Here is a 72,089-nt window from a genome sequence, read left to right on the forward strand (position 1 = left end):
GGGGTACGTACTGCAAACTGAACTCTGATAAAGCCATTGTCCATTTCCCAATTCGGCCTTTGATGATAGGCCGAGTGAGCATGTAACGAATAACATCTGTTTGGGCAATGACCTACGTAACTGATGGGAGCATATAGTGCTGAAGTTTTGAAGCGGCAAAAAACAGAGCTAAGCAAAGTTTTTCGACGGGTGAATAATTGAGCTCCGGCGAATTCAGATTACGGCTGAGGTAAAAGATAACTTGTTCACGCCCAGCATCGTTATCTTGTGCGAGGAGACAACCAATGGACTAAGCGGCTGCCGAAATGTACAGTTTGAGAGGTTTACCGCGATAAGGCGGAACTAGTATTGGTGGCGTGGAAAGGGACACCTTATTTGCGTAAAAGCCGTTTGGTGTTCTTCACGCCACTCAAACTTGTCGGAATCCTTAAGTTTGAGGAGCGTAGAGAATGTTTTCATTTTGCCTGCCGAATTAGTGATGAAACAGCAAAGAAAATTTATCTTCTCGAGCAATGACTGAAGTTACTTCTTGGTTGTTGGGGGTGGAACGCTAATGATTGCGCGAGCTTTATTTTCGTCGACTTCAATGCCGCAATGGTGCACCAAAAAACCTAAAAAATTACCGGTTGATACACCAAAGGTGCTTTTGGCCGGGTTCATTTTGAGACTGTGCTGGCGCATGCGGAGGAATGCTTGCCGAAGATCATCCAGGTGTGTTCAGCGACTTTTCGATTTCACCACCACATCATCGATATAAACTTCTATGACCTTACCGATCAAGTCGTGAAATATCGTATTCATGGCTCGCTAGTATGTGGCGCCGGAGTTCTTGAGGCTGAATGGCATGACAACCCATTCGTAGGTACCGAGTGCCCCCGGGCAACGGAAGGTGGTCTTGTGGACGTCAGCCTCAGCGATAAAGATTTGGTTGTAACCGGCATGGTCGTCCATGAAGGACAGCATTTCATGATTGGCTGCGGCATCAATTAGTAAATCCGAGATTGACATTGTGTATTCATCCTTAGGAGTGGCCAGATTTAAGTTGCGAAAATCGATGCAAATGCGGAGGGCTCCATTTTTCTTTAACACCGGGACGATATTGGCCAACCATTTGACGTACCAAGTAGTCCGAATAAACCCAGCTTTCAGAAGCTGAACTAATTCGTCCTTTATGCTGAGTTGTACTTCGGTTGAGAACCGGCGTGGGAGTTGTCAGAAAAGCTTACACCCGTCTTTGATGTATAACTCATGTTCGACAAGGTTTCGGTCAAGGCCTGGCATTTCATGGTAACTCTACCCGAAACAATCTTTAAATTCATGAAGCAATGTACAAAGCTTGACCTTCATAGAAGGTGGTAATAATGCACTGATAAAAAATGGTCGAGGCTCATCGGCTGTGCCAACATTGATTTTTTCCAATGGGTCCTTAACTTGGGGCCGATTGTCTTCGAGTTCGGTCGGTGCGGGCTGAACTTTGTCGAACGATAGAACGGGGCCTTTATCTGCTTTGGCCAAAAATTCGATTAAGTTTATGCCGGAATGTGGTTGCTTGGCAATGGCGTACCAATTGGCCAGCAGACGTTCCATGGTTGACGAAGCCACGGCCCGACGCTTTTCTTGTTTGGTGGCGTCAATCATCGGCATTGGTAATTAGATTTGCTAAGCCGAGTCTCGTCGAATCCTACTGTACAGTCTCGGCGCCTACCTCGATAGCTTTCTGAACCAAAATTCTGGTCAGCCGTCCATCCTCGTTAAAACCCTGGAGGGTGATATAGCCAATGTGATCGTTATAATAGCGAGCTTGAATCATGTTGGTCACAAATGGCTGATTATTAGCTGGGTGCACTACGACCGATTTGTCGTCCCAAAAGATGAGAACTTGGTATAATGATGAAGGAATGCAATTAGTTTGGTGGATCCAATCGCGACCGAGCAATGCATTGTAGTCAGTCTTTGAGTCAATTATAAAGAATGTCGTCATATGATGACAACCGACAACGCTGACTTCCAACAGGAACACTCCTTTGGTTTGAAACTTGTCGTTGATGAAGCTGCTCATCGTTATCCCTGATAGGATAAGCTCGTCATTAGAACGGTGTAATGCCTTCATGAAGGAAATCGGCATGATGTTAACTGTGGCTTCACAATCGACAAACAACTTAGAAATGGGATATCTTTCAATATGAGCCGTGACGTATAATGGCTTTAGATGTTGGAGATTAACAGAGGGGGAACGGGGAAATAATTCGTCCAGGGCTGCCTTAAGGTTGTTGCCTTTACGGACTTCCCCATTGTCGTCGGTAGCGATGAAATCCACTTGTGTTGCTTATTCGGCAACTACATCCCAATCCAAGAAATTTGAATAATGGGTGCTTGGTTGAAACTCAATCGGTAGGACATGGACCATACTGATCTCCATATGCTCGAGGATCGAGGGACCCATCGGGTCTTGGTCGTCGTCTTCCAGAGTAGTAGACGTAGTATCAGTCGTTGGAACGTCTTCAATTGGACTATTTAGCGCTTCGGTATGAACCTGCACCTGAGGCATATGGACTAAATCTATCCTATTCTGGTTATCTTCCTCAAGCGCGTTTATTGCCGAAGATTTATTTCATTCTTGTAGTACTTTACGGGCTCGTTCTTCGTAGGCGATGTAGGCATTCCTTGTGTCTAGGTATGCGTCTAAACACGCCACACAATGTTCCTCATCGACCGTAAAGCCGAAAAGAGATACGGCCGAGAAAACTTCGAAATGATATCGCAAATGCTGAAGGTCTTTGAGTGAAAAAGGTAATTCGACAGTGTCGATATCTGTGTAGAGGTCGACCTCAAAACCGAGGACCCAAGCCTCACGTATATGCTGGAATCTAGCTTTCATTGCTGGATCAGAAATTTTTTGGATAATTTGCTCTGCATCAGGGCAAGTCAGTGCTAGGTCGAGGGCTTCCTGACATGCCTTGGGTAGTTCGTATAAGTCATTGGCGAAATATTTCTTATGAAATTCCTGTATGAACTCCAAGGATTCACCTAGGAATGGAGGGTGCAGATTGCGCCGTACTTTGACTAACGGTTCCGACGGTGGTAGCGGAGACAGTTTCCTTTCGGTTTCTTGTTTAAAATGCTCAAGACGAGCTCTCATCTCTCTAGGCCGAAAAAGAAGCTTGATGCGTTTCTCGGACTCTTCAATGATGGTTTCAAGGTCGCGAGCAGCTGCCTTTTTTCCTTTAAGTAATTTGGTCATAATAGTAAGGGTTGGTCAATCGTCACCGCTTCCTACTGCCTCTTTTGCCTGCCACCGGGTAGTCGAGTTGGCATGCGCTGTGGGCCGAGTCTTTTGCTTGTACCTGTGGGCCGAGTCTCTCAAACATTTGGCATCGTGGACCGGTACTGAGTTCCTTTGGCGATTTTGTAGCGGTCATGGATGGTGAGCCTGAAGTTGGTGCCGAAGATGCCCTCTTTTCAGGTTCAACTCGTGTTTAACAATGGTCGTATAAAATCATTGATTCATGAGTTTCTTCGGAACTAGAACGTGACATGGGTTCATCGATGGCCTGCCCTGAGGGCTCTGTAGGTCGTGCATTTGAAAATAAATCAATCTTCAGTCTTGGTTGACCATTCTACTTACGGACATGCTGCACCGAGACGTATTCGACCTTCCCTTTTCCTTTGTTTTTAGGGAGATGAGCATTCACCATACCAATTGTTGTCGAGGGGAAGGGATTGACGTCGACCGCCATCTGTTTCTCCAGGAATTTTAGCTTACCCTTCTCGATCCAATTTTGAATCGCGTCTCGGAACACAATGCAATTATTGGTAGCATGCTTGTTTGAATTATGGTACTTGCAATATGTTTTGCCCTTCAATTCTTCGGCCTTAGGGATGTTGTGTCCTGGGCGAAGTTTGATGATCTTTGCTACCAACAACTGGTCGAAAATTGCATCGGCTTTGGTGATATCGAAAGTATAAACTTTCAATGTTTTACTCATCTCCTCGGCGACCGAGCGGGTCTTGGCGTCTTTAGGACTTACTTGAGCTAACGCCTTGCAAACATATAGTTTATCAATCACTATTTCAGTCGCGTCCACACTGGCATATTGGGGATCCTCGCTTTCGGCCAATGCGTAGCTAACCGTGGGATTCTTATATAATGTTCCCTGAGATGGGGACTTCGATATTTTTTCCTCTCGAAGCAAATAATCATACTGCTCAACGTGTTGAGCAAGTTCATACATATCTCGAATATTTGCCCTAGAAACTTCTTTTTATATTATACGTCCAGGCCGTTTAGGGCAATTCTGACGAATTCAACTTCAGGAAGAGGTACTCGGCACCAATTCCTGGCCGACTTAAACCTTGTTAAGTATTCCATTGGGGATTCGTTAGACGCTTGAGCCATCTTAGCCAACGATGAAACAGACATTTCCATCCATGGTCGATAGAACTGTTTATGGAATTTCTCGACCAACTCATCCTAACTTTGGCCGGAGTTTGGTGGGAGATTAATGTACCAAGCGAAAGCTAACCCTGTCAATGAAAAGCTGAATAGCCGTAGCTTATGAAAGTCACTATTGACGTCTCCACATTGCGCCGTGAACTGAGTCACATGTTCTAACGAGGATAAGGACGATTCTCCGACGAACAGACTGAATCTTGAAGCCTCTAGGGTATTCGAACCTTTCTACATAAGCTGGGTATGGGTGGATGAACTTTGGGAACTTCGGCCCTTTTTTTAGGGCCGAGTCGATCATTCTTTAGACCTCGGTCATATTGACGGATGCTGCTTCTTCTCCCTGGCTTGGTCCGTCAGATCTATTGCCTTATCCGCCTCTTTTCTCTAAGTCAATTGGTTATAGCCGAGCGGATTCTTTCTCGGCTTGTACTAGAACATTCGTAAAAGAAGGCTACTGAGGTTGGCCGACATGGCCATCTCCGAAGACTTTACTGACTACAGTTCAAGCATCCTGGTCTGTGTATCATTGTTGCTTCGTATTACTTCTAGTAAATCATTCATTTTCTGGCCAATCGACTGCGCGACCTGTCGATATTGTTTATCGAGTCGTCTTCGAAGAAACGACCTAGTTGGCGGATCAGAACCCTCCCCACCATCTTCGTCGCAATCTTCCACTATTCCTTCAACAAAAATTCCTGCCGTTTGGTTGGGAATTTCTGGGTTACGAGGCTGTCTACTGAGACAAATTTCCTTATCTCGGTGTGTCACACTTGTAGCCTCGGGCGGTGCAACAATGATCGGATTTTGCGCCTAAGGCAAATCTTGCCTAAGGCCTTGCACTGGTAAGTCAGTTGTTGACTTTTCCCATGATTGTTTTCTTCTTTACGGACCGTGTCTCAATGGTCATGAACTCCGAAGGTCTAGCACGAAGTCCCACTGGGCGTGCCAAAATGTTAACTCTAAAAATTACAAAGCCTACGCGGCGCGCAGGCCGAGTAACTAATAAGCTAACTACGTCATTCGGTTGAATGCGGGGTGTGCCAACTCGTCGGTTGAGGAGTAAAATTTGTTGATGTTGTGTTGAGCGCGTTGTTGACTTCTTTATCTTGCGACTGTGGTCGAGGAAGGAACAAATCTCGGTCTTTGGATTCTCTAGCCTGAAGACAAGGTTGCTAGTTCTGCGAAGTTCACAAATCGTCGGCGCCCGACTCGATCACAGTGATTATATTCGTAAGAGTATAAGCACGTCGAATCGACACCAGACTGTATGGACACAAGTATTCAAAGGTGATGTATGTCTTGATGGTGAATGTGGTTCGGCCGTCAGAATGTCGAACTCTGAAACTCACTTGTGAGTATCCAATCATAAAATCACTTGGCGTCTAGTACGCCGAATGTCATAACTCGTAACACCTTACTTCGCCGGAAAGGCTAATAAGATGACCTCTGCCAATAAAGATTCGAAAACCCTTCTCGACCCAGACTTGGATAGGTAACCAGTCGGCCTCGACGCAGTGCTGTTTATCCAAACTTAAGGTGCTCCTCGGTCGGCTGATTCTACGACAATAGTGTTGTTTATCCAAACTGAAGGTGTTCGCCGGTTGCCTTCACAGTGTTGTTTATCCAAACTGAAGGTGTGTCGACGAGAAAAAGAAAATAAAAAAAATCTCAAGTTGTTTGAGAGGCTTGCGCAGGGCAATTGCGTGTTGAATTGGGGGTCCCAAATTGTTGCATGATGTCTTGTATTTATAGCACCAACTCCTTCTTGAGTTTGAATTAAACTCATATCCGGACTAGGATTTCATGTTTTGTTCCAACTTTGCTTCGAACAACCATACTCCCACTAGGACTTTGAACTCACTCCTTTTTAGGGCTTTATTCATTATTGGTCGAGAATCCTAATTGCATTAGGACTTCCTCGATCCCTTTGCTTATCTGAACTACTCATTCTTGTGATAGGACTCGATCATCCCTGCTGAATGGCCCGGAATCACCAGACAGCCCATAGTACTTTGGGCCGAGCACAAACCTACTCTCGGCCCAACAATATTATTTTGGGTCCAAACAGTCGGTCACACACATTAAGCAAAGAAATTTAATTTGATGAAAAACTAGTTACTTTGTGAAGTTATATATATATATATATTGATAACGATACTGGGAGTTAGGTGTTGGGTTACAAATAGAAAACAATGCTATTAAACCATAATAGTATTTTGTTCTCCATTTCCTTGTCTAGGTTTCGTTTGCTCTAACTATAATTCCAGATCGGCTAGATTAAAAGAAAAAAAAAATATTCGTACTCCCAAAAATTTAATTTCACACGTTTACACACACACACATAGATGCAAATGAACTGATAATTTTATTATGCAAGTGAACTGATCATTTTATATTGATGAAACATGACCTACAAAAAGTACATGGGTAGGTTGCTCAAAACAAGCATTAACATTTTCATCATGATGATGAGAAGTACATATCAAGTCTAGAGCATCTACCAGCTCTCTATCTGAGATATAGAACATGAACAATCGATAAAGCATTTCATGATGCCAAACATGCTTTGGCCTTTATTCTACGTGATCTTTTGTGTCATTAGCAAAGCAATTTAATTTGGTAAATGGCAAATTTACTCCATCTATATGCAGGTATCAATATGCTGCCAACAGTTGCCACCCTTTCCTTTCCTTTCTTTTTTTATTTTATTTTATAAATTTAAAAAAGTTTCAGTACAACAGTGATTATTCCACCTTTGTTCAAGGAAAGTTGAGGGATAAAAATGTGGGTGAATGTTTACAAACACAGAGTTAATAAAAAGAATTCCAATAATGGATACTAGAAAGTTGGGGAGAGGCAAAATGGGATGAGTAATTCATGCTGGAAAAGTTAGTAAGTTAACAGTTCGGTATATTGGTGTTTTTATTACTTTACGTCTTAGGGTTTCTTAGTAGTATAAGAATTATGATTCATTTCTTATTTAAACTATGATTCAAGATTACTTTCTTATTTGTTTTAAATCAGGCCTTTATGAATTCACCTCTTGTAATTCAAAATTTAATTCTTTACGAGGTGTAGGCTTTGTTTGGAAATGATTTTGGAATGATTAAAAGTGTTTTTAATTAAATTGTTTTTGGAACCAGTCCTTCGTAAAAGGCAAATGAATCCTATAAAAGCATTTGAAGTGTTTCTTGTAAGAAGTACATAATTGGTGCTTTTTCTAAAATGTATTTTTAAGTGCTTTTAGAACTATAAAAACCTTAATCAAAAGCACTTTCAGTCATGTTGTAATCTTGACAATTATCATCAATTTTCATCTTGGGATTTTCTAGTATGATACCAAGTAGGATTCCTTTCCTGTTTTTAATTAGGGTTCAACGTTATTTTCCTCCTTTTATTGCTTTGTTATTTACCTCTTTTTATTGTTTTGTTATTTTCCTTATAACTATGTCTTGATAAATGCACCTCTTGTGACTCAGTAAGAAAAGTTGTCTTAGCAAGATATAACAATTTCCCTATGAGTCGACTTAGCAATTTGTAATTTGCTTTTTTTCATTTTGTAAATGGAATAAGAAATAGTTTTTTCATTTTGTTTTTTTTACTGTTTGATTTGCTAACAATTAAAATAGGGAATTAATGTTAGCACTTCAAAAATCTCATTTTACACTCCTCACAAGTGTATTTTTCTTTCTAATTAGAAAATTTGGGGTGCTAATTGAGATTTTTGGAGTACCAATAGTAATTCCCTTAAAACATATGACGCATTTATTCATAAACCTTTTTCTCTTCGGAAAAGGATTCTCGCCGGATCCTTTTCTTAGGGATCCCAGGATCGTGATCGTTTATCGTACATCATGTGGTCAGTTTTCATTAGGTAATATTTATATTTAATTTTAAATTTTAAATTTTGAAATAATTTATGACTGCATGATGTACGATGAACAATCACGATCGCAGGATTCCTAGAATCCCTATGAAAAAGATCCGGTGAGAACTCCTTTTCCTTTCTCTTCATGCTACACAATCATTAGATTTTGGCGGGCCTTCTTACCATATTTGCTGTTTGGAAAGCGTGTACTAGGTTTATTTTATTGAACCGGCTAATTTCATTACATCGTTGTTAATTCATGTATACTTAATCTAGATGCGTAATGTTAGTGGGTTTAGCCCTGAATACACTTAAGGTATGGATATTCGTATAATTTTTTATTTCGGTATCCCACATATCTCTTGTAAAGCTAAGTTTATTTTTTTAGAACCGACTATTTCCTTTACATCGTCAATGCAAATCTATGTAACCTAGATTCATTAACGTTGGTAAGTTTAATCTTGGATACTCTAAAAATATGGATATTCGTATAATTTCTTATTTGGGTACATATCCCTTCAAAAGTCCTTCATATTAATTAGTCAAGTGATTTGATATGCCTTGGTTTCCTTGGCTTAAGCTTAACACTAATAGTTTATCTAAAGGAAATACTAGTTACTTATGGGGAGCTTTCAGGAATTAGCATGGTTGGTTTCTTGGTGGGTTGTCAAGCTATTAGTCGTTACAATTTTATTTATTCGTGGCAGTAACAAGTGATTATTATTGGTGTTGATTTTTCATTTAGGGTGTTGGCTAACACTTTGATTGCAAAGTGATTCTTCTAATGTTCTATCTCCATTCGAATGACTTTGTTCCTCCTTCACTGTACACAATAGTTTACATGCTTTGCCTGCATTTCGAGGGATGATTTTCTTTTTCCTCTCACATTTACACCTAATGTTGTCACACTCTTTATGATCAAATAAATATCATATCTACAAAAATCATTCAATTTGGAGACCGTTTAGTCATTCATATGCATCAAACAAATGGGAGCTTCATCATGAGGATATTACTTTGTTACCAAAATCGCCGATTGGTTGACATGCATAGATGACTAAACGATCTCCAAATTAAATGAGTTTTTGCAGATATGATCTTTAGACGATGATACAGAGTATGAATAGTTCCGATTATGAAGTTCGTATGGTGAAGACACGTTAATCATAAGTGGGGGACAAGTAAGTTCCCCCGTAAACAAACAAACAAGTATTATCTTTCTTTCTTTTTTTAAAGCTAAACATCCTATAAATCAAAAAATCTTTTAAATATTATTTATTATGTGGTTGTTCATTTCTGGTCAATATGTGATATGTAATTAGTTAGGACATTTTCTATGTAAACGGTAACCTTTGTATGTAAACCCAAGTCTATAAATAAGCACTGTAATGATGAGAAGGAAAAAATATTTTGATTTATCCTCCCCTTCTCTCTTGTCTCTCTTGTTCTCAGTATTCCTTATATTTTACTTCTAACACAAAAGGTTTTGTATTCATTATTTATTTTTGCTACATTGAGGAAATCAAACAGTGTACCTTCACATCCTCTCCCCATAGATTAATGTAGATATTCTATAATTTGTTTAAAAAAAATTACATCTCTAATATTGGTTTTATGAGAACAATATATAACTTATAGGGAATTGTTATTGGCACTTCACAATTCTCAATTTGCACTTCAATCTTTCTATATTTGGAAAGAAAAGTGCATTTGTGAGAAGTGCAAAATAAGATTTTTGGAGTGTAAATAACAGTTCCTAACTTATAAAGACCTGTAATATTGGAGATGTAATTTACAATATGCGATCACAATATCATGAAATATGGAATGAAATAACGATTTTGTTTTGGGTAACAAAAATAACGATATATTTTAGTCACAGGGAAGAATTCAACCTTTCAAGATGCACCTCCGGTACGACACATTTTTAGATAAGTTGCTCACATGAATATACAAGAACAGATTGTCACAAGAATATATGATTTCATCCGTGAATAAAATACATTCACAAGATATTAAGATCACTATGGAAAATGCTAACAATATTAGTCACCACAGTAAATTTCATGGCGCTAAATCGTTGAATAAGTCTTTCATACCCACAGATAAGTGGTTTGTAGGTAATCAGGCAAAGGCTAATTCCTTCCTTCTAATTTCCTGTTGTGATTGAGTTGCAACCAAACTAAATTAAAACATAGATTAAAAAAGCAAGTTGCAGTATGATATATAGTTTTTTTTTTTTTTTACAAATTATAAGATATTACAATTGATCTAAACAACGAAAAATACCAAATTTCGAATTGAAGTGAAGATAGAGCACATGATATATATAGTTATAATATACGAAACAGAAATGTTGGGAACGCACATATTAGATTAAGGAATGATTCATAACGTAAGGGTTGTGCAAAGGAGAAGCAACTTTTTCTTCTTTGAAAGAGAAATTTAAAGTAAAATCTTCACTGAGAAATCAAAAGAGCACTACTTTTCATGCTTTGTGATTCGTTTTTTGTAAAAGAATAACTTTTCTTTCTTTGATTTTCGTAACCCCAACATTCTCATCTTCGGAAAGCAGAAAGTTGTGCTGGGAGGTTCAATATATATTAAGTAAAAAAAAAGTTTTAAAAAATTAAAGGAAAGGATTAAGAAAATATCGATAAGCATCTCCTCTTTAACTTCAAAGATGTTTTGCTACTTTGGAATCACGAAAAGATCATTATCTTCACAACTTTAAATTAAAACCCTTAACCATAAGTATGGAATTTGTCGCTTATGGCTTTTGAAAAGATAAGGGTTTTTGAGACTTACTGCATTATGTGGAGGGCCAAAGATTGCCAGCTCTCTTTCTCCCCTTGTTTTCAACCAAATCCAGCTTAATATATAATTATATTCTCTTTAACTTTTTACTAATCTTTTGCAACTTTGTTCCATACTTGAAAGGAAGAAGCCTCCATCTTAGACTGCCTTTGGTTTATTTTTTTTTATTTTTTTTATTTTTATTTTTATTTTTTCGGTGTCACCAGTTTCCCATTTTCCATTTGTCTTCTTTGTCCAACTTTAATTCCACCGCATTTAATTTCCATTTTGGTGCTAATACATACAGTTTTCTATTGGTAGTAATGCACATATTTACTTCTTTAATTAACATGAATGAAGAACTGAAGCTATATAACCATATATATGTTAAATCCTTAAGCCACTGTTTTCGCAACTCTCTTATATGATGTAAATTACAGAACAGTTCATTACCAGGGCCGGCCTAGGCCCAGTACCGGCAAGACGACTGTTCGGAGCTCAAAAAAATTGGTGGCACCAAAATTATTAAGGCGGTATATTTATATATGTTTTCATAAGAGTATAAATTTGTAAAATTTGGTTCAATGACACAGAAATTTAACTAGAAGTGGTGGTTTTGTCATTTGAAAATAATAAGGAGGTTTTGGGTTCAAAACACCACCTGTGCTTATTTACTTTTCAATTTTTACAAATTTCTTTTCATAAGAGTATAAATTTATAAAATTTGGTAAAGGACCAAGAAGTTTAATTAGAAGCAATGGTTTTTGTTGTTTAAAATTAACGATAGATCCTAAGTTCGAAATGTTATGTGCATGTTTATTCTTTTCAATTTTTACAAATTTTTGTTTGGTTGTTAACTTATTTTTAGTTACTAACTAGTAGTTATGTGGGTTATTATTTTTAAATATTCATTTCAATTCAAGTCTAATATTCAACAAAGAGTAATACGTAGACCAAATTTGTAAATCATATGACGTGTCATCAAAAAGTTTAATTTATTGCCCATTCATTACTAATACATATCAATGAAAGACTCGAAAACATCATTATTTTTTTAGTCCCATATTGACAAGGTTAGTAAATAAGAAAAAACACCTCACAATTTATACAAAAACACTTTCAAAGTTTAGATGGAAAACAAAACTCATCATCTATCTACTTGTAAGTCCGGAGTTTTTTGGTTTTTTTCTCTCGATACAAAATAAATTAGTCTTTCTGTGTTTCTAAATTATTAAGTTTGAAGTGATTTTATAAGTATAATTTTATCGATGTCTTACGTATGAAAATAAATAATTTTCTTATATAAAATTAGGGCACTATTTTTAGCATCGTTCCGGGCCTAAAAAATCTTTGGATCGACCCTGTTGATTACAAAACTAAATGAAAGTTGGCCACGATAAAAAATAAAGTTAAGAGAACTGGAAATAATGGGTGTTAATTGCTACCCTACAAAATTCTCAAACCCAAACCGCTAGAGAGAAAAACTAAGAAAAAAATTCCAAGTTACCGACCTCTGTTTTTGGCTTGGGGTTGGTCAATCCCTCTTGGTTCTCCTATCTTCTAACCATCTTCCTCTTTTAGTTGTGGTTGTTTTTTAGCTCTGGTGAGTATTCATCAGTTGTAGTTGCTTTCTAGCTCTATTGAAAAGAACCTTTTTAACGTCTAGCGGTGATTGTTGTTCATAATTGAGGTGATGTTTTTATACTTCTTATGGAGGAAGTTTAATGTTTGTTGGATGTGACTCATCATTGTTTATTTTTACTCACAATTGCAAAACCATTAGAGGGTGATACGATTTTTTACTCGTGGTGCCTTTAAAGTAGTTCTACAATGGTTTGGTCCTTGTAATTGTTATCTTTCATGTTGATTAGATGTGGGTCCTTCTTCACTAGGAATTATATTTTATTCTAGATGAGTTTGTAATTGTAAAAGTGTGGTGTTTCTTCGGATGTGTGTGATATCTTGGTTACGTTTGGCATACCTAACATGTGTATATTGTTCTTAATAAATTTTCATTTCATCTAAAAAAGGGCTGAAATATATAATTAATTAAATTTAGATAATGTGTTGACCGATTTAATTATCATCTACTGACTGGAGCATATTTAGTAGATGGCGCTTTACTGCAGGGGTGAAAAATAATTATGTCTATGTACACTGGTGCAGGTTCGGTTTTTACTGATCTTCCTTACACCTAACAACTAACAGTTTAATTCATTAATTCTATTGTTTGTCAAAAAAAAAAAAATAAAAGAATGAAATAATGGAGCATATATTTGTATATGGAACTAATTTGCCCTATGTGATGTTAATTAAGCTTGCAATCATTCACTTTTTTAGATCGTATACATGATATCCCTGTCAGAAAACACTGAATTATTTAATTAATGAGTTTTCTATTGGAATCTAATTTCTCCCTTAAATGCAGGTAGCAAGATAAAGTAGTTGTTAGAGCAATATCAGAAAATATGATTGTATATGGGGATGCATCTTTTTTTTTTCGGTTGTTAAAATTGTATATGCGGATGTCATTGCACTAAGTGCGTGAGAATGCAGAAGAAATAAACGGTTTTAGTGTGAAACCGTGATAGTGGTTTGTCTCCTCGAAGATATGTATCAGTTTTGCTAATATAAGCAAAATAGATTATGACCGTTTAGGGTTGATTCAGACTTTGTTCTAGAATCACGTGAGTAATATGTATTTTGCATAGAAGCCGAAAACCTTATATGAAGTTGAGGTTTTCTGATGTATATATTTATAGAATGAAAACGACGACTGGATTGGCGCGGGCGGTGGGGTGTCCTGATGTATATATTTATAGAATGAAAAAGAAGACGGGATTGGGATTGGGGGGTGGGGTGTGGTTGTTCAAGCTCTTATTTAGAGGAAATAAAGAGACACTAAAAGTGTGGGGTCTTAAGAGTAAGAAACAGGAGACAGATGCTTAATGAGTATATATTTCCACTAGACGCTTTGATGTTTATAAAAGGACATGGTCGTCGGTGCGAGGCCGCGACTTCTTTAGGGTTTCGGTGTTCTTGTTCATTTTTCGGCAAATCTGCTAAGGCGACTAACGCCACCACTTAGAATTTGTAGCCCACCGACCTTCTTGGACCATCATAGGCTGCGAATCAACACCATTAAGTTTACGACACCCGCAACCTTTACTGGAAAAATTAGTCGTCTTTCGTCCACTTTTGGACTTCGTGGCATGTATAAAACTTTTTCCTCATGTTGAGTTCTACATGTCTGTAAACTTAGGTGGAATTTGGAGTAGTCAGAAACTAGGTTTCTGTTCGCCAAAAACCCCACTAGGAAAACTCAGTAACATCGATTTATAGAATGAAAACGACGACGAGATTGGGTTTTTTTTTGGGGGGGGGGGGGTGGTGGTGATGTGGTTATTCAATCTCTATTTTAGAGGAAATAAGGAGACCCTAAAAGTGTGGGGGTCTTAACAGTAAGAAAAAGGAGACATTGAAAGTGATGCTTATTGAGTATATATTTCCACTAGATACTTTGATGTTTATAAAAGGATATGGTCATTGGTGCGAGCCCGCAACTTCTCTAGGGTTTCGGCGGTCTTATTCATTTTTCGGCGAATTTGTTAAGTGGCGACTGACGCCATCACCTAGAATTTGTAGTTCACCGACCTCGTTGGACCATTGTAGGCTACGAATCAATGCTGTGAAGTTTATGACACCCGCAACCTTTATTGGCAAAATTAGTCATCTTTCGTCTACTTTTGGACTTCGTGGTATGCATAAAACTTGTTCCTTGTGTTGAATTCTACATATCTGTAAACTTTAGTGGAATTTGGAGTTGTCGGAAAACTAGGTTTCTGTTCGTCGAAAACCCCAGCGCGCGGTGGCACGTAGGAAAACTCAGTAACATGGATTTTGGGCAGAAAGATGTTCTCGATGCCATGAGCACATATCCAAGGTCCGTTTGTTGAAACTCGATACGATGATTCGATTATTCAATTTTTGAGATACTTAATTTTCTTAATTGATGATAATTTGACTGTTGGATCGTCGTGCAATTTTGTCAAATGCTATTTATTGATTGTCGAACGTTTAAGAACTTGTGGAACAGAAATCTGACATTCAGATCTTCCGAATTTGAGAATCTAGAGTTGTTGACCCTAACGTGGCATACTTTGACGACTATTGACCTTTTAGTTAACTTGCCCTAAATTATTTTGGTGTATCATTTATATATAGAATTTTGAGTTAAGACTTGTGTTTTTTTCTTAGGCATTGATCGTATTTGAGTGCTTCGATCTTCATGCTAGTTGATAGTAGTTTAGACTTCAGGTGCATTGACTGTAATATTATGTGATAAGTATTTTTCCTATGAAAATCCTCATATTGATATGCTTGTGGACATGACATGAAAGTATAAATGTGTTATTACCCCGCCATCGATATGCTTTGTGAAATGATATATATGTGTATGTTTGAATGATAGCGAACTAAGAGGGCTTGTAGAGAACTGTTATCATTGTATACTTTCTTTCTGGTTCCATGAGTATGTTTGGAACCCTAGATTTCTATCTTTCGTTCTAATTTCATGAGTTCTAAAACCCATGTGAATACCTTCATTCTCGGTTTTCCATGAATATGTCTGGGCCTAGAATTCTTTGTGTAACCATGAGCATGTCTGGGACAAAAGCTTTACTTGGATTTGCCATGAGTGTGTCTGGAATTCAGTATGTATATGTTTGTTTCTAGTTCCATGAGTATGTCTGGAATCTTGTAATTGTTTCTGTTATCTGATTCCTTTGAGTAAGTCTGGATTATGGAACTTTATGAAATACAGTCCCTTTAGTTTATTATATGTATGAAAAGTGGGTTGAATGCCTATGTGGATTCAATCAAGATTTGTGAATAAGGTTTGCTTATATACAAAAGATTGCGAAGTGATGTTTTTATTTATTTATTTTTTTTTTTTTTTTTTCAACTGAGATCGAATGATGTATAAATCACATATGTCTTATTACTATCACTCACACGATTGCGAGCTTCATAGCTTATCTAAGTTTTTGTTTTGCCCGGTGCACCATTCCCACGGTGTAGAGCTATTTCTTGTAGAGTGCAGTTAGTGGTTAGAGAAAGAGGATTTCAAGGGGTCTATCCCTTTATTGTAATTTCGTTTCCACGTGTATATTATTATCCCATTTGACTTTATGTATTATTGTACTGCAATTTTTTGCTCCCACATGTCTATTCCGGGTGTATCTTGAAATCGGGACATGACATTCATATTATAGACAGTTGAACTTGGGAGACTGATGCCTCCCAAATTACAAACATAAGAGTAGGGACAAAATTCTGTTTTTAAGACATTGCATTCGTGCAAGCCTCAATCTCTAAGTTTATTAGTTTTCTTCAACTTTACTCATTTATCTTCTTGTTGATATATTTATAAGTTTGTCGTTATAACATATATTCACTGTTGTAATACTTCTTCGTTTGGATAACGTATGCTATCAAGTTTTGAGTTTTCTTATAACGAACATATAAGTGTTGTTCATATTCTTCTTTAATTAATAAATCTTATTAATCATATTTTTCTGAAATTACTCTAACAGTAGTATCTTTAGTAAACAAATAAATAACAAATCCTAATTTATAGCAGAAAGTGGGTGTCCCTTTTGAAAAGCAAAGTTGTTCTCATTTTCACTCCTTGTGGCTGCCATTTAACCCTTCCTTACTGTGCTAACTTTGACCGTATGCGCAATGCATCTTTTTGTACGGCACAAATGGTTCAACCTTTTTTTCCCACTGTTAGAGCCTATGAAAAGGGACCAAATCGATAATATTGATTATATTTGTATCATGCCACCGAAAAACACATGGAGAGCATTTTGGGTTCATTCCCTATGCCAGGGACAAGGAGTAGGCCAAGTTGAGGATCACATTGATATGAATAATTTGACTGCAAAAACTACACAAAAAGTTTTTCTCAAATGGCTAGATTGTGTCTTATTGTGCGTGGTTTGAATATATTCAGGTATTTATATAGGGTTTAAGTGATTTGAATTCATTCACAATGAAGTGGATGGTAATCGAAATCAAGACTTCTAGTAAATTAATGAGGCCTTGGTACCATATTAGCTACCAAAAACCTAACCCTGTCGGAAATGGACCCAAAATTCTTATCAAGCTTACAATTTTTATACAAACATCAGGCTTACATATGTTACTGTGGCTGCCACCTTTGGTAAAATTGTGTAACTTGCGCAAGTAAAATCAACATAAAGCTGCCAATGACACCTTAGTGCAACAGAGAAAATGTCCATGCTTTACTGAGAAAGATAGAAAACTATAAAACTGTGACACTGAGTAAAAAAGCTCATGCTTTGATTGAGACGACTACATGAATTAAGTTCAAACATCTGTCGTCTTATATGACGCTTCAAGACTTCAAGTTAAAATAGAAAACAAATCATTTACATTTTCTGAGTAGTCTGAAGTTTGTGGCAATGCATGTTTCATGCAAGACTTGTGAATGACTGATAGTCGACGTGAGGTTAGGAGGGTGGGCGGCCCAAACACCTTTATGATGGGTTTTCTTGGGTTGAATTAAAAATTAGGTTTGGTCTGAGCCCAAACTTAATTCTTATTCTTAATTAAGCCTGGGTTTAAACTTTAAAGCTTGACCCTTTAGCTCTTGTATATTAACATTGAAAGGAAACCGTTATTAATACTCTATAAAAAAATTATTGTGCACTTTTTTTATAGTGGTAAGATAGAGGACAAAACAGTGCATGCATAATGACCTTTTGCTCTTCAAAATTATGTTACTGCTGTTAAAATTAAGCAAAAAACAATAAAGTTGTATAAATGTTAAGTTAAAAATGTATTACGATCTAGTAATATTTTTCTTCACTTGTAAGTGAGAGGTTTTAGGTTCGATTCTTTCCAAAAGTAAATTTGAATCACATTATTGCAAGCTCATTATGAGGCTGAGCCACTCCCTCTCCCTTAATATAGATAATATCGTTTACTTAAAAAAGAAGAAGACATTGAATGGGTTGACAATGGTGGATTAGATTGAAAGAGAACTCTTCTGCTTGAGTTCCAATCATCTTCCTTAAACTAAATTCAAAAAGAAACTGTGAGACCTAAATTTGATGGATGATGATTATTGTTCAAATTCGTCACATACCTAACACAAAATTGTAAAGTGCTGCATCAGCACAGGGCCTACTGAGACAGCCTAATAAACTTCAGTTTATAAGCCTTGTACGATAAGAGACATACTGATTAAGGCACAACCTTCTTAGCTTTTTTTAGGCCAATAAAGCTTATTCTTACCCTACTCGATTTCTTTTTCATGTCTAAGAGCCAATATAGGTTTTCATTTACTTAAGAAACCTTTTATAGAACCACCATAGGGCACAGCTTGAGCAATACATCCACCTAACTTTTTGGAAGCTCTAATCATATAGTTTTCTCAATATATATGTGTTTCATCTGCATTATTCTCTTAGTAATACCTAATAGTGCTAAAGAAACAACATTTTTGTGTCAAATTTAAATACTACGTACATGATGTTGTAAGTAATACATACAGCCAATATTCAAGGAATCAAATTATTAATCATGGCATGTACATATTTCCACTGTGTCCATCCTATGGTATTATTTTCTTTTTTATTTATTTATTGAAATTCGGCTAATTAATCAAGTGAGGGCAAAGCTAAAACTGTGCCATAAATTTCCTCTAGAGAAATTCAGTTAAGAGAAAAGACCACACCACACTTTGATAAAAGTACAATGCTAATTATCCAAATTGTACATCAATGTTAAGAAAAGGGCTTAATCAATTTGGTTCCTCTATGATTCATGTAACGAAGTTTGTAATCCTGAGCACAAACTTTATCATTCTAAAAGCCAATGTAGTATTCAAATATGGTACAAATAAAGCGGTCTCCCTTGTTATTATTATTGTTTTTTTTTTAGTTAATTGTAGTTCCTCATCAAAACTTTAACCAATTTAATTGACAAGTCAACATTAATTCAACACAAAAGTACATAATTTGTAAAAGAATTTAGTGATGCTCGCTTACCGCTCAGTTTCCATCTTGTACATGATTTTTCAGTTCAAATCTGAAATTAATAACTAACACAAAAAGCCGAGCCAACAAAATTAATGTTATATTGCAGCCCTAATTTCCTTGCACCGAATATCGACCAAGTATTGTTTTGATTCTGAAAAAAAAAAACAAGCAAACCAAAGACGAGGTACAAGTGACACCATTACAAAGGTCCCTCTAAAACTGTAATTTGAGGCCACAAAAGGAGAAAGACCGTTGTTGGCATCTAGAAAAGACAAAAGGGCTAAACATGGAGACAAAGTTTCCACACACAACTTGAGAGGTAGAGAGGGCTTTCGCAGACTTTAAGAAAAGGGGGAAGCTATCAGAATCAGATGGCCTCTTTTCCATAAGGTCACTGTCCTCTATTCCAATTCCTAATTCCTAATTCCCTCCCTCCTCTTTTTCTTTCCCGTATGAGTGAATTTTTTGCATGAAAGTAAGGGAAATCGCGGATCCAAAAGACCATCGATCTATACATAGATATAGATATTAGATCAGACAAGACCAATGTGTAGTCATTGTATTGATCATCACTCACCCCATAGTCTCTTTGTGCTTTTGTGCTTTTTTAGGGTTTTATCATTTGAAAGTGATGAGATTGAGGGATCCAAGGAGAAGGGTACTTTGTTCATGTGCTCTGTTGCTGTTATGCTGAAGAAAGGAAGGGGGGGCTACCACTCCAAGTCTCCCACCATGGTACCATGACCAATTGACCATGCATATTGCTTTGTAGTTTTATCTAGGGTTTTTTGTTTGTTTGGTTTTGTTTTTGTTTTTGGTGGGGTGGTCTTTCATGGAAGACTTGGTCAAAAAGTGATGGCCAAGCACACGCGAATAAACCAGAGAATAAGGGTGCATGATGATTAGATTTTGGAGACGATGAATGATGATGCTTTCGATGATTGTTGGGTCGTTTTCCAAAAGCATATAGTTCTTACAAATGTTAGAAAACTCTCTCAAAGTGAGATTTTTTATAAGTTTTCTGTCAACTCATCATGCCTTTTATTCAATATTTTATAATATTGGCATGAAATTTGTGCCAAAAACATAAGATGTCAGTGAGTTCATAGAGAGTATCACTTTTGAGAGATTCTCTTTAGCATTTCTCATAGTTCATACACATACTCCATCTCTACGCATGCTTCTATAAGAGTACTACTGTTTGAATACACGTATAGCACACACTGATTTTGAAAAGAAAAATTAATAATAATTTAATAATGATATTGTTCTTCCATTGATCAAGAATTCAGATTTTTGGAAAGCTTATCATGATCTTTCAATAAGAATGGTTTCAATTTTTCAAATGACCGATTAGAAGATAACATAATATACCGAGTTTCACGTCAGTCAACAAGTTACACGTTGACATACGCATGCACAATTGTATCTAACAAAAAATAATGTATTGAGTTTCACATTAGTCAACAATTTACATGTTAACATACGCATGCACAATTGTACCTAATAAAAAGCTACTGGACCTAAGGTCCATGGCACAATTTCAAGACCACGGACAAATAACTCTATCATTAATACTAATCAGTATAAGACAAATCTCATTCTTGTGTTGGGTCATTGCTACCAAAATACTCGGTATAAAAGAGCGTTATACTGAAGAACCAAAGACAATGGGGTGATTGTTTTCTTGGAGTCATCTCACTTGCCACTGGCCCATAAATTCATCCTGGCATTGAAAACCAGGTTGCCCTTTGTTGTCTGGTTCAACCTGATTCACCCAGCCCAAATGTAGCTCATGTCAATATAAATGGAAATGCAAGGCCCAAATGTAGCTCATGTCAATATAAATGGAAATGCAAGGCCCAAATGTAGCTCATGTCAATTTAATTAGGGGTGTGCTATCCACATATCTCGTTTTACTTTTCACACATCTCTTGATAATTTATGTTCGTTGATCTTCTTCAATTCATCCGATCTGATGGCCGAAAATTAAAAAGATATGTGAGATGTAAAATGGGGTGTGTGGATATCACACCCCTTTAATTAATGCCTAATCATGGAAGTGCTCTTAGAACCGAGATTGAGTTGCCTTTCCTTTGCTCTTTCATTGCCCCTTGCCTACTTTCTTCGGATCGTTCTGACGATGCTTATTCTTTTTTATATAACCTTGTCTCAAGGGTCGCCTGCATAGCAATCAATCGTCCTTAGCGCTTCCTACTCCTTCGGCTAACATGAGTGCTCCATTCTCCTTGAATATATCTTTCATCATATTTTGAGTCTTCCTTGCTCTTCCGATGCTAGAACTAAATAGGCTATGCTTGGCGAGATCTCAGCTATCGGGCAAAGAATATCTCCAACTATTACAAGGATTTGAGGTGACCACATGTTGCTTAGGACAATCTAAAACTTCTTTTTTTTTTTTTTTTTACAGAGAGAGTTTTTGCTCTAGGAGTTTCGTTGCAAAGTAAGTGAGAGAAACTTTCAAAACAGGATTTTGTGATATTTAATCTTTACTTTATTGGAGGACGTCTTGAGCGTCTTGAGTTGAAACTGGACCAATGAAAACAAAATCAAACCAAACGATTTTGGTTTTTTTTTTTATTTTTTTAATTTGGTTCAATTTTTTTTCTATTTTTTTTTCAGTTCAGTTTTTTCAATTTTAATCCGATGTTTTGTTCGGTTTGATTTTTCTTCAGTTTTTCGATCCCAGCCCTGCTTTCAAAGTATTCTTCATAATTTTGTGAAGTAGGCAACCTTTTAGGTTTTTTCACGTAACTATAAAATGGGAGCAAATTACAAAACACCAGATAAGCCCCCACTCCAACTGCCAACTTAATTTCAAATTTAATGCAAAGTCCAAATCCTCACTCCTTCGACTTCCTCGCCATCACACACTCACTTCCTTTACATTCTGGCCACATTTCTTCTCGCCCCCCTCCACCCACATTTCCAAGAAAAAACATCATTTTCCTTCTCAGCTAACATAGTTTCTTCCTTAACCAAACCTTTATGATTTATCCATTCGTCCACCGGCAACTTTCTCAACCAAAACCTCCATCAACCCATCAAACAGTCAAAACCCCTTCCTCTGTCCCCACATTTTCCCGGTACGCCGTCAACCATCCGGTAGGTTAAAACATTGAAAAAGAAGAACCTACTGAGCCATTTCCCCAAAGACCTTTAAGAGACATACACACACACACACACACACACGTACGGACACATGAATGGTCGTCTTAGCAAGCTCGGGACTGCGCTCACTGTAGTGTTTGCGGTCACTCTCGCTGCCCTCGTAGCGCAGCTCTTCTTCCTCCTCTGGCGGCGAAGGAAGTCCCGGTTTCCGACCCGCATCGGGCCCCACGAAGCTCATCATAGCAACCAACCACCTAGCTCACTGCACCGCAACATCGACGTGGACGTGGACGAGGTGTTCAAGTGGCAGCAGGGACTGTACGGTGTGTCGTCGAGGGTGTTGTTCACGATCGCGGAGGAGGAAGAGAGAGAGGGTCTGGACTCGGAGACGCCTACAACGACGTATTCATCTTGTGCGGAGAAAGAGACGACGACGGCGACGACGGTGGTACTGGATGTAGCTGTGACTGTGACAGTAGAGGTGGAGGAGGAAACGCCGCCGTTCACGACTCCTTGTGCTTCGCCACCGTACTATACTCCTTCGCCTTCTCCTAGTCGTGATTTTGTAGTCTGAACTGTAAAGAAAGTTCTTTTCTCCATGATCCATCAGTGATCCGAAGTTGGATTGTCGGGTCAAAGCAGGATCGGGTTTGGCAGTCCAATAGTTCATTAATGTGGTTGCAACGGTAGCATTGTAGTTAGGTGATCATTGATGGCTGTTGCTTTTCGTATAACAATGGCAGGAAAGCAAAAGTGGGGAACTGCATATGCAGATTTTATAAAGACTTGGTACTAGACGTTGGAGCAAATGTGTGTAGTTTCTGTGGCACCTCATTTCAACTTTACTCTTTTGTATCTTTTTCTTCTATTTTTATGTGGAAACTGTTGACTACGCTTCAAAAAACATCTTTCTTAAAGAGAGTGCAATGTATTCTAAAGACGAGCTGATATATCACACATCTTATCATAAATAAAAGGACACTGAAAAAATCCTTCTCTCTTTGGTAATATTATGGTATATGGAAGCTGTTAATGATCCTTCAAAAGTCTTTTTCGATCAATTTTTCATTATATTCAAATATGAACTAATAGATTACATGTCATAATGTAAGTAAAAAATCACTATATTTACTCTTTGCTTATATAATAGTACATGTAAAAATCCTCCTCTCTCTGCTAAAGTTATATTAGCATATGAAAAAGTCCCGTTTGTTCCTCATTCTCATGTATCAAGGTAAAAAAAAAAAATCCTAGTTACATATAAAAGAGAAATCTTTCACAGCCTTTGCAGACTGCCCATTGGGCTTTGGGTCGGTGACCCTGACCCTTGTTTTTTTTAGTGTGTCAAAAATACAATATAATATACTAAGTGTTATAATATAAATAACTAAAATATTTTTTTTCAAGTATTCAACTACTTGTATTATGATATTTAGTATACTAGGCTATATTCCCAGCACACTGAAAATCTCTCCCCATTCCTATCTTTCCCTCGACTATGTACTCTTTCCCTTTCTTCAGGCTATTTTTCAAGTTTCTATATGTTTCGGTTTGCGATAAAGTAAATTGTAGCAATTGTCACTTAACTAAAAATTCATTACTATTGGTCCCTCAACTTATTAAAATGTCTAGCTATGGTCTTTTTCATCAACTTCCTTAAAATTTTGTCAAAATGAGTTATGTTGCAAGGACCATTGCTACAATTGGGATCCCTCAACTCATCAAAACGTGTAGCTATGGTCATTTTCGTCAATTTCATCAGAATTTTGTTAAAATGAGTTATGTTGGAATGACCATTGCCAAATTGGGTTACAGTTGAAGGACCATTACTCGAATTGGATTAAAGTAGAGGGATCATTTCTTCAGTTGGATTAAAATTGGGGGACTAATGGTAATGAATTTTTAGTTGAGGGACCATAGCTGCACATTTTGATGAGTTGAGGGACCAATGGTAATGAAATTTTAGTTGATAGATCATTACTCTAAGTGAATTAAAGTTAAAGGATCATTGCTACAATTTACTCTTTGCGATATTGTGGTGCATTGTTTTCGGCTGTGGTGATAATTTCTCATTCGTTGGCGATCTACCCGTTGTCGACAATAGTGGTGGCTCCTCACGGTAGCAACTACTGTTTTTTATCTTAAGTAGTGCTAAGGATTTTCTTTGGGTGGCCCATTTATTTGGGCCATATATATATATATATATATATATATATATATATTGCAAATCCTTTTCTACCTATAAAAACAAATTAATTGATGCTCAAGGTGCTCTCCCTTTCTCCGGTTGAAAAAAAAAAAAATATCACTCGTGACTATTCTCTCTCCCTCGCAAAGGTCTTTAACCACAAACTCTGATTACCAACGGCCGACCCCTTCTATTGGTTGGGGTCGGTAGTAATCACTATATTTGAATAAGGGAAGTAAACTTGAAATTTTGATAAAAGTCAGAATTTATAAATTGACATGCACCAATTTCCTTGTTTGGATTCATAAACATAGAAATTTAGAATTTCCGCGTGGAAAAAAAACTTGGAGTTTGGGACCTCCAATTTCCAAATTCAAATTCCGTGTAAATAGGTGTCATTTCCCAATTTCTACGATTGAGAGTTTAAAAATAACAAATTCCGTATTCAATTCCATTGTTCTTTTAGGTTAGCCAAACAAGAAATTTTACAAATTCTAGAAAATAAAATCTCGTCATTTCAATTTCCGTCATTTTTAAATTCCTTAGTAATCTTAAATTTCTTCATCCAAACATAGTGTAAACTTACTTTTCCTATGACTCTCGGTTGTTTTACTTTGCTTATTTTCCTTTTGATCCTTGTTTTTGGTGATTTTGTATATGAACTCAGTTTTTGTTTCTCTATGCTCTGTCTCAATCTCCCTAGGAATTGTCTCAATTTTCCAAAGTTTTGTCTTAGTTTATGGCGATTCTCATCTCAGATCTGGGATTCATGCTGTCTTCCACTCCAATGGCTATTCCTAGCCGCAAATCACTGTCCACCTAGCCTCGACCACTCGACTCATCTTGTGTTTCCTCCATGGATTTCTTTGGAAGACATGCTTTCGGTTTAGGTGGTTCTTAAAGTGCTTTTAGCACTATTTAGTGATTTTCTGCCCACATTTTCCGTTTCATCTAATTGGTTTGTTGGGCCTCCTCCTCGGTGGCGACGGCTTCGCGATGGTGGTGCGGCTGCTTGGGGGGTGGCAACTGGTCCGTCCTTCCAAATCTAGGGTTTTATTTTTTAATGTGTTATGGGCTCTTTTGTTGGGCATTTTCCCTTGTATTTTATTTGGTTGCACTCTTACTTGTTTGGATGTTTTGGATTCTCTATGGACTTTCCTGACCTTGTATTAGTCTTTATTTAATGAATTTCACTTCGTTTCACCAAAAAAGAAGTCCATCAAGTTGTAGAGTTCTAATGATACTGCTACACAATCGGTATATTACTCAAATATCAAGGTTCTAAAAGAGGTTAGGCGCTAGTCGGGCGGCGGGCTAGGGCCTAGCACCTAGGCGGCCAGATTTAAGTAAATCTGTCATATTCTGTATAAATAAGTGTCTATTTATACTTAGAATATATATAATTACATCATAAATTATAAAATAGAATGACATATATATTATAATGTATTGGAACATAATAAAAACATGGGGACACAAGCATATAATGTGTGTTCATTTAAATATTCAACAAGTCTCTTACAATGTATTAAAAAAAATAATCCAAAATGAAAGTTATATATTTTCTGTCTAAGTGAGTCACAATCTAGACAAATATCTAGGCGGGTCTGGGCGGGCTAGGCGGGCGCCTCAACAAGTCTAGGCGCCATTTCTAAATTTCAAATGCCTAGGCATTAATTGGGGCAGTGGCCAACCGTTTAACGCCTAAATGGCTTTCTCCGCCAAAACTCACCACCACGGAGTTTTATTTGAACTAGAATTCTGAATCTTTGAGTGATGAATTCAACCCTTATTTAAAAACCAACCATGATCCAAGTAATTTGAACCTCACCAAAATCAATTCTTGTCCTCAACCAACTTTGCCTCGGACTCGGCCGCGCCACCAGCAAAGCATTACTGAGCCAAGACTCAACCCCCTTCTTGAGCTCATATCTAGCAGCTCGGCCCAAGCATCAAATTTAGATTTCAAGCCCAAAGAGTAGCATACTATAGAACATATGCATATCGTTGGTCATTCTTGGTTTTTCAATTTTTTTATTTTTTTTTTTTGGTCAAAGGATACTTCATTAACAAAACAAGTATATGCACATTAGAGGTACAACATCCACATGAGCAAAATAATGAACCTTAAAAGTAAGCCAAAAGCCCAACCAAATTTTGAGCCCACAACAGAGAAACAGACACCTAACGGTCCTAACCCTAAAGGTCTTCTTCTAGCACCTTCATCGATATCGCCGCAGCTCTTCCAACGGTCTCGAAGCACCACCACCAACCATACCATTACTAGCACCTCAGAGGTAGAAAGAACAAGGATCTCGTCTTCCAGCAGATAACAACACATCAAACACGACCACCAGATGGAAGAAGCTTGTGGGGATACCACAAACAACAGTGCTAGATTTGGCAGACAAAGAGAATGAGGTGGTGTATTCACCCGAGCAGCTGTAAACACGGGAAAAAAATGGTCATTCTTGAGCTAACAGTGTGACAGAGGCAAATGACCAAGTGGATCAATGTGAATGTAGTATCAGCAGAATGTTGTTCCTCAATATCCAATGAGCAGGCAAGATTTCAAGCATCTTTACACGTTATTCCCCAGTTACTACGCTAGGAGTAGTTTGGCAAAATATTATATTATATTATACATCATTTTCGTTGGAGGAGTCACTCACAACAAAATAAATTACTTTCGAATTTGACTTCTCACCAAACTGCGTTTACAAAGTTGTTTTTTATTAACATGAAACATGAGAGGGAAATTGAAGTTTAATTGTCATGTCGACTCGATCTACAGTCCATAACATTATTATGCGGAAGTTCTAGAACGTCTTTCTTATTAGATACAAACGATACTTTACACTACATTAATTTAAACTACGGAGGAATGAGCTCAAATTTAAGTGCTTAGATATACAAGTTCAGTTCATTACTTTGATGTTTTAGGCTTAAAAACGATAAGAAAAAGCCCATGTGACAAATCTGATTTCTAATTGTAAGTTAGTTACAATCTGGGAAAAAGTTGATTTAATGGTAGAACACAGCAAGGAGCCATCTGTTTTGGTACAAGCAGCAAGGAGTACTAATATATTCCACCTACAATGTGTCGCCTTCTCTTTCAGCAAAATTAGCCCATGTGACATATACTAAGTGGCCGCAAAGACGAGAGACAGGTAACATGAGTTGCCAATGCTCAAGAAAATACTTCTCTACATTTCCATTTCAGCGTCATTTTTACTCTCTTTCCTCGCGTGATTGTTCACATAAGGAGAACGATTTAGAGAAGACATGGAAATCGAAATGTGTAAATTTCTCTTTCCTCACGTGATCGTAGTAGTACTGATAACTTTTGATTGAAGTGAACCTTATATAGTATATATCTCACCAATCAACCATTCACATTTCCAATTAGATTGCATGCCGTTTGCAATTGATTTCGTCATTTATTATATGAAGTTTTCTTCCAAAGGACAATATTCAATCGTTAAGAATTAGAAATGGCATGAGACTTTAGCGGTGGATTTTCTTTTTTTGAAAGAAAAGAAACGTTGAACAAGTTGTAAAAAAAATATCAATTTCGTTACCACCATGGAAAGCAAAAGTGTCCACTAAAAATAATACATTAATATTTATTTTATGAACATACGTAACAGGAGTAGGTATCAAATAATAATGCCAAAAACAAAAAGCAAAAGAATAGTAGCAAAAATTCAAAATTCAAAAAAAAAAAACTGAATGAACAAGAAGGTATATGAACTCGATCGATCAATCGTAGGCTGTGTAGATTGATTAGAAGTAATCAACGTCGCACTTGGTAGTCTGGAAAGTGCCAACTGAATTTCCGTTCTGAGTCATAGGAACCTTCAAGTCGCATTCAATCTTGGGCTTGAACTTGCCAGTCTTGATCAATCCGAATTTGAACCGAATCCGAAGATAAATTTTCAAATCGATCTCGTAAATCCCGGTACTCTTCTGCTGATTGTACTCGGAAAGCACCTTTGAGCCTTGAATCACATGCTGGCCTTGGAACACGGGGTTCAGCACGTTCGTTTTCTTGTGCCCTTGGTAGAAAGGCGTCAAGGGAACCGTGCTGAACCTCTGATCCTCGTAAAAGGCCCGGGTCTCGATGCGGTCGTAGTAAATACCGATCTTCTTGTTAGGGTTCCGGATGGTGAGGTTGAGGGCGAGATTGTAGTGGAGGGTGTTGTCGTTGGAGAAGTTGAACTGCGTGAGGGTGGCTTCCGTGACGTGGAACTTGACACGGTTAGGGCGGACGATAAGCCAAAAGACGAAGAACGCCAATCCCATGAAGACGACGGCGGTCATGATGAGCTTGAAGACAAGGCCGAAGATGCAGCTGCAGCAGCAGCCGAGGCATCCGCCGCCACCGCGGCCAGGGCGATGGTAGGACTGGGATTTGGGAGGGATTGAGGGGCCGTAGTAGGCCCCGTTTAAATGGGCTTGTTTCTCTGACATGGCGGAGGACGTCGGAGGAGCAACAAACAATTTGTAATGGATAAAGAGAGTAGTGAGAAGGGTGTGGCTGAGAAGAATGAGAGGTGAAGAAGGTGAAGCGTGAGTATATATAAGGGCGGAATGTGGCAAGGCCGCGTGGGGAGGTGGGTGGAGAAAATCAACTCGACGCGGTTGCTTTAGAAGGTAGAAGGGGTACGTTTTGTGTGTGTGTGTGTGTGTGTGTGTGGTAAGTCTTTGTTTAAGAGACTATCAGCGTGTGGAGGGATGGTGATTTGTGAGCATTGGGGAATTGAGGTGGTTCGTAGTAGCTTCCGTTGTCATTGCTTGACTTGACTTTTGGCCCAAGGGACAAAGGGGATATTTATGAATGAAGCCTCTTGACCGACTAAGCTCCTTGCAAATTATATCTAAAAATCGTCCGATAAAACATGATTAATTGCAAAAAAATAAGTAGATTTCAAGCATTTCGTTAAAAGTCGAGCTTATAAAAATTCACAAGATTACAAGGAACAATGTAACTGCTAAATCTTGTGTTACACTTAAATCATGTGAGAAGAAATTCTCAAATCCTGTTTTGATATACTAGTCTCCATATACTCGTATTATTGTGTTTTGATGTAAAATATGAATTAATTGCAGAGTAATTAGTGGAATTTGGGAATAGGAAATCTTTACACTTGTGCTTAAGTTGTTGGCTATATAAAACGTTTTTGTTTACGTTAGGTTACATAAATGCTAATAATAATCTTATTTTTTTTCTTCACCAAGAAAAAAAAATGAATTGTTTACCAAATCTAATACATATTTTAAACAAAAAGAGCAAAGCAAATGGTTTTGTCACATTTGTTTTTATCATCTTTAAAAAATGATCAAGTTGATGATCTTGTAGAACAACTTGCAAATTACAATAGTGTGTTAAGCCATGTAAGCATTTGCATTAAGCTAATTTAAAAGAACAAAGCATAAAAAAGACGGAGAAAAAGAAGCAATCAGCAGTCGATTTACTCAATTCAGATAAAATAGAAAGTTCACCAACGGTCATATTTGACGGCTGACTTTAAAAAAAAAAGGAAAAAAAAAAAGAAAATGAAGCTTATTACTTTTCTAGCCATGTGATAATTAGTCATATTAATAAAGCAATCTGATCTGGGAGCAGCCACATATACGAAGCACAAACAATATATACACACAAAAACTATGACCATTCTCTAGGATTGAGATCCTCTTCGAATCTTACATTCCAAAGTCGACAAATTCAACTATTTGAACAATTCGATTTATATTATTCGTTTTCCATTAGTCATATTTTACTGGCTCATTTCACACACAAAGCTACACCCCCATCTCTCTCTCTCCAATGCCTTCATCATTCTTGTGAACGGTCCAAATTACAAGATTTGTTGGTTTCAGAGTGTGAAATTTGGAGGAGATCTCAATCTTCTCCATTTAGTGTTGAATTTTATGCAAAATATTATATAGATTTGACAATCAAGTAAAGTGTGCATTGCCAAGTCTTCCCTCACTTTTTAAAATATTTTGTTCACAGCTATTTGCGGCCAAGTCCAACTTTGTGAAATCATGACCTGTGATCCATGCCACTAGTTTCCACATTGATTGGGTCGGAATCACATCAGATACATTTCAACGTTGCATCAAAGCTGCTTACAAGGAGAAAATTTTCATTGTGATAGAAACACAGGTGATAAATTAGGTATTTTTTTTTAAGCGCTGAGAAATTTTACTTTTTAAGTTATTAACATTTTAACACACATTTCTCACAATTCATATAATAACACATGACATACCACTCTATATGCTGTTCATACTGAAAAATCTCTCACTTACGAGATAAAATCACACCAAGTTGAAGAAGAATAGGCAGAACATGCGGGAAAGGAAATACCAAGGGGACCCGCTTTTACAATATCTCCGTCAATTAGTGGAAGGCAAGAACAAAGAAAATAATGTTGTCCTCAAGCTCAAAAAATCCTTCAATACTTAATAAAATCAAGGGCAAATAGTGGGCCATCCGAGCCCTCAGCTTTCTTTGTCGCTAGCGATGTAACTGCCTATAAAAAGAAATAAAAGGTATCTATTTTACAAAGTTGGCGAAAAATAACTGAATAGGTAGTTGGAAAATTCTCCGAAAAGTGAGCTAACAAAAGAAAATTGAATTGAAAAAGAAAAAGAAAGTCATTTAGTATTACAATTAGTGTTATTTTTTTGTACTTATAAGTAAGAGTATTGGGTTCAATTTTCGTCAAATGTGAATTTAAATTACATTATTGCTAACCAATTATGAAGCTTAACTCATTCTCCAACCCATAAGTATAGATAATATCGTTTATTTAAAAAAAAAAGTTTATTGCGTGCTTAACTACATTACTTACAAGTACTTAATACTTATTATTTGATGACTAGATATGTTGTAATGACATTTAAAGAGCACATTTGAGTGCCAGATAATTACAATACTATTATGCTAAGAGCTTTTTTGGATGTGTTTTTAAAATAACTGAAGGTGAAAAAGTTTTTGGAACCATTTCTTAGTTAAAACGCAAGTGAATCCTGGAAAAACACTTGAAATGTTTCCTAGAAGAAGCACATTAGTAATGCTTCTTTCAGGAGGGCACTTCAAGTGCTTTTAAAACCCAAAAACAATATTTTTTTTTTAAGTGTTTTCAATTATTTTAGAAGTATTTCCAACGAGCTATAAGTATTTGTTAGTACTGTAGCTAGTCTATCAAATTTGAGTATGCTTAACTTTTAGACTTCAAGCAAATGGCCCTTTACAACAGTGGTGGAAAGAAGTTGAGCATTTGCATGAAGGCGTGGGTTCAAATTCCGTCGGTGGCTAATCTAACATCTAATATAATAAAATCTATCATTTGACCCAAAAAAAAAAAAAAAAAAAAAAAGAAGAAGCTTTTGAACTTCAAAAAACAAATTTATCAAAATGGATTCGAAATTTATGATTGTGCAAATGAAAAACAGGGCTCTTGAGATAAATCCATTTTCATGGACCATACTAGGCCCAACCTAGTTTTTCCGAATTTGCCTTAATTCCTATTGATAAGTATTTTGGGCCTAGAAACCTCCCAGCTTGAAACGTACAGATCAAAGGGGTTCAGCCTACAACTGAGGAAGCTGGTCTAGCCGAAACATTTCTCATAGGTAACCAACCCCAAGATCAAAGCCTCTCTCTCCCTCTCTCACAAAAAGCCGTAGGAAAATCTTGACCTTTGCTGGGACATGTAACATGTTTACTCCATTTCCTCATGTTGCAGGCGTTTTATTTTCAGTTTTTAATTCTTAGGTTTTATATTTCAGTTTTCATCGTATTGAAAACTAAAACTTATTTGCTAACTACTTTTGGTTTTCAATTAAAAGAAAAATTGATAACCCAAAGCCTAAATTAAAAATAATTACAAAAGGAGTTTTAAGTTTTAAAATAAATTAGCAAGCAATCAATAAGTTGTTGGCATGTGATCCTTTTTTTTTTCTTTAGTACACGTTTCGGTGGTTCCTAGATCCTCCTTTACAGGCCCTAAGAAATCCCAAACATTATATTTTCAGATATATTTGTTGTCACTGTAAACCCATCTCTCTCTCTCTCTCTCTCTCTCTCTCTCTCTCTCTCTCTGACCAAAACTTGACTTATTATGGCAAGTTCATTGTAAAGTTTAGTTCACTTTTCAGTCTTTCATACTCTCTTTTAATGCAGATATTATCATTTGTTAAAAAAAAAGAGATTTTTTTGGAAATTGTTATTGGCTTTCTAAAATTCTCATTCTACACTCCAAACAATTTATATTTAGAAAGAAAAATACACTTGTGAGAAGTGTAGAATGAGATTTTTGAAGTGTCAATAACATTTTTTTTTTCATTTTAATAAAAAGATTATACTGTAAGTGTTTTTTAATTCAAAATTATCATGAAGGTATGCGACACTCTTGTCTTCACACGCGTCAACAATACGTCAGGCTTACAAACACTCTAACATGCATTGCATGCATTGAGCAGGCGCCTTTTTGGGAGAAATTTTTCGTTTGTGACCGGAATACAGATGGTACACCACGTGTTTTTATATAAATAGTGGGAAATTGTATTTTTTAACTTAATAACTTTTTAACACACATATCCCACCATTTGTATGAAAACATGTGGTGTACCACTCCGTATTCCGATCACATTGAAAAATCTCTCATTCTTGGAAGCTTCATTAATTATTAAGCTTTTATTTTAAGGAAAACTAATGAAAATGACTTGAAAACTTTAAGTTTTAACGATAAGTACAAAATAAATAGTAATATGAATAATACAATTAATTTTTTAATGTAAAAATATAATTTTTTATTAAAATAAACGGTATTGAAAACTTTTCATTAAAGTTTTCTTTATTTTACCATAACAAAAAGTCCCTTTCCATGCATCCCTCAATTACTAGTGGTAGAAAGAGCAAGTGATGAGTCAGGGGTTATGAAAAGGACCACCACTACCGCTTCCATGTCGATTGTTGAAGATAAAACCACCCCCAGACCCATCCAAATTTTCTAAACTTTACTAAACTAACATTAGGCACAATGGGAGGAGAATTTAAACCCGGTTGTAGTAGCGGAAGCACGCTGTTTTAGCCAATTGGCTAACTTCGGGTCGACAGTAAAACATATGTTTATAAATTTATCTTTAAATTTTATATAAACTCATGAAACCCATGGCATGCCCCCATCACCACATACTTTCTAGGAGGACCACTCGTATGTAGAAGCAAACATTTCATCTCATTCAATGTATATGCACTCAATATTCTTCTCCTTTTCATTGGCTTCTGTTTTCTCCAACTTCTCACAAGAAAATGAGATGGACTATGTATAATAAGACCAATCCCATGTGTGAGAATCAGAAAAAATATTGATGAAAAAGTTGGATTCTTTTTTTTTTTCTTTTTTGAAGTTTAATTTTTTAAATCAATGAGGAATACTTTCCACCTAAGTACTATAACTAAGTCAGTGAAAGGAAAGGCTAAGAAGTTTTCATCATTAATTCAATTTCCAAAAGGGAAAAAAGTATAAAAAAAATGTGAGAAAGTGAGAGAGAAACAACAAAAAAATGAGTGAAAAACAAGCAACAATATAAATTTTAAATGGGTGAATTGAAAATGAAATAAAATAACATGGACACCTCAACCTTTACTTGCACCCAAATTGCTATGTGACCAAAATAAAATGCATAATTATTGATTTCATATGATATTTAATAAAACTATATAATTATACAACTTATAATTCAATTACCACCGACTGCAATTTTGCTATACGTCTATATCATAACATCCTCCATATTTATTCTATAGCAAAATATACATGAAAAAGATATTCGAGAAAGACAGATATTCAGAAGCTAAAAATAAAAATAAAAAGGAGAGAAAAAGGTACTCAGCCACCGGCGTTAAACCAATAATTAACGGCACATCAGTTTTGCCTCCAATTTCTTCATACGGTCACTTTGCAGCGCTGCACCAGCTGGTACTTGACGGCGTTGTTACCGACCTCAACTCCGGTGGTCCTGGAACCCAGAGCGATAAAAGCGGGGCACCGGATGTACAAATGGTACCGACCGGAGATGAAGGTGCCGACCTTCCACCTGACCCGGCCGTCCATCTTGATGAGCAAAAGAACCGACCCGGCATTCTGGTCCTGGCCCAGAGCGATGGAGTTGTACGGAGCGATGGGGACGTCGGTGCCGTAGATGAACGGCGACCAGATGTTGACGTCCTTGTGGCCTTGGTATACCGGCGGGATGAGCGTCGGGAACGTGATCTGCTGCGCACGGTAGGTCGCGTAGACGTTGAGCCTGTCGTAGTAGATGCCGATCTTGTCGTTCGGGTTTCGGGAGGAGATGGTGACCTGGAAGCTGGAGGAGAAGACATTGGAGGCGGAGGTGTTGAAGTTGAAGACGGTGACGTCTTGGAGGACGAAGCGGGGCTTGGAGGGCTGGAGGACGGCCCACACGATGAGGATTGTGACGAGGAGGATGAAGTTGAAGATTAGGAGGCCAGCGCAACAGCGGCGGAACATCATCCGCCGCTTGTTTTGGCGATGCAGTCCACAATCCTTCGTTGACATGGCGGTTGGTGTGGCAGAGAGAGTAGAGAAGATGGTTGAGTTGAGCTTGTAGTCTCTGTCTCTCTGATTATCTTCAGAGTTCAGATGAAGCAATAAGATTTGCTTAGCGATGTGTGTGTGGGTATGTTTATATATTATAATATTTTAGATGGTTTTTCAAACGATGATGATGGAAGTATGTGGTGGATCATGTATGTATGCTTGGGGGAAAGCAAATATATAAAAGTTAGTCGGTGTAAATTGTAATGTGCTTAGAGACATTTTATGGTTTCACTAACTATGAGGCAAAATGCATATTTTAATTGCATAAAAAGATAAATTCATATCATATAGTAATGATAGGAAAATTGAATTTTGAAAATTAAATAACATGGAAGTTTATGATTGATTTATTACTTAAATGTTGATAACCATGCTTATTTTTATTAGTGACACATTATTTAGTTTACAAATTTAATCTTAAAATTTAATCTCTCTAACATTACTCTTGATAAAAATAACGATATCCATCAATAAATTTTGAGTTATTAATAATAACAGCATTTTAGGTACTATAAATTGCTAAATTGATACGAGATATAAGTCAATAAATTACTCGTTTAAGTATTTTTTTTTGACTGGGAGATTTTAGATTGTTTGGTGCCATAGTATCGCAAGGTAGTGGCAATGGGTGACCCAGCTATCTTCAGCACCAAGGCATTATTTATTGAAAAGTTTTTCCTTATTACTCAACCATATCAACGTGTTCATACTAACCAATTAAATTACACAAATACCCCATGTCATCTTGTGCCTCTTGAGCAGGCTAATTACTAATTAGAACAACTAATTTAGTTTATTATCGTATATATGATTACATCTAAATAACTTGGATTCGTTGGATGTGGGTTTCAATTTACTTTTACGGCATGGTGTGCCCTAGCTAAGATGCCCATATAGTGAAACAGGTTAGAACAATCGTTTTCTTTGTTTGGATTTATTCAAACAAATGGAGCTAAAAATGTTTTGTCATGCTTACCCACATGCAGCATTTTGCCCATTAACAAACGCTTGGTTCATATCCTTCCATCTCTTCAAAATTTTAATGTGTTCAATTAATCCATAAATACATTAAAGTTTATTTAATTAAACTAGAGGATCAACTCACTAAGCAAGATCTTGTTGTTAACTCGGAGCCCTAAACTCTATACAATAAGGTAATGTTAGGGAGATCAAAATTTTAAGAGTAATGCTATTCATACCATGTTTTTGTACCACATTTTCATATCACTTTAGGTGGTATTTGATGTGAACATCCATATTATTTGAATAAATCAAAATTTTAAATTTAGTTCATTATTTAATAAACTAATATTTAAGAAAAACTAGTTAATTAAATGATGATTGTGGTATACGAGGAGTGTTTCTCTTTCATTTCCTTGGGTTTTGCAAAATTTTCAAATGATATGACTATCACATTAGATGACACATAAGATGATATAGAAATGTGGTATAAAAACATGATATGAGTAGTATAACTCAAATTTTAAACTAAATGATGTGGTTGTTGATAATTTGATTATTAATTAATTGTTGATTAATGTGCTTATTTTTTATTAATGATATTATTTTATTTATAAATTTGATTTAAAAATGTGATTTCCCTAATCCTATACAATATAATAACCGTCCATTAATCCTTTCTGCCATCGATCTGCATTGTTAATATAAATGGCATAATGAGTATGATTGTAAGTAATGACCCTATAATTTAATAATTTATCTGTGCTCGCTTAGTCAAAAAGTGAAGCTCACTACTTTTCCGTCTCCTCAATCAAATTTAGAAAGACAAAGGGCCTAAATAAAAGCTCTCAGAATCGACTTCTATGAAAGAAAGCTTCGATGCTTTAAATTATTACGTAAGTTAGGCTAATCTGAATACTGTTGCATAAAAAAAGGATGCGCAAAAACAAACATGAATGCGAAAAAAAATATAATGGTCCGTATGTAAATCATTTTTAATCAAATAATGTATGATTACATATTTAATTGTAAAAATTAAGTTAGGGTGATCACTAAATTTTGAAACTAAAGGATATAGAAATTGATGATTGGTTTATTACTTAAACGTTGATAAATATACTCATTTTTATTTATGACACGTTATTTCAATTGTGAGTTCAGTAATCAGAAAAAGGAAGGACTTTGTTCGTGGGCTAATACTAATTAACAAAGAAAAAAGTGTTTCAAAAAGCAAAGAGCCTTCGCTACCGTCGGATTGAATATAATTACATAGGAAAAGCTTAAGCGACACGTCTCTTGCAACCAGTTGGTCCCACTTATCATGACAGAGGAAACCTCCGGATCAACCAACCAGCAACATGTATTTTTGGATTCCAGAATACCACTTGCCACCAGAGCAAGCCTAATAGCGTATATTTATTATGATCGCATGTATGTTAAAATCTCTACAAGATCATCGCTGTAAGAACAACTCGTTTAATAAAAAAATGCATGATTTTGTTGTGGATGATAAAATTTCATTATCTTTGAATCAATTAGGATCAGGAAGCAAGACTTTCTTTGGTTTAATTAAAAGCTTAAACTTTATAAAGATCCCATTTCTTTCCTACAAAGAAAATTAAGGCCTTTCTTCCGTCAGTTCATTTCCTTAATTGTTATTTTCTCTTTTTCAAGGTTCCAAAAATGTTACTTAGAAAACAACAATCTGAGAAAGTTGATTTTATTAGTGGTGAGAAGATTTAAAAAGAGTGATTATTTTAATCCATGCTAATTTTAGTTAGGGTGGGATTATCTTCAAACTTATTTTTACCTCTAACACACATTCTGTTAATTTATATTATTTGGTCTATTTCAATTCATTTGATCTAACAGTCGAAATTTGAAAAGAATGCGTGAGACATAAAAAAAAGAGTTAAAACCACCAAACCAAACTATCCTCCTATACATTATTGAGGCTAGAAACCAGAAATCGATTGTCGGTTGGCACAGTATGAAATACGAACTAAAAGACTGATGATGTGCTCTTTCACACATATGCTATCCACATCCAAGTCTAAGTCTTCCCTCTCAACCACCAATACGACCCACGACACATGTTTCTCAATTTTTCTCTTTGTACTCTCTCTCTCTCTCTCTCTCTCTCTCTCTCTCTCTCTCTCTCTCTCAAATTCTGATGAAAGCTACATTAGGTTGTATAAAATATGTTGGATATAGTCATGCAGTCATTCATGCACTACTATAAAGATAATACTTATCAACGATTGTAGTTTATTCATTCGTTGCATTTCTTTCCCTTCATTTTATTATCTAAAACGTGAGATCTCAAGTTTTTATGTGCTTATACCAAAATGATTTTTTTTCCTAGCATATAGAAATTAGAAATTTGGTAATATTACTAACATCACCTTGTCTCTAGCTTTTTGGATGTGTTACTACGGAAACAATTTTTATCTAATAATTTTATTGTCTTTTGTAACAGGCCAGAGACCAAGTGAAAAAGGAAAAAAAAAAGAATCAAATTTCAAACGATGCACAATCAATTTGCACAAATTAAATAATTCATAAAAGTTGAATATTTTTAGAAGGGCTAATTTGTTTTCTTTCTTGGAGAGTCGCATGGGTGAACTTGATCGTTGCAAGAGTCAAATGTTGGCTAAGTCTAATGAAATCAAACATCAAGATATAAACCTCTTGCAGAAAAGAAGGTGATTGATGATCAAATGTGTACACCAAGAAACATACACAGTCAAAAAGATTAAAACATGAAATAATAAAATTGACAAAGTCCTATAGTGTTCCAAAATATAAGATACTTTAAATTGTTAAATCATAATTTTTATATTTTGAATAAAAATTTAATAGTTAAAACATCCAAAATATTTCATATCCTGAATTGTAGAAAATTCCATAAAATCCATCCCTTCATTGTCATATTGGCATTAGTAAAAGCAGACGACTCTCTTTCTTCTTTTTCATTTTTTTTTAATTTTTTTTAACAAATGATGGTATTTACACTAAAAGGGTGAGAGAGTGGGCTAAGTTTTACAATGAGCTTGCCATAATAATGTGGTTCAACTTCACTTTTGGTGATAATCGAACCTAATACCTCTCACTTACAAGTGAAGAGAAATACCACTAGACCGTAAGTGGCCTTTTTTTCTCTTATTAGACATTTCAAATGACATCAACTTTGTAACAACTGCATCCTTCTCCAAAATTGGCTATGATATATCAACTTGAACGAAAATTATTTGACATACGAGAAACCGTGCCTAGTATTATTATGTTACACCATATTCGTAAATAAAAAAACCTTCTGATTGAAAACCCCATTTTTAAGTTACGAATTTTCTGCCAAAGAAAACAGCAGTAATATTGCAGCCTTAGTCATGGACATAGTGGGAAACCTCAAACCCTAATTAGTTGATACAATGGTGTTGTATCCCTGACTTGTGTCCCAATTTTGATTGTTTTTCCTAAGTGTTGCATCTCTTATGTACTAGTCGCCAATGAATCCTAGTACATTTTTCTGCAGTGACTGTGCGGAGTAGTGCCATTTGCCCAGTTCTGTAGATGATTCTCAGTTTATCATTAAAACAAGAAGAAAATGCATCGGATAAGACTTTTGCAGAAACTGAAGGCAGCAAAAAGAAGGCAAGGATATCCCAAATGCACGTAAAAGGTGGGGTGGTTTGTGGCCTATGGCGACTTCTAGATTCTCTACTCAAAGGTATTCTCTTCTGCACTTTCACTGATATCCATGCTGATTCTTATCCCCTACTTTGGCAATTACAATGTCCCTACAAGATCTCCTTGAACCACCAAATCCCAATTGTTCATTAGAATTATTGTTTTGTAAATCACACTTCACCTCCCCATTGTAGTCGATGCAAAGGTCCAAAGCTAAAATAGTAACTTGGATTGTGGAGAAGAAACGTTCTTATAAATCACTGGTTTTATAGATTTTTCCGTCTGCACGTACAAGAATTTTGGCCTTCTGCCACCAACAGAGAGTGAGTGTGTAACACTCCAATAAGGAAGCAACAAGTGGCCCATTCATACAACTTGCACCCAAGGATTGTTTTGTTGTTTTCGTGCGCTTTGCTGCTAAAATGTGACTGGAATCAGTGGCTCTGCTTCTCCTTCGTTACCAAGGTTAATGAAAAAGTTGTAGAATAAAGCACTGGGGAGAGAAAAGGAGAACCTTTGGTTGGTGGGTCATTCAAAAATAAGGGAAAAGTTCAAAAAAATGAGAGAAAAAAGTGGGTAAGAGAAGACATGGAGGTGAAAGAAGGGGATAATATTCTTGGTACCACACTATTATAATTACAAGATGATGACTTTAGTTAACGGAATCGTTATTGGCATTTCAAAAACATTTTATATTTTTTTAAATACATTTGTAAATAGTGCATAATGAGATTTTTTAAGTACCACTAATAATTCCCGTAGTTAATTGGGTTGATTAAAAGTGGATTTGAGAGCTTACTGACTGACCCTATTAACAATAAAAGTGAAATAAATAGTGAGCTGGTGAGCCAATGAGTCTATAGAATCATTTGGATGCATCTGCCAGTTATCCCATGGGAGAAATTTCTTTAAAAAAGGTGTTGGAATATGATGGAAAATGAACTTCAAAGCATATTTTGAGAAGAGAAAAAGGGGGATGCAAAACATGTTGGGAAGCTCATGAACATTTCTTACTCTTGAGAAAGGTGGAGAAACATCATCTATGATGAAGGGAAAATGTTCTAGAATTCAACTTTTTCATACTTCCTCACGTGAAGTGAAATCCATAGTATTACCGGAGTCCTTGAAAGCGAACAAATTAGTAAAAAAATTCAAAACTAGCCATTTAAGATTAATCTTCAAAATCTATGTTAAAAAAACACTCAATATGTTGCAAATAAGCACAAAAAGGATATTGGATTTTAGACACTTTCCTTGAATTAGAGATGAAGATCATAAGTAATGATGCAAGCAACAACTTTAAATTATGTCTCCTAACATCATCGATGAATTATAAAGAAGCGTAAAGATCAAATGACATGCCATCTAACCAACTTTTTGATGCACTCAAGTTCTTGTGGGTTTTCTTTTACTTTTTGGGTAGTTGTTTCTACTCCCTATTACTTCTATGTGCCTTCAAGGCCACGAAACAGCCTAATATTAGGTGCATTTGTTGAAACATTGTTTTGTGTTTTGACTACAAATGTTGCATAATAATAGGTGTAAACGACTAGAATCGTTTGAATCGTATTTTCCACATGGCATCACATGGACATGGTTCTCATCCTTTGGACCTTCTTGTACTATTTCTTCTTCAAAGCACAAAAGAGATCCTACGTACCTATCTACAAGGTTTAATTTAATATTCTCCAGTATATCTTACAAAATTTAATTTTAATCGAAGTTTTCTCAAGGGCAGTAGTGTTTGTATCTCCAGAAGTATCGACCATTTACCCCTTTAGGTTTGAGTTTGAATCTTCCTTCATTTGGCCTCCTTTTGTAACCCCAAAAGGTATGATTCGTTACAACTACATGATATAACACAATTTTATTAGAGAATTATATGGTCTGATATTTGTATTATAGTTTTGCTAAGTGAATTAACCTTTTCCTGCTTTGGTCAAATAATTCTTACTTGAGAAATTTTGTTAACTGTAACTCGTACGTATTATCTCACTCGGATGAAATAAATCTTTAATTTTTAGGTAAACTAAGGCATAGCCAAACCAAATTAAGAAATAATCATCAAGCAAACAGATTTAACACAAGTAAAGGCTCCTCCAAAATGTGAAAACTATTACTAATTAAGATCAGCCTTACTCAAGCGAAGTACAATGACTTTGTTTCTTTACTAATTAATTCTCTAATGATAAAGGAAGTAAATGAAAAATGATTGTTCTAATAATTGTCAATAAACGTAACGCATCTCAATTTGAGATCAATCTCCCAAAACTTGGATTTTCTTTATGAATGCTTTTTTTTATTTTTCAGTCTCCTTTCTTCGGGGAGGGGAAATTCAAACTGAAAACCTTGGGAGTAAGCGAGAACGTTCCCAACCGGCTGAAGCTATAAGCCCATTGCTTTTACCCAACAAGTCTTGCTTCTGTTTTTGCTAAGAAAATTCCAAACTGTTTCTTCACGGGGACATTATAAATTTATAACCTTCCCAGAAAAAGAAATGGAAAGAAAACCCAGATAACACAATTACTTTTACAAGCACTAAGTATCGATGTCAATCTCTTTCGATCTCAACCACAACATACACCAGGGTCCTAATCATGTCCAACTTGGAGATATACAAATATGGACACACTTATCGTTGTCTAGGAATCTTATCATGTTTCTTATATCATATCAAAAGTTAGACTACAATATATAAAATATAATTCCCTTGTCACTTGTATAACAAAGGGTTTCATAGAGTTATTTGGGCTATGGCCAAATAGGTTTCTCCACAATTGCTTCATCCACTGACTCCTTAATTACTATAACAATAGGTGAAACCAAGATGCCTATTAAAATCTGATAATTATATAGGAGGAAGGGATTAGACTCTTGCTAGTCCAAGTTCAAAGTATTTATTCCTCGCCGCATAAAAAAAAAAAAAAAAGAAAAAAAAAAGACGCATGATTTTCTAAAATCGGTGATAAGGCGAGCTAATTTCTTAATCAATAAGTACACATGCTCTGAGTTATCACGTGTTTTTTACATCGTCACAATGATAAATGTATTGATTATACATATAGGATTCATTTGGTTTCTAGAAGTTGGTTGCATTAGATAACTCATAGGATTCGAGGCATGTTGAAGTAAGAAAGAAGAATCTCTTATTTTGTAGGAATAAGAAATGATAAATTATATAGTGCTGATATTCTAATTTCATGACTAATCTATTTTCTTCTTTCAACTTGAACAAATTTTTTTCTTTTTTTCTTTCAACATGCCTTGAATGTTGAAGCTAGTGATTATCCAAACCATCACAAAGCACCAAAATTAATGATTAGACAATTGAAACTGAAAGAAAAACTGTCATTTTATATATAGTTTATATACTGTATTTATAATAAAAGGACTTGAAATAAAACGTATATGGGTTAGACCCATTGACCAAAGTTGTCCTTACCTTTTTTTTTTTTTTTTTTTTTTTTTTGGGACAAACGATATTATCTACACTAATAATGAGGGAGGTGAGCTTAGTCTCATAATGAGTTAGTAACATAAGACCTCTCACTTACAAATAAAAGAAATACCATTATACCGTAGTACTAAGTAGTGTCCTCACTCTATTGAACTCAAGTTCGAATCCCCCGCCACATAGATTAGAATAGTTTAAATATTCTTGATAAATTATACATATACTAAAACCCAATTTTTCGGTACTGTTTTGCACTGTTAATGAACAGTGAAATGACGGAAATGCCCTTATTCTCTTCACTGCTATTCGTTGTTTTTCCTCCTTGGCACAGTAGATTTACTTATTTCTTCACGTTGCCCACGCGTCGATCATCGTCGACTGCTCCGCTTCTCCAACATCCCGAATATTCCTTCCGTTTCCACTTCTTTCTCTCACAAAGCTGGGCTTTTCATTTGCTTCCGGTAGTCCTCCTTTTGGTACACGAACTCCAGTTCTCTCTCCCTATGTTGCACGAGCCAGAACATATGCTGTCTATCCGTTCTGATTCGAAGAAATTCCTCAAGGGTTGTTCATGTTGTTCTTCTCACAACAAAACTAAAATTCCTTGAATTTGCCTCATCTAAGTCCAATTCCACTCTGCCATACCCAGGAACGCTTGCCTCCATTCTGATTTGAAGAAATTTTAAACCCAGAAAGCTTGGGTTTCTTGGTGAGTTCTCGGACATATTTGTTTCGGTTTCGTTTTTGGGTTCTCTTTTTTTTGTTCAAATTTTTGTGATTTTAATTTTAAAAATCTAGGTTTTTTTGTTCAATGGTTTGGTCCATCTTATTGGCCTTCTCACCAGAGATCTCTGCCATCACTGTTCCACCGAACTCGCCAATAGCGACTGCTCTTTCGAACCAGGTACGACTTCTTTCACTTTCTGTTTGTTTCGGAAAAATGTAGGGCTCGAAAGTGTGTAGAGTTGTAGAAATACAAAAAAAAGTCTCAATCTTTATGTTGTCCTGTACCCAAAGAAATTGAATTTTTGATTTTGTGTTTCGGCATACCCTTACTGGAATTTTGTGATTTGGAAATTATAGAAGTTAGTACCCAGATAAAATTTCAGAATGGGGTTTTGACCATTGTTCTAGGTTATGCATTAGAACAAAATGTTACCTTCTAGAAGAGACGTAAAGTTACGTAGTTTTCAGTGTATAAATTGGCTTTTAAACATTGTTCTGGGTTATGGGTTATTACCAAAGATTTACCTTCAAGAAAAATTACATTTGATTTAGAAGACGAGATCTTTGAAAATGAGGTCTCAGCTGGCCATGATTCATCGTTATCTTAGAAGAATGGACGCGCTGACATATTTCTTAAACAATAATGTGTGACTTTTAAGCGGACAATTTCGCTTTTTGTTTTCATGTCAAATCAACTGGCCTCACATATATGGTTCTGTTGTTAACATATATATTTTCATGTCAAATCAGCTATGTTATTTCTTTTTGAGCAAACTATTTCAATCACCCTTCAATTCTTGAGTTGTGCAAATTGTACATTAGAGGGAATCCCTTGATATATATTAGTTAGTTCTTACTAAAATTCATGCAAAATGTTTTTTTTATGTTGAAGTAACAATCTTTTTAAGGTTGTAATTGGTTTTTCACGTGTGTAAATAATATGTATCATGTATATACATCATAACTTTCTACATGTTTTATACGGTTTAAAAACCTGCAGCAACGCGCGGGTACAAATAGCTAGTATAGAACATAAAACTCAAAACAGGATGATGTGGCATGATTATTTCATTGACTTGGCAGCAATATGATACAACAAGAGGGAGATGAACAAGGGCAATAAAGCATGTATGAGCTGGGTTTGATGCAATACGTGGATAAAAGATCTAAAATGAAGGTAAAAAAGACCAGAGTCCATCAGTACGTAACAAAAATGCCACATTATAAGTAACAGCATAAACATGCAAAGATCTATATAATAACATGTTACGAGTGTAATAATAATGGATTAACAAATACTGAGCCAGACTAATGAATTTTGGTGTTTCAATTCAATATAAAACCAATTGATAATATGAGGAGTAACTCAACTACTTATAAGCTCGTCTAAGGTTCATTCTCTCATCAACATGAGATTCGTCAAAATGTCTCCTTGTGGAGAATTTTCAAACCAAATATGTGGATAACACAAACGGAGTGACATAGAGCAAGTGTGACTGTTGAATTTCACATGCAAAGAACATGCTCTGGTATCATAAAAAAAGGGATCTTCACAAAATCAATGCCTGAAAATGACAAAACCCTTGAAATCTTTTTCACACCAAACTAGAGAGAGAGAGAGAGAGAGAGAGAGAGAGAGAGCATTCTTTTATTAATTCAACAAATGTAATTCTCTACTAAATAATCTGGAATCTCCCAGACTTATATACACAACAGTAAACATAATTAATTAGAATTAAACAAGCTTAATTTAAAAACTAAACTCACTAATCAATAACTACATGAGTCAGCAGCTACTATCTAAATCTATGTTTCTCTATGCTAACACTAACCTCAAAACTAAGAAAATGGAGCATCCCGTAGGGTACCCAAACTCATCACACAAATTTAATCAACCAAAGCTAAACCATAACCTTATTCAACCACTTATCTCTTCATTGTAAACCTAATTTGATGTCTCATGCCTTGAATCCTTTATTTTCACTTTAATTTCTCTTGCTCTCTTAAGCCTGCATAAATCATTGCAACAAGATGTAGGAACTTATTGTCACTTCGTGCAATTGTCTTTCTCAACACAGGGTTGAATGCAGTGTTCCTTCTTTTATTCCCCACTTTTGGGCTTTTCTTTTCTTTTTTGTTCGTGCCTCATTTTTAGCAACTATGTCCTTTTTTTGTCCTCAATTGGCTTCAAAGCAAGCTTCTGATATTCACAGGGCGTTATCCTTCCATTATCCTATTTCCGTCTGATCAAAAGCATCATTATCCAATAGTAATAGATTGTATTTAGGCTCATCCAATGCAGTTCTCTTAAATTGTGCATTCCAATGCCATAGCCTTTTTGTACATGGGCGATGTGTAAATGCCACTTGAAATCCGAAAAACTGGTTAAGAATAAAGCTCTTTTTTGGCAAGCATGACCAACGATACCAACGGAGACATCTTCTTGATCCCTCAGGAACTCCCCATTTTTGTCAGAGGTAGACGAGTCGTATCGGCTTCGGGGGACCCGTCACCAATCGCAAGGGCAAGGAAGAGAACAACGGCAACGGTGATGGCGGTTAAGAGTCATCTTCGCCTTTGAAAATTTCCCATGCTTTACCCTCTGAAGAATTTCCCATGTTTTATCGTTGCTCTTGGTTTCGACGTCTTATAGTGATGGTGCTTTCCTTCATCCAGTTCAATGAGAATAGGGGATAGAGAGACGATCGAGGGTTTTAAATTGGGCAAAGAGAAGAATAGAAAAACTTATTCAAGTTGTTGGCCTGTGCCCCCATTGTGGTGTGGGTGACACCATGACTTTTCAAATACGGCTTTTTGTACAAATTCCCATAGATGGCGTCAATTGTTGGAGTGGAAAAATTTGATTCCTTCAATCCTCTAATAAGTAAACCTTGTAAATATGTTGAGAAGTCCACAACACCATCTTTGCTCGTCATCAATGAGGGAGGAGGGGACCTGCGAAAAAAAACACTCCAACACTGAAGTTAGTATTTGTTCAGAATGCTTGTAAAATATAGAACGATCTTATACCTCTCTTTTCTCCCTTCATGCTGATGAGATTATTGCCCTTTTATAGGCATTCAAGTCTTGGGCTCCAAGTTTAACTCTCCGTCTATTTCTCCATGTTCCATGTAGTGGGTATTATGTTGCTTCATTGTAGCTCCACTCCTCATGTTTGGTGTGCTATTGGCTTATTTAGTAGAGTAATCATTTTTGGCTCCCACAATGTAGCATCACAAGTGCCCTGTGTGCACAACTCAATAGCGTATTGACACAATTAAAAATCAAGTCAGAGCAGTAGCCGTTGTTCTTCTTCGAAGAGAAAACATTTAACATTGTGTAATACAGTGAAGTTGTAACGCTGTCGGAATAGTAGTTTGTTTTATTCTTGTAAGAGAAAACGTGCAATCTAGTGTCAAAGTAGAGTACCTTAACTGGAAAACGGCTAGGAAAGAAGTACATACAAAACAAGACATGTAAACACAAAACTAGAACAAGAGTTTACATTTGATAACTCCACTATTATCATTGACACGCTCTAATCCTGATGTTCCCCGAACACTAGGGTAGGTACGTGCTAGCCGACACCCGAAGGTGACACAAGACATTTAGGATGCATGAGAGCAAGAAATAAATAGGACTTATAAATTTAAATATAATTAAAATATGAATGAGGAACGTGTTCAGAGAATACAACTAATTTGGAACACTAAAAGAAATAATATAAAATAGAATGAATACAAGAATGGGTCCTACACCGAGAGGACTCGAAGATGCCTATGCGGAAGTGCCTTGACGCCGGGATTATATGCCTCGATTCTAAGTCCTGAAGGGGCGCAAAAGAAACATGAGTGGACCAAGTTGATATATATAAAAAATCAAACAGTTATCAACATGCTAACCTCCAAAGTTTTATGGAAATTCAATAGTATATTCTGTAGTAGGTTTTTCTGAAAACCCTAGCATGCCATAACACTTCTCATGAAACATATCTTATATATAGTGTGCTAGCTAGTGGTATCATATGTAAGTGTCATATGGCCGAAGCCACCAACCTACGCCCGGTCGAAGCCAATATAAGTATATTCCAGCTGAAGCCACCAACCTATGCCCGGCCGAAGCCACTAACCTGCGCCTGGCCAAAGCCATCAACCTACGCCCGCAGGCAGAACAATGACCACTAGATATGCACAAAAACATTGAACATAGACTTTCCAAACATAAGTGTGTGTGTATATATATCTCAAAAACATCTTCATAATATAAAGTCATCCATCATCTATACTATAAAGAAGTGTGTAAAAACATGTTCTAAATAGTATATCGTCATCCATTAGATATCCTACAAAGAACATGGGTTCGATAGAAAATAAGGTATTCCAAAATATTCTAAGTAAGCATGATAATCATACAAGGTAAATCCAATTTACTCATAAAACGTTATCTAAAACGTGATCATTAAATCATACTTTTCATGTATGCATTTCTACTATTTTAACATGCATTTTAGAAGGGGTCCACTCACAAATACTCCGTCGTAGAAGAGCTGTACGAAATAGGAATGACGGAATCGCCGCTAACATTCGCACCTAAGCACATAAAGTGTACAATTAATAAAACTTTATTCAAACGATTGAATTTCGAGAAACAGACATCATAAATGGTTCCAGGACGTCGAAATTAGCCTAGAAGAGGTCTCAGACGAAAACTCGAAAAAGTAAAAAAGTCAACACTAACCGTTGACTAGGTCGGGTCAACCGGGTTGGGCTTAAAGGGTTTGGGTCTAATGGGTTTTAGGGTTTAGGGTAAACGGGCTGGAGGCCCAAGTTCCATTCGGCCCTAAGGCCGGTTCTTGTGGGTTCTAACACAAGGGCCTGCTTTGGAAGCCCGACCCAAGGTTTACGGTGAAAAAGGTGTACGGGCCTAAGGCCCAAAGGCCTTTGCATTTTAGAATTAAATAATTAAAATAAAAAGGTTGGGTTTGGTTTTAAACAGGCCTGAGGCTTGAGTTCTATACACGGCCCAAAAGGGATTGGTTTGACTGGGTTTTGGGTGAGTCGGCCCAACAGCCTGGTTTCGACAGGGAAGAGGACGCCAGAGCTTCCCCAGCTTCGGTCGACAGCAAGATGTTGATCTGCCTACAAACATGAAGGTACAAGAGTGGGGAAGAGGTTTTGTACCTAAGATCCAACGGAAAATGGACGAGGTGGCCAGAATCTTGTGCGAGAGGCACGGGGCTCACCGGAGAGATTTGGGTGCCTCTGGATGTCTTGGAGCTTGCAAAGACGAGGGGGAGTGAGAGAGAGTTCACAGAGATGGTGGTGGTGGTGCGTTGACGTCGAGGTGGAGGTGTGGGTGTGCGTGGGTGTGATCGGGAAAGGGGGTGAGAGGAAGAGTTTCGAGAAAGAGTGAGAGTTGAGAGTGAGAGATTCGAGAGAGACTCGGGAAAGAAGAGAAAGGTAAGGTGAGTTAGGGGCCTGCCACGTGGTACCGTGAGGGAGAAAGAAAACCTAGATGGAGGGTCCAGATTAGATTAGGATAAGGGACCTAATTTCACATTTCAATAACTTTAACGGGAAATGTGGGATTACAAAGAGATTTTGGGGAGGGGTTTTACAATCATTCCAACTGAAATCAAATAAAAACCTTCTTTAACATTAACATTGTGCTAGAAATGCTTCGGATGAGTCGAACTAACTACATTTTTTCCCAACCACTCCCTTGAATTCTTAATCCATATCGAACAGTATTGTCTATAGTACAACTTGACCAACAATCAACGCCGCATTTACACTACAAGCACATATATAGCATCTATGAGAGAACAAATACCAACAAATTTACTTCAAAGAAGAACCTTGTTTGAAACCAAACAGATAAACACTAGCATCGACCTTCCCTCCCCAGAAAAAACCTTGTACACGTTGATCGACCTTCCCTTCCCTAAGAACCTTGTATACTTCCCGATAACACTGACTACAAATTTATAATCATATCATCACAATACAACAGCTTCATTCACAAAACTAACTTTACAACCAGCCATTCAAGCACAGTAAACTAGACATATGTTTCGATATCATTCACGAGTAATAGGCAAGGGTGTCTTTAGAAGAAAGAGATGAGTTTTCCAAAACTAATGCTTGGTGCAAATGTGTATCGTAAAGGCACAATCAACCCTTCAATAACGAATTTATGCGTCCCTACAAATTGAGTTGGTGTAAAGAACAACTTCACCAAGCTACATTAGATACTTCATAGTCTGAACTCTAAAGTTTGAATATACAATGGAAAGGCCTTCAAAACTCATGCTGAGGGTTAGTTATATGCCAGGTGGGGAAAAATAACTCTTAGTTGTCAAACCTATTTACCAATCTCAGTTCAAATCACACTTTGCATCCAAATTCCGTCTGGCTCGAACCAATGTGTGCATCACTTGTAGGTGACTTAGGGTCACATTACGCGTGTATTGGCAAACTTGGATAGAATTCGGATAGATTGAGAACAATAACAGGTTTCACCATATGAGCGACATTGACATATGACTTACACCATGAGGATGATTTTTTAACCGGAAATGATTTCTGCACTCCCTTTTAACCTCGTACACGAGTGTAGAGGTAAAAAGGAGTTCGGAAATCAATTCCCTTTGCAATCGGCCTATTCTACGCTTAATTTTAATCTATACAAAAGCAAAGTGCAAGGTCCTAAAACATCATCCAACCAAAACCAACACTCTGCCAATTCCTACACAGAAATATGCAAAATAGTACAAACGATGCTATGATTCAGAAAGCAATTCCATTCCATAGCCCAAAATCATAAACAAGGACTACTTTATAACGTTCACCAATTTTTGGGTTAAAAACAAAAGAAAAATAAAATATGAAAAAACTTATTTGTATTCTTATACTGATTACTCAGTCTCATAACTCAACTTCGCACGGACTTGACTGACCCGTCAAAGTCCCGGTCCCATTATTCCGGGCAAACCCGGTGAATTCGACCCGATTGCAGTAGACCTGCAACAACCGCGATCTCGATTGAAACACCCCAGACTTAAACCGAACCCACGCCGCCACCCACACTCCGAACCTCACCGACCCGCGATCCTTCCCGTCGGCGATTCCCCTCGCCACGTTGTCGCCGACGTATTCCCCCACCGTCGCGAGCTTGAAATTGACGCGCGTCTGGTTCCTCTTGCCTGAGACGAAGGGAGGCAACGCCGCCGTGGTGAGCGGAACTCTGCCGTACACGGGCGAGGCCGTGAGGCGGTCGTAGAAGATGGTGAGCTTGTGGTTGGGGTTGGCGGCGAGGAGGGTGAAGTCCCACGTGGCGGTTAGCTCGGAGCTAGTCGCGTTGAGCGGAGAGACGCTGGCCGATTCGACCCGGAACTCGGGGAGTTGGGGGCGGAGGACGAGCCAGGAGATGAAGGAGATGATGGACATGACGGCGAACAGAGCGACGGCGGCGATGATGATGCGGCAGAGGACGGTGGGTTTGCGCCTGAAGGGCCCATTGGGCTGAGGGTTGTAGTAGGGAGGTGGTGGGCCCGTGGGATGGTAATTATTGCGGTTGGGGTGCGGCGGTGGGGCCGCATAAGGGTAGGGAGCTGCGGCAGGGTAGCCGGCGGCAAATTGGGCCGGCGGAGCTGGATAGCCGGTGACAGTCTTGTCTTGTCCTTGGGACGAAGAAGCAGCCATTTCAAATGAGAGAGCTTTGGTTTTAGATTAACGGTTAATAATAACAAATATTTTTGACAGATGGTTGGAAGTTGTCAGAAATTAATACTTCATTGGGGATGGGAAAAGATTAAATTAAAAATCAGTAGCACTTAAACCAAAAGCTGGCATCTCCGGCACGTTGGGTTGAAAGCAACGTATTGAGGAATCTTAGCGCCCCTTCAACACGGCGGCAACACTTATCTTGTCGTCATCTGTCGTCCCCACACGGCCTATCTCGGTTTGTTTTAGGCAACTCTCACGGCTGACCTTGGGCTCATTCAGGCTTGCCATTTGCCCTATCGGTGATGGATTCTATATAAAGCCCACATTCACGTAAACAAGCCCCAAATAAAATAGTTTGGGTTCCGTTAGATTTTTATGAAGTGTCATGTTTTTTAAACAAAAGATATCGTCCACGCGCTTTATTAATATAATATTAATTAAAGGAGCTAAAAACAAACGTAATAGGCTTGCTTTGCTTTTTCAAGCGACGCCCTTGAAAACTAAAGCTCCAACGCGCCTTACATTTATTATTTTGTATAAGCCCAAATAAAATAGTTTGGGATCTGTTAGATTTTTATCAAGTGTCCCCTTTTATTTTTTTTTATTTTTTTTTATTTTTTATTTTTAAACAAATGATATTATCTATACTAAAGAGATAAGAGAGTGGGTTAAGCTTTATAATAGATTAGTTTATTAAGCATTGTTTGATCAACATTTCATTTACAATTTTTAATTTTTAATTTCACTTATTTTGAAAATTCAAAACTCCAAGTAATTACCAAACAAAGTTTTGTTTGTTTGTTTGTCTTTTTTTATTTTTTTTATTTTTTTTTGTTTTAAGTAAAATGTAAAGACAAAATTATCCTCAGTCTATAATTCTGCTCTGCTAGGTAAAAACAATATGTCTTTGCCATTTAGTACTACAGTCTAATAATATTTCTCTTCACTTGTAAGTGAGAGGTCATATGTTTGATTATCACCAAAGGTAAATTTGAACCACATTATTGCTAGCTCATTGTGAGGCTAAGCTCACCCTCACCCTCACCCTCATCCACATTCAGTCTCGGTAATTATATTCGTGAAAGTATAAGTACGCTGAACTGGTATCAGATTATACAGACACAAATACTCGAAAAAGATAAATGTCTTGATGGTAAACGTGGTTCGGCCATTGGAATGCCGAACTCTAAAATGTACTTGTGAATATTCAATCTTAAAATAAAACTTAGCGTTCAATGTGCCGAGCCTAATAACCTGTAACACCTCACTTCGCCGAGAAGGCTAATGAGATAACCTCTATCAACAAAGACTCGAAAACCCTTATTGGCCGAGACTTAGATAAATAATCAATCGACCTCGAAGCAGTGTTGTCTATCTAAACTGAAGATGCTCATCGGTCGGTTGATTATAAGGCTCTAGTGCTGTCTATCCAAACTGAAGATGTCGCCGGTTGCCTTCACAGTGTTGTTTATCCAAACTGAATATATGTTAGCGGGAAGAAAGGGGAAGACGAAAAATTCTCAGGGTTGTTGAGAAGCTTTGCACAGGGTAATTTTTTTGAAGTGCTAATAACACCTTTCTTTTTAAAAAATGACTTATGTGCCACAAGTACACTATCACGATGACATCTCGTGCCAATGAAATAAAAATATATGTAAGTTTTTGTCTACATATCTTTATTTTATTACATGAACAACACACGATGGTGTACCCGTGCTATGTAAGTTATTTTATAATACACATTTTTATGAGTTGTGTGGAACTACAACCTAACACTACTCATTAACAGAATGCATGCATTTTTATGTCCACTATTATATTTCTTAGCTCTCAATACCAAGATGCCCCACTATCTTTCTTTCATAAGTAATGCTATTCATACCATGTTTTTATACCACATTTCTATACCACCTTAGGTGGCATCTGATGTGGACATCCACATCATTTGAAAAATTTTCAAAACTCAAGGAAATGAAGGAGAAAGACTCCTCGTATACCACAATCATCATTTAATTAACTAGTTTTTCTTAAATATTAGTGTATTAAATAATGAACTAAATTAAAAAATTTAATTAATTCAAATGATTTGGCTGTTCACATCAAATGTCACCTAAGATGGTATGAAAATGTGGTACAAAAATATGGTATGAATAGCATTACTCTTCTTTCATTGTTTGTGGAAGGGAACTAGGGATATCTTCCAATATTTAACAAAATTAAAGTATCTACAACAATTAGATATCAGAGGCTTCTAAATTCAAAAAAAAAACACCACTTCATCTAATATACAACCAATTAATAGATAATCTCCCACAAATGAAGACATGGAAAGAAGATCATCATTAATGAGATCATGAAATAAAAAACAAAAATCCGACCCATTTTCTCGCCTATCATGACATGACTATATATTTCAAGCAGCAGTTGAGTTACCAACCGTCGGTAATGTCGCATTTCTTAGAGCTCCCACCAGGCATGCTTCCACTACTTGCACCCATCGGAAGATTTACCTTCAAATCCGTACATTTCACCCTGAGTATCCCAGCCCTATAGTTTCTACTATACCACCACCCATGTTGCATTGTGTACGTGAGCGACATCCTCAAGTTGAAGCTCACACCCCCTCCTTCCTTCTGCTCCTTCTCCATGTCCTCCACCGACGAGCTCCCCGCCGTGGAGTTGGACATCTCCATTTTCAACTGCATGGTGCCTTTGGACTTGGAGTCCAATCGCATGTCTTGCATGAACGACCCTCCTGACGACAAAAAGTTATCTTTGTGGTACAAGGCAGTTTCCCATTTGTCCACGTATATCCTCAGACCGAAGCTAGGGTTTTCCACGGACATCGTGGCCTCCCATTTGCCCGAGACTACTTTGGTTGCTGGGACCATGTTGAAATTGGAAACGCCGAATGACTCGACTTTGAAAGTGACGTTTTCAGGGCGAACGACTGCAAACATGATGATGCTAGCCAGAAGGGTTCCAGTGAGTAAGAGGAATAATATGATGCAGAAGCAGCGGGCGAAGCTGCTTGCGGCTTCGTCATGTTGAGAGTAGGTGGTGGCGTAATACGCATTCGGGTCCGCTTGATAAGGGTTGTAACCGACGTTTGGAGGGTAGCCATGGTAGGGCGGGGGTGGGGGATACCCATTTTGAGGCTGAGCATAGTTCATAGTAGACGGAGGGTACCCGGGCTGGGGGTGGCTAGCAGAGGAGGGGCGAGGCTGGTCGGTCTCTAAGGATTGAGTTGGAGGTTGATCTGCTGCGTGGGCTTGACTACTTTGGGCTGTAGAAGCCATGTATGAATTTCTATTATATTTATGTATTTCTATTTCTCTGCCCTCAAGAATCTCCCCGAAGAGAGAGAGAGAGGGTTTTGGGGGGTGGAAGATAGAACAATGTGGTATTGGAGGGAGAATAATTATTGAAGGAAACAACAGTGTAAAAATAGGTTTGTGGAGTGTGAAAAGCGCGGAAAGAGCGTGGGACAAGGTAATTAATTAGAAGTTCTATGTTAAGCAAATAATTTATGAGTGTCAATGCATTGATATAGCTAGCAGAATTGGAAAATGACAATGGTGTTGACAGCTGAGTACATAGATAATCCAATTTCCAAATATATAGTCAAGCTTTCATTCATGACATACGGAGAAAATCTTGGGTGAGGCTGTCATGTGCAGCTCTGCGGTAACTCACTCACATAGAGGTCACCTCCACCTGGTCATAGTTTTTGTAAGTTAGCTACTACAAAGGACAATCTCAATCAAGAATTTCTCATTCGACAATGTTATATATGTCATAGCCTCAGACAGTGAGCAACGTTTGAATATTACTACAAGCCACCATAGCTACCAAATGAGGTGGAGCAGCAGACACAGGGTGATGTAGCCGCAACGACAAAATTTAATTCTTTATTTCGGACGTGGAAGTTAATGCCACCCTAGCTTCCCGATAGACTCACAAAATGCATTATTAAAATTAAAATTAACTTTAAGCCAACATGGGTCAGGAGCACACCATTTCCGCTGCTGCACTTGTTGTTTTTCTTTGGTTGGTTGGTTTTTAAGATATTGCTCTAGCCATGTTGCCGCTTGGGTCACCATTTTCTACCGAATCCATTCGCTCCCCTTGCCAAACATATTGTTCTTAGATTTCCACAACGACTAGAGCTAACTGACCTTAGGTAGATCACTCGTCATTTGGAATAACTATTCTTTAATTGATAGAGATGTTAGTATTTAAGTGTATTAGCTTAAATATGTTTAGCCATTTCTGATGAGCATCATATTCCAAATGGATGCTCTAGATTAAATCAGAGTTAGTGATATTTTGTGACACTTGTAACTATCTCATAGGATAGATGTCATGAAGGCATATGATTGTTTCATTCTGTTAAAAGAGAGAGAAGCAACAATTCAATGAAATCAGTGAGGCTTCCATCATTGTGAAGTACTTTGTATTATTCATTCCTTCTTCCAGAAATCTTTTTTACATTCCATTGAATCACAGTACAATAAATCACATAATCTAACATGGCCTTAGAGCCAGGTTGCATCATTTGCAATTGGGTGTAATCTGTGACTCCGGTAGTGAAGAACTCAAATTGATCGTCGAGCTCTGTTGCTGAAGGAAATTCAAAAGAAGAAATCTCAGCGACCTTGATATCGAGTCTTATATGGCTGGATCAAGTGGTGCTGATATTTAAGCACTAGTGTTCAATGAAGACAACTTCAATTTTTGGTAGATTTGAATGAAGACGATATTCCAATCCCATGGACTCTGGGATATAGTCGAGAAGCGCTTTGCTACTCCGACGAAGACTGAGGAGGAACTCACCACAGCAGAGGACAAGCTATTGAAGGAGAACATCGTCAAAGATGCAAGGCACTTGGAATCATTTAAGAGGCTGTTTCCGATCAATTTTTTCTGAGAATCACCATCCAAGAGATTGCAAACTTAGCTTGGAATGTCTTGAAGCAAAAGTTTGTGGGAGATAAACAAGTGAGAGTTGTGAAACTTCAAGGCTTACAATGAGATTTTGAGTACACTAGAATGGGTGAAAATGAAGCTTTCTCTGCATATCTAGTTAGATTGTTTGATTTAATTAGCCAAATGAGAAGTTATGGTGAAGATATTAGTAATCAAAGAATTGTTCAAAAGCTGCTGATTAGTCTACCTAGATCTTATGATAGTATTCCCTCTGTGATTTAAAACACTAAGGATCTAGAGACTGTTGATGCTCAAGATGTTGTTGCTATCCTAAAGGGGTATAAACAAATAATTGATAGGCATGCTGAAACCCAAACTGAGAAAGCTTTTGCTAGTCTTAATGTTACTCCAAAAAAAAAAAAAGTATAATGGGAATCAAGGGTTTAAACCACAAAAAAATTGAAAGTCAAAAGGCAAGAAGTAGGATAATAGGCCTGCAAATCAAGCTGGAAAGCAACAGGTACCATCGAGGGAGCTAAGAATCCTTGTATACACTGTGATTAGTTGCAGTTTAGTGAATTTTGGTTCAAAGATAAGCCTAGATGCCATAATTGCAATAAATCGGGGCATATGTCAAAATATTGCCGAGGTAAGAAGGAGAAGGGTAATCAACATGTTAACTTTGTCAGCCAAGTTAATGACACCCCTACCAATGTTTTATGTTTGTAATAATGCCATTGTGAAGAAATGTGAAGACATATGGTATGTGGATAATGGATGCAATAACCACATGACTGTAATGGAGGATTTGTTGGTTGACATTGACAGAACAATGATTGCTAAAGTTGAAATGGGCACTAGTCAGTTCATTGATGTCACAGGCAATGGAAACTTAGTAATTGAAACCAAAATGGGGAAAAGATATATCAAGAGGTAATGTTGGTTCCAAGTTTGAAAGAAAACTTGCTCAGAAGATGGAACATGGTTACTTTCTGGTGTTTGGTGGTACAAATGTTGAGATATATGATGATTGCTCTCTGTCAAACTTGGTAGCCAAGATACCAATAAAAGGAAATATGAGTTTTCCCTTGAAACTTCAACCTGATATGCAAATTGCTCTAAAAGCTGGTGTGTGTCAGTCATCCATGATTTGGCATATGAGGTTAGGACATTTAAATATGGGCAGTTTGAGGTAACTCAAAGAACAAGATATGGTGTTGGGATTGCCTGAATTTAAAGTGACAAATGAGATATATGAAGGATGTGTTATTGGGAAGCATTGTAGAGATGCATTTCCAAATGAAGCCTCATGGAGGGCATCTCTCCTTCTAGAACTTGTTCACTCAGACATCTGTGGACCTATGCAAACTCATACAAAAGCTGTGAATAGGTACTTTCTTACCTTTGTAGATGATTGCACTAGAATGTGTTGGGTCTATTTCTTGAGATACAAATCTGAAGTGTTTGGTGTATTCAAGAAGTTTAAGGCCACAGTTGAGTTACAAAGTGGATATCAGTTGAAAAAGATGAGAAGTGATAGAGGAGGGGAGTAGACATCTGTTGAATTCAGAAAGTTTTGTGAAGAAATGGTCATGGAAAGATAGCTAACAGTTACTTACACACCACAACAAAATGGTGTAGCTGAGAGGAATAATAGAACCATAATGGAAATGGCAAAATGTATGCTGATTGAAAAGGGTGTTCTATTTGAATTTTGGACTGAAACTGTCAACACAGCAGTGTACATCTTGAATAGGTGTCCCACTAAGTTTCTTGACAAGAAGACCCTCTTTGAGGCTTATAGTGGAAGGAAGCCTGGAATCAAGCACTTAAGGGTCTTTGGTTCTATATGTTATGCTCACATTCCAAGTCATCTCAGATATAAGCTAGATGAAACCAGTGTCAAATGCATTTTCTTGGGGTATGGCACATGTGAGAAAGGTTATAGACTTTATGACCTTGATTCAAAGAAGGTGATTGTGTCAATGGATGTGATATTTGATTAAATGCTTGCTCGGATTGGAAGTGTCAATATGAGAAGAGTATTAGTGTACCAATGAATGATGTGGAAACCTGTGAACAAAGGGAAGAAGAAAGCTCAAGTGACAGATGTGATGTAAATGATGAGTCTCTAATACCAGCACCTTCTTTGACAGAAGTGTATGCAAAGTGTAATTTGTGCGTTATTGAACCTGAGAGTTTTGAGAAGGCAACTAAAGATGAGTCATGGCAGAAGGCAATAAGGGCATAAATAGCTATGATAGAGAAGAATTGCACTTGGGAACTTGTTGACATACCATTTGATAAACCAGTAGTTGGTGTCAAATGGATCTACAAGACAACATTGAACCTATATGGATATATACAAAATAATAAGGCAAGATTGGTTGCAAAATGGTACTCTCAAAGGTCTGGGGTTAATTTCAATGAGACATTTGCTCATGTGGCAAGACTTGATACCATTAGAATTCTAATTGGCTTAGCTGCATAGAAAGGGTGGAAATTGTTCCAACTTGATGTGAAATGCATTCTTAAATAGGGTTCTAAATGAAGAAGTATATATGGATCAGCCACTTGGATTTGTGATTGCAGTAAGGAGGATAAGGTTTACAAGCTCAAGAAGGCTTTATATGGGTTGAAACAAGCACCAAAGGCCTAGGTATAAAGAGATTGACTCCTATTTTTGCAATGTTGGCTTTCATAGAAGTCCAAGTAAGGCAACTCTTTACATTAAGACTACTGAGGCAGGAATTCTCATTGTTTCCTTGTATGTGGATGACATTATATACACAGAGAGCTCTTGTGCATTGATGGATGAATTTAAAGCAGAAATGATGAGAACATATAAGATGTCAGATCTTGGCCTGTTGCATCATTTCTTGGGGCTTAGAGTCATTCAAACAGATGCATTTTTTTGCATCAAAAGAAATATGTAAGGACCTTGCTGGAGAAGTTTAGGTTGAAGGATTGCAAACCTGTTGCAACTCTACTTGCATCAAATGAAAAACTAAGCGAAGTTGATAGAAGTGAGATGGCTAATGAAAGTCTCTATAGAATGATTATTGGTAGTCTCATGGACAGATCCATATAGGGACCTGGGAGGTCCCGGGACCCTTCGAAAGCCCGAAGAAACGCTTGTGATCCACCTATGAGACCTTCCAACAATTTAGGCAGGTGCTACAGAGAGGCTAGTTACCTCCATAGATGTGCATGCAGCAGTGCTTATAAAGAAGAATAAAAGGTTTCTAATTTTTGTTTTAATTCTCCAAATCGTTGCAACCTCCCAACTTTAAACTCAAGTTACCCCATCCCTGAGCACCATTTGCCGTTCCATCACCTCTAGCTGCCTAAGTTTATTTCTTCCAAATTCATTTAAGTTTTTTAATCCTAGACTCTAGTCTCAACTCCCAATTGTAATATATATGTTACATTAACAAATTTCATCTTTGTAAAGTCATTAATTGATGCGTTATATTGCTGAGGAGAATTTGTTGGTTTTATTACCTGTGAGATTAATCTTGATTATTATTATTATTATTATTATTATTATTATTAAAGCAGGACAACTGGTGATAAGTCACGATTATCCACCCCTTTTAGGGGCCTAGAAGACTCACAGAGGCATTTCAGCTTTCTCCTAGTCACAGTCAAGCAAACCTACTAGCTTGGAGCCTCAAACCCGGGACCTTCCCTGTTTTTTGTATTTTAAGAGCCGAAATCCGTGTCCTTACCATTTGACCACTTGATGTGGTTGATTAATTTTGTTTATTCAATTAATCAAATTCAATAAAAAATACTGCTATCGAACCAAACTAGTATAATATATATATTTTTTGAACTTTTATCTTGGGACTCCCCGATCTTGAAATCCTGGATCCGCCACTAGGTAGTCTGTTATACTTAATAGCTACAAGACTTGATATTATGTTTGCTGCAAGTTTGCTAGCTCGATTCATGCACAATCCAACTAGAAAGCACATGGAACTACAAAGAGGGTACTGAGGTATATCCAAGGAACACTAGACTATGGAATTGCATATAAGAAAGGCAAAGATGTTGTGCTTATTGGCTATTGTGATAGTGATTAGGCAGGGAGTAAAGATGACATGAAGAGCACTTCTGGTTATGCTTTCAGTTTTGGTTCTGAAGCATTTCCTTGGGCTTTAATCAAGCAAAGTAGTGTAGCATTGTCCATTGCAGAGGTTGAGTATGTAAGTACTGCATAAGCAACTGCACAAGCTATTTGGTTAAGGTTTGTTCTCTCAGACTTGGTGAGCAATAAGTGGAATCAGGTTTTATGTGATAACACATATGCCATAGCAATTTCGAAGAATCTAGTAGCACATCACAAGACAAGGCACATCAATAGAAGGGTTCATTTCATCAGAGATGCATTGCAGAATGGTGAAATTGATCTGGTTTATTGCAAAACTAAAGAGCAAATTGCTGATATATTCACAAAAGCTTTGGCCAGAGATCGATTTGAGTACTTGAGGAAAGCTTTGGGGGTGATTTCAGCTAAACACTTAGAAGGGAGTGTTAGTATTTAAGTTTATTAGCTGAAATATGTTTAGCCATTTCTGATTGTTTTAATCAGAGCCTTTGGATCATATTCCAAATGGATGCTCTAGATTAAATTAGAGTCAGTGATATTTTGTGACACTTGTAACTATCTCATAGGATAGATGTTCATTCTGTTAGAAGAGAAAGAAGCGCAAGATTCCCTTCTTGTTGCAACGGTAATATCCGATTGCATTGTAGATAGAGAAACAACAATTCAATGAAATCAATGAGGCTTCCATCACTGTGAAGTACTCTGCATTATTCATTCCATCTTCCAGAAATCTTTCTTACATTCCATTGAATCACAGTACAATAAATCACATAATCTAACAAGAGAGAGGGCGTAGTGAGTTCACTTGTAAGCACAAAGGATTAACAAACCGAAAGTGAGTAGCATGTCGACAGTCGCGCAAGCGCCAAATTTTGAATTTGAAGCAAATTATTTGAGAAGTGAGTTGTCATGTACCTTATCTAGTATGTGATCTGCAACACTTACGTTACAGAGAATGGAATTGTCTTATTTTCAAAGCCTGATACTGAAATGAAGAAAGTGTGATCAAAACGTGCATCAAGCTCTACTTCTTTTGCCATTATTTGATTCTTTCATTCTTAACTAGCCAAAAAACAACTAAACATAACTAGTAAATTTATATCAAACTCTTCCCATCAGTATGAATCTTGCCAAGAGAAAGCACGAGGAGAATGAGAATCAAACTCATTTCGTGAGGTATGCTTCACACCTAAGTTCAAGAGATAATTTATTCAGGAGAAAAACAAACAAAAAAAGGCATAAGAAAAGAAGTTTTATTAGATTCTTCTTCACATATCTAACTCTTAATACTCAGGCAAGGGAATAAAGCACCGCCCTCCCTCACTAACAAGCTTTCCCTCTCCTAACGAAGACACAAATTGAATTCGTAACTCTTTACACGTCTCAACACTCAAACCCCAAAGCCATGCCCAAATTTGAGTCTTCCCTGGCTGATATGGCACAACCAAGTCCATCATCATCTTCAAACTAACCTCCTTCAAATTATCCTCTCTCAAAATGTCAAACCATAATTCCTCCCCACACTCTGTCATATCAAATCTTAGGAGCAGCCCATTCGACCTCTTCGCCTCAACCTTCACTAGCTTCACCGAGGCACACCATAGAGCCTTGAATTTCGGGTAGTACACAAAGCCCTGAAAGTGTTTGATGTTAACTTGGAGACCATTGTTTTGGCTGAATATCAATTCTGCATCCCAAACGGCACGCTCCAGTTCCGAGACAGGGTTGGTGAAGTTTGAGAGAGATGAGTGCTGATTAATGGCAGTGGGGTACGTTCGGGTGCCGGAGTTTATCAACATGTAGATGGTTGTGGCAAATGCAAGTGTTGTGAGGAGAATTGTGCCAGCAGCAAGTTTGATTTGCATTGCTGCGAACAGTGCGTTGTTGTCACCGAACGGCCACAGAGAAGCCATGACTTTGTTTTGGTTCTTTTGCAAGAGGTGATGTGGAGTTTGTGTGTGAATGAGAGGGTTAGAGCAAAATCAATATGGAAGTTACAGTCAAATTTAGCGAATCAATGAATCATATTGTCGAGAGATTTTTCAGTGTGATCGGTACACAGATGGTACATCACGTGTCATTATACAAATAGTGAGATATGTGTACTAAAAAATTAATAACTTAAAAAATAAAATTTCACACCACTTCTATTTTAACACAGTGATGTACCACTTGTGTACCCGTCACAATTAAAAATTTCTCCATATTGTCAAACGATACAATTTATGTCATTAAATTTAAAGGAAAACTAATGAAAAGGGCTTAAAAACTTTGAGTTTTAACGAAAATGACAAAATAAAGAGTAAAGTGAATAGTACAAGTGATTTAGGGTTTAGGAAAACTAACAAAAATGGTTTAAAAACTTTGAGTTCCTTCATATACCACGTGTCAGTATACAAATGGTGGGATATGTGTGCTAAAAAATTAATAACTTAAAAAATAAAATTTCTCATCACTTCTATTGAAACACATGGTGTACCACTTGTGTACCCGTCACAATTAAAATTTTCTCCATATTGTCAAACGATACAATTTATGAATTTAAAGGAAAACTAATGAAAAGAGTTTGAAAACTTTGAGTTTTAACGAAAAATAAAGGGTAAAATGAATAGTACCATGATTGACTTTTTAGTGTAAAAAGATGATTTTTCGTTAAAGTGAACAGTACCAGAAACTTTTCGTTAAATTCCCTTAATTTAATGACACAAATTCAATGCTTAGTGTACGAGAAAAACGAGTAGAAAAATCATAAAGCTGGATTCTGGACATTACCGTTTTACCATACGAGAAAAACGAGTAGAAAATCATAAATCGACAGATATTTGATGTATTTTCCTTTTACTTACTAAGATTTTGCTATTTGTTTTGCTCAAGAGTTCCTGCATATAGTAAAGCCCTAAACAGCTACTTTTTTTTAGTAAACATTATCACTATTTCGATAGGATGTATAAATTAAATTGATTATGTTTTGTAAAGGTACTTGGGTTATATGAAATGGAACCGGATTCCTTTCGGATCCAAAGGAACTGAGCTCACTCATCAAATGATCTCAGTTATTGAAATTTGATCTAACAGCTACAAACAGGGGGCTCTCTAAAAGTTATAATAATTGTAGCAGTTTGATCAAATTTCAATGACCCAGATCATTTGATCATTGGGCTTAGTTTTTTTGGGTTCGAAGGGAATCTAATGAAACATTGAAGGCAATAATGATAAAGACTTTATCGCAATTAATTGTAGCACTGGATACGTGTTAGTTGATATTTATGTAAGTTTTTTTTACGATTCATTTTTTTTTTTATCATGTAAATTGGATTTCATTCTCAAATAGTGTTCATGTTAGTGAACAAAAGTTTTATATTTTTTATTGAAGATTTGAAAAAATTGTACAAAAACGTATATTTTTCAAAAAAATAAAATAAAATAGGGTAAATAGTGTTTAGGTACACTTGAGTGTGGCTCATAATTTTACATCAAAACCGTCCGGAAGGGAAGAACTACAGAACACTGCCGCTTGTCTGTTAATGAATTTTCATATTTAATGTTATTTATAGTCTCTACATTTTGATTTTATGTTCCTTTTTTGGACTTGATTACGTTTTCTGTTAGATTCTTTTTTTTTTAACAAACGATAGTGTTACGCTTTCGATAAGATCTTTAATACATTAGGTTTTTCAGATCTGATTTTGATTCACTTTAAGTTCGATTTTAATTATACATATATTGGTCCAAAGTAACTTGGTGCTCAGGTTCTCTGAACTCTATAAAAATGAGTTCCTGTACTAGTTGTGATGGATTGATTAATTCATAAAATTGAGAAAGATTTGGCTTTTTCCATTTTTGGGAATTTTTTATGGAATCCACATAATTATGGATGTCCTGATTCTAGCATTTCTCTTAATGAAAGTAAAAAGGATCAAGGAAGATTGTGCTTGTCATGAGTTTTATTGTTTCTTCAACTTCGTGCTGCATCAATATTCCAACAACAAAAAACTCCAGGAATTGGTCTAGTGGAAAAAGTTCGAACGTTTTGAATGGTAAGTTTTGTTAATCTTACAATTGACAAAATTATTGTATATTGAGTTAGATTTACTTTGAACTAATGATTAAGGAATCACCAAAGTGGTTTATAAAATGTCTGCATGTAAATCTCAATACTCAGATTGTAGTTCATGGCATTTACAAGTAGTTTTACCTTCAAAGAAGTTGTTTGTTGGCCGAAGGCCATTAACACATTATGAGTTCGAACTCTAACAGATCCATTTTTTTGGGCTACCATGTCTGCTTCAGCCAACCGCTAGACCCAAGGGGAAGGATAGGTTGCCGCCTCATGTGGTAACGGGACGTGCGTGGGGAAAGAAATTTATCTGTCATCAATGTGTGGTGCAATACTTCATTTTTTTTAACAATACTAAGATATACAGTTTTGCAAAAACACAATCTGACACAGACCAAATTGTTTTAACAAAAAACACAAGAGAAAAAAAAAATTAAACGCATATCAAACTATAACTTGTATAGTATTCACTCTTCTTGCATACAAAGTTGAATTTAATAAAAAGTCACAAAAAAAAGTGCCAAATTATAACGGGAAGAATTAATGAACCAACTATTTACCTAATTGAAATTACATCAACAGTAGCTCAAAATTACAGAGAACTATTTTACATGGTCATTGAAAGTTTGTAACTATAAATACAACGACATCAGCACGTAAATTACAAACAACGATCCTTTAAAACCAAACATCATTCCCTCGCCTATATTACAGCAGCAACTAGCTCAAACTTCAATATTATTGGCATGTAAAATAAGATCAATTGCATCATTTAGGCAACGGAATGGAGCATTTGTGCCCCCCATTTATCTTTCCCTCGGAACCTTTTGAACCCAAAAGCTCAACCTTCAAACCTGAACAGTTCGGATTTAAAGCCACTTGGGTTCCCATTCCCAATAGCTCCTTCATACTATATGAAGCATCTATATGCATTTTCAAACTAAAACTAAGGTAACCTTGCTTTTTATCCTCACTCAAGTGCTTCATCACTCGATCTTCCACATACGGCTGTTCGCCCTCACAACCCGTGGAATCAAACTTGATCTGCACAGTTTTCTGCTTCCTCGGAGGAATGTGCAGCGTTGCATCCACTGAAGCACATGATAGAGCCTCACTTTCTTTGTAATACACATAACTCTGAAAAGGGTTGAGGGTAACAATTAAGCCGCCATTTTGGTTCCCAAATGTCATCTTGGCTTCCCACTCAGCTGAAAGTGACCAATTCGAAACTTCGAAATTTGATAGAGAAAATGCATCTAAATGAAGCACAAGGGGGTCCGTTCCTGGACCGGACTTTGAATCCACATAGTTGCCTACGAACCATAGAGAAAATCCGATGGCGGTTGCTAGACTCACCACTATCATAACAAGGACAATGTATCCACGAGCTTTATTGAAATATGGAGATAGTTTGCACCGCAAAGAAGCCATATATAAATCTTCCTGAAAGAAAGAGGATACAAAGGTGAAATTACGCACGTCAAATTATGGTTTATCATGATTTACAGTTTAATAACATAGTATATTAGACATGCGGTGAAACATCGTTTCTCTTTGTTTAGGTACCAAATTAAAGTTCCTAAAGTCTATCTCACTAACCAGCAAAAGAAATATTTGACAAAAAAAAAAAAAAACACAACCAGCAAAAGAAATAATATTTTAACAAATAAATAATTTGAAAGAAATAGAGTATGCAAATCCTTTTTAAATGCGTAACTACAGAGGAATATATCGTAATGGTAGGCAGGCCACAGAAGGGGATCCTCTCCAAATCCCTTCCTTCTAATTCATCAAGTTCGGGGATTCGGGCTATTAAAATCTGATCCAACGGCTAAAGTTATTATAACTTTTTAAATGGGTTATTGTTTGTAGTCGTTGAATCAAATTTCAATGGTTCAGATCATTGAACTGGTGGATTAGGAGGAAGGGATCCAGAGAGGATCCCTTTCCGGCAAGCCACAAGGGGAATATCAATCTAAATTTTTGCAAGTGAATTCTTACTATTTCTTCATCTCATGCTCACTGCCTGCAGTGTGTAAATTTTCTTTCTTTTTAGAATTGAAATGAAGAGTGAAATCATTTAGGAGACTTGGATTTTAAAATCCGTTCGCCAAATTTGATAAAAGGACTTGACAATTTAATTTCACTAGAATTTTTTTACAACTTTCTTAGAAAATAAATAAAATCATACCTTGTGATGATAAAATTTCTTGGACAGCGGGCAATTAATCCAATTATCCGGAGGTAGTTAATGAGCAGACTTAGAGAAAAAAGTGGAGATATTGATCGAAAGAGAGAAGAACAAGTGAGGGAAGAAGGCAGCAGTTACACGTTACAGGAATATTATATTTGTAGGGGAAGATAATTAGTATGCATATGACAGTTGGCGAAGCGATGTTTCATGTTTGCGGTTAAGTATGAACTTCACAGTTCAATTAGTGTCACAGACAGGGTTTTTTTTTTTTTTTTTTTTTTGGGGTCAAAGTATCACAGATATAGTTGGAAAATGGTCAATGTTAGGCTCTTAGGAAGATTATTTTCAAATCTTGTATATGAATGGTCTTAGGTTTGATTTTCGTAAAAAATAATTTCGAACCAAATTATTATGACTAGTCAATTGAGGCAACATTTTTTTTTTTTTTTGTAGTGCCTACATATTTCAACACCATGATGTTCATTGAAATTTCCAACAATATTTTGTCTTATGGTGTCTATATTCATGTTAGGTTTTAGGTCGTCTTTCTTTCGAATTGTACCAATGACGGCACAAATGGTGAATGAAAATCTTCTGTTTAGTTTATGGCAGTGCCTTTCAAACACATTTTTTTAATCCCATGTACTCTTGTTAATTTTTATCCATTGAGCTTCTTCAATTCATTCGATCCAATAACCAAAAATTCAAAGAAATATGAGAGGTAAAATGAGTAGGTGGATAACACCACCCTTATTTTATTTGTGTTGTGACTTTTTACAGTTCCGTTTTACCATATTTTGATGGAATCCTCTATTAAAATGGTAGAAACGTTAGTGGAAGTTTTTCCATGTTCATAATCAAGCTTTTCAATTTACAACCGATGAAAGGTCATCAACAGAAGGTAAGAAAGTTTGATCTTTGCCCAAACTAATTGTCCATCAATTAATTACAATCTCAAGTTAAAAAAGCTCCAACTAATTGAAACAAAAAAAGGAACAAAGAAGAAGAAAATGTGTCAGATTGAGTCAACTAATTAGTACAGGAACCGAGCAGCTCATAGGCCCTCCACTAATCCAACTTCCGAAACCAATTCTAGGCGATAATTCAACCTTCATATCCAAACACTGAGGGCTCATTACAAAATGTTGTTCCCCACACCAACCAGTCTTATAAGTTGCCCAAACAAACATTTGCAAGTTAAAATGCACAGCTCCATCCTCACGTTGCCTACTCAGCATCTCATCCAAACCCCACTTCATGATCACCACCGGCAGGCCAAGGCGATGATAGTCCTCCTCCGACCCTGTCATCTTCGACGATATCTTCAAGCGAATCATTTTACTTTCCTTCAATCCCAATTCAAACGGCTCCACAGAGCTTATCGCGACGAAGTAATCTTTGTACAAAATTGAGCCCCTTACATGGTTGAAACGAACCCATGTGACAAGATTAGGGTTCTCTACTGTAAGGGACATTTCCCAATTAGCCCCTAGGGTTGTGTTGGAGGTGTTAAATTTGGACATGAAGAGGGAATTGAGTTGGACATTTGGGGGTTGTGGAGATAGGGACAAAGGCATGGAATTGCAAAAAATTGTGAAGGTCCCTAACATAAATATAATTAATAGAACATTGATGAGTTGGACAAGGGCCAAACCGGCAATCCATCTAATAATAGCCTGCGAAGTGTTAGGGTTCGAAGAAGGGTTATTTGAAACGGGGAGTAGTGGTGTGGTGGCTGCGGGATGAGCTTTTGAATTAATTTCCATGGTTAATAGGAGTTAAACAAATCCTTGTAAGATCTTTGAGAGGAAGAGATTGATGCTTGAGGAAAATGGGTAAAGAAAGTTAATATATAAAAAAGAATGTAACGAAAACTGTTTAAGTTGCTATATTGTTAAAAATCTGAATACTATTAAAGACTATTAAAAAACTGAATAACTAGACTCCAACAAACATGAGCACGAAGATTTCTACACGTCATGATCTGATAACGAATGAACTTGTTCATTAACTTGAATTGATACTGATTACTGATTAACGTTAATCAAATTCAGTTCAATTAAACTAACGATGCCAAATATATACACTAGTCTTCCTTTTTGGCAGGGACAACTAGTTTATTTTTTTAAATACAAAAATATTATTTACACTAATAGTGGAGATTTATTGTTATTAACTACATTGGAGAAGTAGCAGAGATGAACAATTATAAAACCAAGAATGAAGTTTTACAGAGAGAAGAGAAATGTGAGAAAATAATGAATGAAGGTTTTGTATTGAACTCAATGAACTAACTTTACAATCTGTTTACAATAGCTATATATAGCTCACCTAGATGACTAGCTCATAAGCTTTGAGTAACAAACTCTAACTAACTCTTTCAACTAACTATTACATCATCCAATCCTTTAAAACTATTTTGATGAGCTGGCAGTGATGAGTTGGCAGTGATATATTCAACAATCATAAGCTACACAATAAGCTAGTCATAAATTTGGAATCGAACTCGTCATCTACAAAGTTCAAACCTAAAACCTTCCATTTAAAAGTGAAAAGAAGTACCACTAGACTATAATATTAAGTGACAAGAAAACTAGCTAAGAGAAGTCATATGGTTTTGAAACACCGCTTGCGTTATTAGCGCATACATATGTTATATTATGTGTGATTATATACTTTTCTTAAGGAAAATGTATACTATAGCCTATATATGCAATAGGCCAAATTTTTTTTGTGGTCCCTGTGGTGACACGTCATTTTTATTGTGACCCTTGTGGTGAAAAAGTTATTAATTAAACCCCTGTGGTGAGCCCTGTAGCAATTGAGGTCTAAATCCAAAGTTCCGTTAATCTTCTATTAAATAAAATCATGTGACTATCACATGTGGATCGATCAAAATTAAGTTTATTTATTGTGGAAAATAAAAAGACAAAAACATGATTGAACTAAAATAAAATTACAAATAAAAGAAACTTGTAAAGATAAAGAAAAACCCAGCAGTTCCCGTATCTCATCTTAGGTTCCTGGCCACCTCCATAGCCACTAGTGGACCTCCTCCACCGTCACTATCCATCACCCCAATTTGATAACACATGTATCTCAATCTATATAATGCAGAAAAACCACATATGCACAAGAATAACTTAAAGATTTAAAAGATAATGGGTGAAATGTAGTATATATGCATTTAGACGGGTGAAAGGCATTGCAGAAAATTCAATCTTCGGGTTTGCCCTCCGCATATGAACTTCAAGAGCATAAGAAAGTTAAAGAAATAAAATTCAAAGAAGATTAAGAAAAAAATGGAAAGGTTGTGTAATAGGGCCCACATAAATTGATACAAATTGATACAAGAATGAAAATTCAAGTAAGACTAAAACTCTAACTCATGATCAAAGACGTGTTGGCGTTGAAAAAAAAAAACAATGGTATATTAGAACTATTAGGATCTACAAACGAAATTAAATCATACCTAAGAAATTAGGCGTGACTTCACCTTCACCTCTTCTTCTAGCCATTGACGTGATTTTACAGGTTTAGTTTTAGTCTTAGCGTTCAAGCTTTTTCTTTTTTTTTTCTTCTGTAAAATCCAATTTTAGTTAAACCCTTAATTATACTAGATTTCCATTGAATAAGATATAATTTGGATTGAAATGACGAATTTGATCCTTCATGTGATAGTCACGTGAGTTTATTTAACAGAAGACTAACGGAAATTTAGATTTGGACCTCAATTGCTAACAAGGCCCACCACGAAAATTTAATTAAAAGCTTTTTTACTACGAGGGGTCACGAAAAAAATTTGGCCTATGCAATAAGATAACGAATACGTACAAGAGGTAGATACTGCAAAAAGAGAGAGATTCTGAAGAAATAAAAATATTGTAGAAGCTGTCAAACGAGGTTAATGAAAATGCATGTTGTCATAACTGCAGAAGAAGACCCAAATTAACCCATTTAACTTGGGACCAATAATTGGAATGGCTTCTCCCGAGGATAGGAGGCGTAAGCGAACAACAAATGTGTTTGCAAGTGCTGGTAGTAGCCAAAGAGGAGTTGGAATGGTGAATTCGAAGGAAGATTTGTGATCTCCTTTACGAGGCGAAGGAGACCAGTCTAGAGGGGTCTCCCGGGTCGCTATGAAACTCATATGTTGGAATTGTCTAGGGCATTAAGAGTACTTGACAGTTCATGATCTGTCGAAGTAGAATAGACTCCACACCTCTAACGTGATGGTGTTACTTGAGAAAAAAAAATGGAAATTGTTATTGGCACTTCAAAATTCTCATTCTACACTCCAAATTTTCTATATTTAAAAAGAAAAATACACTTGTAAGGAGTGTCGAATGAGATTTTTAGAGTGCCAATAACATTTCTCAAAAAAATTATGTAGATGATACATATATTTAAAGCGACATTTGCAACATTTTGGAGAAATCTATAACGTCGAAAATCACTTTGAACTTTTCCAAAAATAAATCCAAACAAATTAACTCTAAAAGTGTTTTGAGTTAGAAAATTACGTGAAGTACTTTTTAGAAGAGAGTCATTTCCAATACTTTTCCAAGTAGCAATTGAGTTTTTATTAAAAAAAATAAAAAATTACGTGCTTCGCTTGAAAGCAGAATCTAAAAAGTATTTCTACAAAATCAGCTGTGCTTTGTGAGGGACTTAGATTGGTTGCTATTAATTACTTACATCCCTGTTTTAAATTTGCTTTGATTTTTGTTGTTGATGAAATTTTTTATTTTCTTACTTTTTGAGTATAACGATATTTTGTTGTTGATGAAATTTAACTAGCAAATTGATAACATCAGATTTTTTTTTTTTTTACTAGCGAATTGTTCTCGTGCCGACCCGGCAGGGTCGTTGTACACTGGCCTCTATTCATATGCCTTCTACTTCTTCGGTACAGGTTCCAATTAGAAGAAAATTAAGGATTCATCTCAATGAATAATTGGATAAATTGTTGTTTGACCTCTTGAGTGTTGAATCTGATTCTTTGAATTACATTTTTGTAAATTAATCTCATGAACTATTTTAAATTAGCCAATTAATCCCTCCTCATGGTCAGATTTGATGAAATTTCAGCAAC

The 72,089-nt window shown here is 36.6% G+C and overlaps 5 protein-coding genes and 1 long non-coding RNA gene across 6 annotated transcripts; 2 read left to right on the forward strand and 4 right to left on the reverse strand.

Annotated features, from left to right (window-relative positions):
• The first annotated feature begins 21,848 nt into the window (after nt 1-21,848).
• LOC103940686 lies at nt 21,849-23,323 on the forward strand. The gene has a single exon (XM_009350847.2). The coding sequence runs from the start codon at nt 22,407-22,409 to the stop codon at nt 22,887-22,889; it is 483 nt and encodes a 160-aa protein (XP_009349122.2). The 5' UTR covers nt 21,849-22,406; the 3' UTR covers nt 22,890-23,323.
• A 4,779-nt stretch (nt 23,324-28,102) lies between these two features.
• LOC103940668 (NDR1/HIN1-like protein 3) lies at nt 28,103-29,034 on the reverse strand. Its single transcript, XM_009350830.3, has one exon. The coding sequence runs from the start codon at nt 28,974-28,976 to the stop codon at nt 28,290-28,292; it is 687 nt and encodes a 228-aa protein (XP_009349105.2). The 5' UTR covers nt 28,977-29,034; the 3' UTR covers nt 28,103-28,289.
• A 5,168-nt stretch (nt 29,035-34,202) lies between these two features.
• Nucleotides 34,203-35,206, reverse strand: LOC103940677 (NDR1/HIN1-like protein 1). Its single transcript, XM_009350840.3, has one exon. The coding sequence runs from the start codon at nt 35,099-35,101 to the stop codon at nt 34,469-34,471; it is 633 nt and encodes a 210-aa protein (XP_009349115.1). The 5' UTR covers nt 35,102-35,206; the 3' UTR covers nt 34,203-34,468.
• An 8,430-nt stretch (nt 35,207-43,636) lies between these two features.
• LOC103940663 lies at nt 43,637-45,304 on the forward strand. Its single transcript, XR_001952711.2, has 3 exons — nt 43,637-43,956; nt 44,093-44,151; nt 45,057-45,304. It is a non-coding gene; the product is annotated as an uncharacterized LOC103940663 (long non-coding RNA).
• Nucleotides 45,305-50,691: 5,387 nt separating this feature from the next.
• LOC103940655 (NDR1/HIN1-like protein 26) lies at nt 50,692-51,856 on the reverse strand. Its single transcript, XM_009350813.3, has one exon. It carries the CDS (start codon nt 51,674-51,676, stop codon nt 50,900-50,902), a length of 777 nt encoding a protein of 258 aa, XP_009349088.2. The 5' UTR covers nt 51,677-51,856; the 3' UTR covers nt 50,692-50,899.
• Nucleotides 51,857-54,129: 2,273 nt separating this feature from the next.
• Nucleotides 54,130-54,999, reverse strand: LOC125473589. Its single transcript, XM_048576655.1, has one exon. It carries the CDS (start codon nt 54,997-54,999, stop codon nt 54,130-54,132), a length of 870 nt encoding a protein of 289 aa, XP_048432612.1.
• Between the last annotated feature and the right edge of the window lie 17,090 nt (nt 55,000-72,089).

This window comes from the organism of the source record quoted next, unplaced genomic scaffold (assembly GCF_019419815.1).
Source record: "Pyrus x bretschneideri cultivar Hongxiangsu unplaced genomic scaffold, Pyrus_bretschneideri_v1 Contig9, whole genome shotgun sequence".
Taxonomy (NCBI): Eukaryota; Viridiplantae; Streptophyta; class Magnoliopsida; order Rosales; family Rosaceae; genus Pyrus; species Pyrus x bretschneideri.

Excerpts from the sequence above, each read along its gene's own strand:
- LOC125473589 (XM_048576655.1), bottom strand. The coding sequence starts at position 54,999 with ATGGCTTCTACAGCCCAAAGTAGTCAAGCCCACGCAGCAGATCAACCT.
- LOC103940686 (XM_009350847.2), top strand. The coding sequence starts at position 22,407 with ATGAATGGTCGTCTTAGCAAGCTCGGGACTGCGCTCACTGTAGTGTTT.
- LOC103940668 (XM_009350830.3), bottom strand. The coding sequence starts at position 28,976 with ATGTCAGAGAAACAAGCCCATTTAAACGGGGCCTACTACGGCCCCTCA.
- LOC103940677 (XM_009350840.3), bottom strand. The coding sequence starts at position 35,101 with ATGTCAACGAAGGATTGTGGACTGCATCGCCAAAACAAGCGGCGGATG.
- LOC103940655 (XM_009350813.3), bottom strand. The coding sequence starts at position 51,676 with ATGGCTGCTTCTTCGTCCCAAGGACAAGACAAGACTGTCACCGGCTAT.